The sequence below is a fragment of the Ornithorhynchus anatinus genome, chromosome 2 (genome assembly GCF_004115215.2).
Source record: "Ornithorhynchus anatinus isolate Pmale09 chromosome 2, mOrnAna1.pri.v4, whole genome shotgun sequence".
Taxonomy (NCBI): Eukaryota; Metazoa; Chordata; class Mammalia; order Monotremata; family Ornithorhynchidae; genus Ornithorhynchus; species Ornithorhynchus anatinus.
The window spans coordinates 77,403,412-77,475,500 of NC_041729.1; the positions used below are offsets into that span (position 1 = coordinate 77,403,412).

Here is a 72,089-nt window from a genome sequence, read left to right on the forward strand (position 1 = left end):
CAGCTGGATTTCTCTGTGATGGGTAAATGAAAGCCTGTTCGTAAAAACCTAAAGCCTCCCATTAGAGAACAAACTTCACCTGAATTTAGCTGTCATAGCTGCTGCCTGCAAACCATAATCTGGGCAGATTGCGCTTCAGGTAACGCATGCATCAGGAAACGAATTGGGAATTTATCAAATGCCCTGCCAGCCTGGTCCTAGATCCGGCTCACTTGACCATCCACACTTGCACCTAGAGCAGCTTTCTTTGTCCAAGGAGTGATTCCTGCCAGCAGATGGAGTTGCCGACATTGTTCTTTTTAGAGCTGCTTTGTCTTTCCAGAGTGAAGGGCAGGGCTATTATAAGGCTGGGTATGATCAGCAAAGAGCTTCAGTTTCCTAAAACAATGTGTTTTAACAAGATACAGACGCTGAAACTTTTTACTACTGATTTATTTGCTGGAGAAAAAAGAAATCGTATCTGAAAGGGACCATTTCCTTTCAAGTTTCTTTTTTCCACAGCAGTGGGCAAGACTACCCTGAGTGAAAACATCACTTGGTACTTAACTGAAAAACTGTCCTAGCTCTTTAGCAAGCAAGGCCACTAAATACCACAACCCCCACAGCTTCTGCCCAGAGCCTGGAACAGCCTTTTCCTCTCTTTCTCTAGGAAAGTCTAATTGCCTGAAGTCCTAGCAGTTTCTACTTCCTACCACATAGATGCAGAATGGCTTAGAGAATAGAGCTCGGGCCTGAGAGTCAGAAGGAACTGGGTTCTAATCGAGCTCTGACACATGTCTGCTATGTGACCTTGGGCAAATCGCTTCCCTTCTCTGTGCCTGATTTACCTCATCTGTGAAATGGGTGTGAGCCCTTTGTGGGACAGGGACTGTGTCTAACCCGATTAACTTGTATTTACCCCAGCACTTAGAACAGTGCTTGACACATAGTAAGCACTTAAGTACCATTATTACTATTAGCAGTTTCTGCTCACACTGGCTTCTAGTCTTTCTCTCATATGGCAGGAAACAAAGTGGCATATTTTGGGATACAGAGGAAAGACTATTGAGAGCCCTCAGCACTCTCACCTGCATTAACTCACTGCTCCACAAGAAGTGGCAGCAAAGGGATACGGTTCAATGTTACTATGAATATGTAATAATAACAATAATAATAATATCTGTTAAGTGCTTACTGTGAGCCAAACACTGTTCTAAGATCTGGGTAGCTGCAAGTTAATCAGGTTTGATACAGTCCCAGTCCCAAATGGGATTTAATCTGTAGGATGGAGTAGGATTTAATCCTCATTTTATAGATGAGGTCAATGAGGCACAGAGAAGTAATCAGAGAGGAAAAATCTATCACAAATGGAAAAGACAATCAGCTATATGGAACCCCCCAAAGGTGCCATTTAGTTGTAGGATCACTGATGTATGTGGCCTCTTGCCTAAAAGCAATGGTCAGTAAAGAAGTAGAGAGAGGTTATGTGAAGAGCTCACATTCATTGTTCTTTGGCAGAAGTGATTGCCTCAACCAAAACGCAGACATTAAAACTTGCCACTGCTTTATGGGACTTTCACAGAAACATTAGAAGCCATATTGCCAGCCAGATAAAGGTCTGCGTTTCTGAAGAAAGGAGAGGAAATTGGAGCCAGAGCTTCTTAAACGGTACTAAAGTCTATCTGCTCACGTAGTCAGACTCAATCAGCAACTTGAATCAAAAAATTCAAAAGGTGTGACATTATTTGCAGTAGTTTATTGCCATTGAGGTGTCATCCAGGTGAAGGCAGACCAGGCTCTCTTGAAGGAGTAGCTGGAGTGCGAAGGAGGAAAGAAATTCAGCGGGGAGGGAAGGGTATGTGAAAAGTTGGGAAGAGCATCTTGGTGTAGCATCTTTCAGGCGTTGATCCACCCTACACAGTGACCATTATCTCAGACAGGGGTTTGCGGGTTAAATCGGGCACGGTGGCCTCTTTGCTGGGATAGCCCACGGGGAGGAGCAGGAGGAGCTTCTCATTGAGGGGGCGTCGCAGCAGTGCCCTCAGGCGAGGACCGCAGTTCAGTGGGGTGGTAGTGACGGTCACCAGGCCCGCATTCTGGAAGAAGAGAAGCTGTACTATAGATTGACCCACCAGACTGTGAACTTAAGACACCGGCACGGCATAACGGACAGAGTGGAGGCCTGGGAGTCAGAAGGTAATGGGTTCTCATCCAAGCTCTGCCACGTGTCTGCTGTGTGACTTGGGGCAAGTCAATTCACTTCTCTGGGCCTCAATTATCTCAACTGTGAAATGGGGATTAAGACTGTGAGACCCAGGCTGTGTCCAACCTGTTTTTCTTGTATCAACCCCAATGCTTAGTACAGTGCCTGGCATGTAGTAAGTGCTTATCAAAAACCACAACTATTACAATTATTAAACTTACAGTGGGTGGGGAATGTGTCTGTTATATTGTTGTGCTCTCCCAAGAGTTTAGTGCAGTGCTCTGCACACAGTAAGAGCTCAATAAATACAATTGACTGATTGATTGAAAGCCAAGAAACTCTCCTTGTGGGCAGGGAATATGTCTGTTACACGGTTGTATTGTACTCTTCCTAGTGCTTAGTACAGTGTTCTACACTGTCGGCTGTGTGACTGTGGGCAAGTCACTTAACTTCTCTGTGCCTCAGTTCCCTCATCTGTAAAATGGGGATTAAGACTGTGAGCCCCACGTGGGACAACCTGATTCCCCTATGTCTACCCCAGCGCTTAGAACAGTGCTCGGCACATAGTAAGCGCTTAACAAATACCAACATTAATTACACACAGTAAGTGCTCAATAAATATGACTGGTTAATAGAATGGCTAAGTAACTTTTCTGGAATTCTTCTAGAGTTGCTTATTCATATCAAAGATTCTCCCTGCAAACAGTGATGTAGAATCAATTATGTTCTGCTTCCTCCTTCTCATTCTCTTGGAAGTCTAGAGCCAAGAAGTTGCCAGAACACACTCTGGCCCTCTATCCTTTTAGCTGCTTCCAACACTAAAGGATAGGAATAGGCAAATATTGTTCTCTCCCAAGTGCTTAGTTGAGTGGTCTGCATAGAATAAGCACTCAATAAATGCTATTAATTAATTGATCTAATCCATACTTCTGCCTAACAAGTAAAAATGGTCCTTCACCAAAATTAGAGAAATGTGGGAATTCTAACAAGGAAGGCGATATGAAAGGTGAAACACAAATGTGATTATTTAATAATTGCTATGACTAAAATGATTGTACCTTTTTAAAAGATGTCCATATCATCCAACCTCAAGATGGGACAGCTAAGTAGCCAGACAATTAGAGAAGGAAAGAGATGGGGAGGGCACGGGAAGGAAGGAGGTAGATTTGCATGCGAACACACCGCACAGGAAGAGAACTATCCTGTTTCATCTGCCCTCCTCTGAGGAATTCTCCAATCCCTGATTATCTTATCTGAATGGAAATTCAATTCAGGCTTTTTTCTCCATGAACTATTGTGCCAGGATGTGGCTTTAGGGAAGGGAATCAATCAAGCAATGATATTTTTTGAGTTTTACTGTGAGGCAAGCATTGTACTAGATGATGTTTGAGAAAAGAAGGGCCTTTTGGTTATCCTTTTGGGAAGCTGAAGGGCAGCAAACTCAACAGGAAAAATCAATAATTTCTAAAAATAAATCCAGGCATGTAACATCTGGATTCTCGTATATCTTTTGTACAAGAGGAGCAACTTTAGGGGTGAGATGTTTTGATTATGAGGCTGGTTTTTGCACTGGTTTTTGCACTTTCTACACTGACTTTCACAAGTGGCCAAAGGTGGCAAATAAAACTGTATTCCATCAGTTATGGTTATCCAACTTGCTCTAATTTGGGGACCCTCTGTGACAATAGATTATCCAGAAAACTTTCAATGTTCTATAATCAATCAGTCCGTTGTATGTTTCGAGCACTTAGTTTGCAGAATTTTCAAGAGATTGTGTATTTGTGGGACACTGGGGGACAGTTAGTAGCATGCCCTAGTGGATAAAGCATAGACCTTGAAGTTAGAGGGAACTGCGTTCTAATCCTAGCTCTGCTCATTTTTATGGCATTTAAATGCTTACTATGTGCCAGGGATTGTACTAAGCCCTGGGGTAGATACAAGCTAATCAGGTTGGACACAATCCATGTCCCACAGGGGGTTCACAGTCCTTAATCCCCATTTTCCAGATGAGGTAACTGAGGCACAGAGAAATTAAATGATTTGCCCAAGGTCAAACAGCAGACAAGTGGTGGAGCCTGGATTAGAACCCGGATTATAACTCTTGTATGCTGCGTGACCCCTGTGCCTCGATTACCTTATCTGTAAAATGGAGATTGAGACCGTGAAGCCCCATGTGGAACATGAACTGTGTCCAATTTGAATTTGCATCTTTCCCAGGGGTTAGTATATTTATATATTAATATTACTATTTATTTTAACATCCATCTCCCACTCCAGAATGTAAACTCTCCGTGGGCAGGGAATGTGCCTGTTTATATTGTACTCACCCAAGCACTTAGTAGAGTAACCCAGGCATTTTCCCAGCTACTGTTGCATTCAGTGTAAACAAAGTCCTATATAAAGTAACATTGGTTCCTGGAACATCACTGTAGCTGGCTAATCTTTTAGTCTGCTTAAATAGCTGCAGTAAAAACCTCTGGCCATTCAAATTCTCAAGTTCATCGGGTGCACCATTCAGAAAGCAGCAGGGTTTCCAGTTAGTTCAATGAAACTCTGAGGCCTATTTGAGGATCAATAAAACAGCCTGGAAATCTCGAGGGGAAGAACAATTTTTGGCAAGAATTCTTGTGTTTTGCTTGGTCAAGAAAAATCACAAAAATCATTTTCCTGCAAATAAATTTGCCTATGCTTCATTTTGATAAGATGAAGAATGAAAAATTTAAAATAGGTGAATAAACTCCCAACTCTCCCTGAGAGATTGAAGTGCAGATGAATTTCTGAGGAAAAAGCTAGAGGTGCCTGTAACATATCAAATCTCCCTTTCTTTGTTGGGTTGTGGCTTGTAACATACCTGAAGGGCAGCAAGGAGAATGCCACAGGCAATGGAAACACTGATCTCATTGTAGTAATGAGTCTTTTTTTTGCCTTTTGAAGTAAAGCCATGCACCTGCTTGAAAATGAGGATCAGAAAAGGGGCTATGTCCAGGTATTCTTTGATCCAGTTGGTTCTGCAAAAGAGAGATTTTTAGTGTTATTTCTCCTATACCTTTTCTCATTTGGGCAACTATTGCCTTGAACAACAGCATTAAGTCATAAAAATCCCACATGTGCAAAATAGAGGAAAAAAATCCTCAAAATTGCTAACATATTTTATAAGCACTTCTCTCCTTGAGTTGTAAGTTTCTACTATTTTTGAAAAGAAATATGGTGGATTCTTAATTACAGTTCTTATTCTCCTAATTATTTAAGGTTAAGCACTTTACTATGTGCCAGGCACTGTGCTAAGTGCTGGGGTAAATAAAAGCTCATCGGGTTGGACACTTCCATGTCCTACATGGGACTCGCATTCTTAATCCCCATTTTACAGATGGGGTAAATGAGGTGCGGAGAAGTTAAGTGACTTGCCGATCAAACACTGTCTCCCCCGTTAAGACAGTGAGCCCGTTGTTGGGCAGGGCCTGTCTCTATCTGTTGCCGAATTGTACATTCCAAGCAATTAGTTCAGTGCTCTGCAAACAGGAAGCGCTCAATAAATACGATTGAATGAATGAAAGTGCTGGAGCAGAATTAGAACCCAAGTCCTCTGACTCCTAAGCCTGCATTTTATCCACTAGGTCATGCTGTTTCCCACTAATTGAATGGTAGTCATAGTATTGTGGGGGGACACATACTTTTCTTAACTAATCTTCATCTAAAGTTATTGCTTATTATTTTCACATACATAAAATTAGTATGTGAAGAAACTCCAAAAAGGAAATTAAAGGAAGTCAGTGCTTATTGCTGCATAATTCATACTGATGCTTCCTGCTGCTTGTCTTGTTTTCAGATCACTAAAATAATTCTTGTGTTGGCTGTTAAGTGCTTTCTAGGTGTCACATACTGTGTTAAGCGTTAGGGTAGTTACAAAATATCATTCCTGTTGCACATGGAATTAATAGCCTAAGAATGAAGGAGAATAGACTACAGTGGTGGTATGGCTTGGTGAATAGAGCATGGGCCTGGGAGTCAGAAGGATAAAGTCCTAATCTTGGTTCTGCTTCTTGTCTGCTGTGTGACCTTAGGCAAGTCACTTAACTTTTCTGTGCCTCAGTTCTTTCACCTGTAAAATGGGGATTAAAACCATGCCCGACCTGATTATCTTGTATCGATCCCAGTGCTTAGTACAGTGCATGGAATATAGTAAGAGATTACAAATTCCATAAAAAACTACAATACCCTATTCTTTGATAAAAGGCTTTAGGTTCTTACAAAACCTTTCAGCAAGGAAAATTTGCTTTGCACTATTCACCCACTCTGACACCAAATAATAATGTTGGTATTTGTTAAGTGCTTACTATGTGCAGAGCACTGTTCTAAGTGCTGGGGTAGATAAAGGGTAATCAGGTTGTCTACATGAGGCTCACAGTCTTAATCCCCATTTTATAGATGAGGTAACTGAGGCACAGAGAAGTTAAGTGACTTGCCCATAGTCACGCAGCTGACAAGTGGCAGAGCTGGGGTTCGAACCCATGACCTCTGTCTCCCAAGCCCGTGCTCTTTCCACTGAGCCACATATATGCGTGCATATGCCAAGGCAGTTTCTTCCAATAACACAGTACATCCAGCCCAACAGGCCTGCATTATCAGGAGGAATATTCCCTATTCGCCAACAGTGCTTTAGCCAGAAAACAATGAAAATAATTATTATGGTAGAATCAATTATATTTGAGCGCTTATTGTATGCAGAGCATTGTACGAAGTGTCTGGAAGAGTATAATGTAACAGTTGTAGATATGTTCCCCACCCTGGGCAGGGAGTGTGTCTCTTTTCTTTTAATATTGTACTCACCAAGTGCTTAGTACAGTGCTCTGCACACAGTAAGTGCTCAATAAATACAACTGACCAGAGCGGGAGACAGACATTAATATAAACAAATTATGGATCTGTACCTAAGTGCTGTGGGGCTGCAGGTGGGGTGAATAAATCAGTCATATTTACTGAGTGTTTACTATGTGCAGAGAGCTGTACTAAGCCCTTGGGAGAGTAAAATACAACAGATTTAGCAGACATGTTCCCTGCAGAGTGATTCAGTGGAAAGAGCACAGGCTTAAGAGTCATAGGTCATGGGTTCTAATCCCAGCTCCACCACCTGTCAGCTGGGTGACTTTGGGCAAGTCACTTCACTTCTCGGTGCCTCAGGTACCTCATCTGTAAAATGGAGATTAAGACTGTGAGCCTCACATGGGACAACCTGATTATCCTATATCTAACCGAGTGCTTTGAACAGTGCTCGGCACATAGTAAGCGCTTAAAAAATACCAACATTATTATTATTATAATGAGTTTACAGTCTAGAGGGATAGAATAAAGGGTGCAAATCCAAGTGCAAGGGTGATGAAGAAGGGAGAGGGAGTAGGGAAAATGAGGGTTTAGTCAGGGAAAGCCTCTTGAAGGAGATGTTATTTTTAATAAGGGCTAGAAGTGGGAAAAGTAATGCTCTGTCAGATGTGAATAGGGAAAGGCTAGAGGTAGATCAGGAATGAGGGGTTGGGGGTGAGTTAGTTGAGTTCAAGGTACAAAGAGTAGGCTGGTGTTAGAGGAGCAGAGTGAGAGTACTGGGTTGCAGAAGGAAATCAGTAAGATTCGTTTGATCGTATTTATTGAGTGCTTACTATGTGCAGAGCACTGTTCTAAGTGTTTGGAATGTACAGTTCGGCAACAGAGACAATCCCTGCCCAAGATAGGCGAGGCAAAGTGATTGGGTGCTTTAAAGTCAATGGTAAAGAGTTTTTGTTTGATGCGGAGGTGGATGGGCAACCACTGAAGTTCTTGAGGAGTGGGGAAACACAGCCTGAACATTTTTGTAGAAAAATGATCTGGACAAAGGAGGGAAATATGGACTGGAGTAGGGAGAGGCAGGGAGGTTAGCAAGAAGGCTGATGCAGTAGTCAAAGCAGGTTAAGTGCTTGGATCAACATGGTAGCAGTTTGAATAGATAGGAAAGGGTAGGATTTAGTGATGCTGCGAAGGTCCAACTGACAGGATTTGGTGATAGGTTGAATATACGGGTTGAACGAAAGAAGTGAGTTGAGGATAAAGCCAAAGTTATGGGCATGTGAGACAAGAAAGATGGTGGTGCTGGTTACAGTGATGGGAAAGTCTAGGGGAGAAGAGGGTTTCAGTGGGAAGATGAGTTCTGTAGAACCAAATGTACTGCTGAATGAAAGGCATTAATATATGTACATATATTATATAATATAAATATATATACTCACCATGCATACTACAAACCCTTAGTGTACAACAACGCTTCTTTGGGGCTAAAAACACACAACTTGAGCTTTTAACTTCACATTGGATTGCAACGTTCTTTACAATAACCTGATTTGATTCTTGCAACTCAGTATACTCTAATACAATTTATCACCATATGTATATGCTACTAGAGAACATCTAGTACAGACGCTTGACTAATATTATTGATAGCATTGTAAATGATCTGTGAAACCAGCAGTTCTTTTCTGGGGCCAGAAGAAAAAATCAGAATCCACACAACTCCCCCAGTCAATCAATCTAATTTGAGTGCTTTCTGTGTACAGAGTACTGTACTAAACACTTGGGAAAGTACGGTATAATAGAGTTAATAGACATGTCCCCTACCCACAACAAGATTATAGTCTAGAAGGGGATACAGACTTTAATATAAATTAATTATGGATATGTACGTAAGTGCTGTGGAACTGAGGAAGGGATGAATAAAGGGTACAAAACCAAGTTCGAGAAGTTAGAGTTAAAGAAGCAGTATGGTCTAGTGAACATAACATGGACCTGGGAGTCAGAAGGACCTAAATTCTAATCCTGATGACACTTGTATGCTGTGTGACCCTGGTAAATCACTTCACTTCTCTATGCTTCTGTTACCTCACCTATAAAATGGGGATAACACTTGTGAACCCCATGAGGGCAGTGAACTGTGTCCAACCTGATTAGCTTGTGTCTATCCCAGCACTTAATACAGTGTACTGGCACATAGTAAGGACTTAATAAATGCCATAAAAAAAATACAAGAGGATTTCCTCAACTAAGCTCCCATTTCCTCTTCTCCTAGAAAGGAATGGGAGAAGAGGAAATGAGGGCTTAGTCGGGGAAGGCCTCTTGGAGGCTTCAATAAGGTTTTCCTTTCCTTGTCTTCCTTTCCCCAGCTTCACTAAGGGAACAAGCTATTTGATCCCCAACACGACATCTCCCCTCACCCAAGCAATCCATGAGAATTCCCTAAGGAATGCAGCGCGTTTCCCTCTCTGATCCATCCTAATCTTCCTTTGTAGCTTTCAGCTGTTAGGGGCAGAGAACTTCTGGTCTCCATGTTGGAGACAGTATTAGCCCTTTTGTAAACATTAACAAAACTTCACTAATCATTACACATTGTCTTGGAACGGTGCCGCTGTCTGAAAATCTCATCACATAAAAAACAGTAATTAAACCTCAAAGCACTGGAAAGCGTGTTTTCCAGATGAAAAGAAAGGCATATAAATTTCTCAGTTACACAATGGACTAGAGACAGGACTCAGGAGTTTCCTTGACCAATTACCCCGACATTCTGCCTTCAACTAAATCAGATGAAATTCTTAGGGGGAAGTTGACTTCAAATTATTGTTTATAAAATGAAACCAAGGAAATTTAGGTTTTAGGGGACAATGTGACCAGGCATCCTGACAGGAACTGAATGGTCACCATTTTCAGAATTACAAATTTCAGCCCTCCATTCCAAAATCCCAGGGCTCTTGAAGACCCAGTAGCATTTTTCCCATTCCTATCTACACTCCCCTTTCTCTACACCCCAGCTCAAAAACTTCATTCCTCTAACACCAGTCAACTTTACTATATTTTCATCTTGTCTCACAGTTCACATCTTGCTCATATCCTCCCTACTACCTAGAACTCTTCCCACTTAATATTTGCCAGATCAGAACTCTACCTATTTTCAAAGCCCTACTAAATTCATATCTCCTCCAGGAAGCCTTCTCTGATTAACCTCTCCATCCTATTCTCCCTCCCTTCTGTATCATTTTTGCACCTAAGTCTGCACTCCTTTAGCGCTTTGATACTCATTCCACCCCCACAGCACTTATATGCATATCGTTACATGCTTTGCTTCCCCAGTAACTGTAATGCCTGGCTCTCCCATTAGATTGTAAGATCCTTCAAGGCAGGGATCATATCTGCCTCCTCTACTGTACTCTCCCAATTACTTAGTAAAGTACTCTGTACATGATAAGCACTCAGTAAATACCACTGATTAGTCAGCTTATTATAGGAATCTAATGTTAGTCATTTCAAGGTGTCTTTTGACTGATTTTCATACTTTAATTTCTTCAGATCAGCAACCCATCTATCTCCCATTCTTTTCCTGTAGTTCACTTCTTCTTCCTCTTCAATAATCTCTCGAATCTGGTGCTTTACATCAGGATCCTGCACAGCCACAAATGTCCAAGGCTCCGTGTGTGCTCCACTTGGGGCAGTTCCTTTAAATCAATCATTTAAAATGTTAGAGAAGGCTCTAGCTTCCCTAGCTTAGCTTACAAAGACAGATCTGAACCTTTTGCCCCAGTGAGTTCCTAGCCCACCAGAACTCTTAGGGTGGGGGAAGATTTGATGTACTCATATACATTTTTCTAACATATAATAATAATTATAACGATTATGTAATAGTCATTATAATAATAGTGGTATTTGTTAAGATCTGTCCCCCATGGGGCTCACAGTTTAAGGAGAGGGAACAGTTATCAAACCCCCATCTTAAAGATGAAGAAATTGAGGCACGGCAAAGTTGTGACTTTCCCAAAGTCACATAGGCTAGTCCTCTGATTTCCAGGCCTATGCTCTTTCCATTAATGATAATAATAATAATAATAATGGTATTTGTTAAGCACTTACTATGTGATAGGCACTGTTCTAAGCACTGGGTTAGATAAAGGTAATCAGGTTGTCCCACGTGGGGTTTACAGACTTAATCCCTACTTTACAGATGAGGTAACTGAGGCACAGAGAAGTAAAGTGACTTGCCCAAAGTCACACAGCAGACAAGTGGTAGAGGCAGGATTGGAACCCATGACCTCTGACTCCCAAGCCCGTGGTCTTTCCACTAAACCATGCTGCTTCTCATTAGGCCATACTGGTATTCTAGGAAAAGTCTGCAAACTCTAATCCTCTAAATAGGGCAAAAGTCCATTTTAGCCAAGAGTGGCCCCTCTTATTGTTTGATTGTTAACTAGGTTTTCATAGCAGGATTTTTTTTATCTCGAGCTCTTTATGCAGTGAATTTTTCTGTTTTTCTCCATTCCCTCTTTCATTCTCCCCTAATCCCACTCCTCAATTTAGTCTTTGTTTTTCCATTCCAAAGCACTGAGTTAACACCTTTAAGACCAGATCTGGGGTCTTCAATATGATCAAATTGTAGCCTATATTTTTGCCAGGGCTTACCCCTGACACCTCTGAAATGGCATTTCATAAGAGTTAGTTATGAAAGCAAAAATAAAATCCCCATTTTAGATTTGTAAACATTTCTGCCTCTTCACTACTACATCAGTACGCTGCTTTTGAAATAAACTTGTAGTGACATATCATGATACATATTTAAATGTTCCTACTAATATAAAATGACATTACTCATTACTCAGTTGCAGAACCTTGGTTACAATCATGTAAGCACTAAACGTAATAGACAACAGGGAAACTACAGTGCTCTAAAAAGTGAGAGACTCTAATAGCATAGCCTAGTGAGAAGAGCACAGGCCTGGGAATCAGAGGACCTGGGTTCTAATCCTCTCTCTGTAGCTTGCCTGCTATATGACCCAGGGCAAGTCACTTTTCTGTGCCTCAGTTTCATCATTTGTAAAATGAGGATTCAATGCCAGTTCTCCCTCCTAAGTAGACTTGAGCCTCATATGGGGCAGAGACTGTTTTTGCCCTGATTACCTTGTATCTACTCCAGCACTTAGTACAGTGTTTGGCAAACACTAAGCGCTTCTAAGAGGCAATGGCAAATCACTTCCATATTTTCACCAAGAAAACTCTATGGTTACACAAACAGAATGATTACAGGGGGAGGTTGAGCCTTCTGGGAGAGATGTGTCCATGGCATCGCTATGGGCCGGATGCATAAGACTCGACTGCATAAGACAAGACAAGCACTTAAATACCACCATTATTAGATTTACTGAAGAAAAGTGAATGGATAGAGGGTTTGTTATTTTCCATTTTGAAGCACGACTTCAGAAGAGACTATAAGCTCTTGATGGGCAGGGAACATGTCATCTAATTTTGTTGATTGTTACAAAAGCTCTTAAAGTGCTCTGCAAATAGTAAGTACTAAATAAATACCATTGATTGCTTGATGATCATAAATCCTGGATGAACGTGGTTTCTGAGTAACATAGAACTATGGCTGATGGGATAGAGAGGATAGCAAGCCATCCCAACTTCCCATTTTTCTGCCATCAGGACAGAGGCTGAATAGACTGGGATTCCCCAGCACATTTAACAAAGGCTAAATCAACTTGTATCCATTTAATGAAAGCTCATGCCCTAATGTATTTTCAACTTACCAAAAGTTGGTTAGTTCAGCTGCATCTGTTTCTATAATGTTTGAAAACATTACATTTTCTAGCCACCACTGACATACTGGAAATGGAAAGTGCTGGATTTATTTATTTATTTAGTGGTAGTTGTTTAAGCTATGTGCCAGGCACTGTACTAAGCCCCGGGGTAGATACAAGCTAATCAGGTTGGATACAATCCCTCTCCCACATGGAGACTCACAGTCTTAATCCCCACTTTACAGATGGGGTAGCTGAAGCACAGAGAAATTAAGTCACAAAGGTCACAAAGACAAGAGGCAGATCTGGGATTAGAACCCAGGTCCTCTGAATCCCAGGTCATGCTTTATAATAATGTTGGTATTTGTTAAGCACTTACTATGTGCAGAGCACTGTTCTAAGCGTTGGGTAGATACAGGGTAATCAAGTTGTCCCACGTGAGGCTCACAGTCTTAATCCCCATTTTTACAGATGAGGTAACTGAGGCACAGAGAAGTTAAGTGACTTGCCCACAGTCACACAGCTGCCAAGTGGTAGAGCCAGGATCCACCAAGCCACTCTACTTCTTTCCTTTGAATAGTCAGGGAATCCCAAACGTTTACCACGAACAGCCCAGCATATGGTATAACGTCCTGTACAGTACTAACTGGGTCTACCCACCGTCCCCTCCAGAATATCACAGCAATCATTTGGCTGACACGCTCTAGAAATCCAGGGGCATAATGCCATACCTGCAGTTTTGATGACGTTGTTAATAACCTCTCTGGGAACTGGCTCATTACTTATAAACCTGACCGACCGCCTCTTCTGAAGAAGTTCATAAAATTCTTTTGACCTCTGAATCATTTCACTCTCAGGATAGCGTTTCCAGGACAATGGGACATATTCAAAGTTGTCATCTGATTCTTGCCAGTCATCAGCCTCTGCCAAGAAACCACAGCAATGAGCACCATATCTGGCCTGTAACTGGCTCTCTACTCTTCCACCTCTGTCTCTTTGGCTAAATACTGGCACTCCCTCCCCGCAAAAATCCATCAGCTCTCCCCATGTTCAAAGTCCCCCAAAATCTCATCTCCACTGAGAAACCTCTGCTGATCGAATTCACACAGCATCCTACAAAGCCAAGCTTAGCACCTAAATATTATTTTTCCCCTCAGCACATACATTAATATGTAGATTTATTGGTAGATTCAGCTATTTACTCACCTCTTTCATTTTGATATAGTTGTACTACTAAAGGTAGAACTTCCTCATTCATTCAATTGTATTTATTGAACACTTACTACGCGCAGAGCACTGTATTAAGTTTAGGAGAGTACAACAATAAAAAGACACATTCCTTGCCTATGACTGTCTAGAGGCAGGGAGACAGACAATATAAATCAATAAATTACAGATATGTACATAAGTACTGTGGGGCTGGGATGGGGGGGATGAAAAATTGAAGCAAGTCAGCATGACACAGAAGGGAGTGGGAGAAGAGAAATGGAGGAGCTCAGTCAGGGAAGGCCTCTTGGAGGAAATGTACCCGGGTTCGAACCCCAGCTCGGTCACTTGTCAGCTGTGTGACTTTGGGCAAGTCACTTAACTTCTCGGTGCCTCAGTTACCTCATCTGTAAAATGGGGATGCAGACTGTGAGCCCCACGTGGGACAACCTGATTCCCCTGTGTCTACCCCAGCGCTTAGAACAGTGCTCGGCACATAGTAAGCGCTTAACAAATACCAACATTATTAAATGTACCTTCAATAAGGCTATGAAGGAGGGGGGAAAGTAATCATCTGTAGGATTTGAAGTGGGAGGGCGTTCCAGGCCAGAGGCAGGATGTGAGTAAGAGAGAGGCGAGATCTAGGCACAGTAAGAAAGGTTAGCATTAGAGGAGTGAAATGCACAGGCTGGGTTGTAATAGGAGAGTAGCAAGGTGAGGTAGGACAGGGCAAGGTGGTGGAGTACTTTAAAGCCAATGATGATGAGTTTTTGTTTGATGCAGAGGTGGATGGGCGATCACTATTAGAAATAATTTCTGTCTGTCCTGTCCCTTTAGACTGTGGGTTCCTTGACAGCGGGAAATTTGTCTTGCTGCTTCTGTATTCTACCAACCACTTAGCATGGTAGGGTACATGGTACTCTTTATGATAGCAGGAGAAGCAGCGTGACCTAGGAGATAGACCACGGGTCTGGGAGTCAAAAGGACCAGGGTTCTAATCTCAGATCCACCACTTGTCTGCTGAGTGACTTTGGGCAAGTCCCTTGAGTTCTCTGGGCCTCAATCTCTGATCTGTAAAGTGGGGATTAAGACTGTGAGTCGTATGTGGGACAGGGACTGTGTAAACCCAATTATCTTATATCTACCCCAGTGCTCAGTACAGTGCTGAGCACATTGTAAGCACTTAACAAATACCACAGTTATTATTATTGTTAACGTGGTGCTTTGCACCAAGTCGGCTGTGACATACCATTGAACCATACGGGGAGTGTTTCTTTCCCTGTGGCAGGAAACAGTCAAACAGATTCACTTCAAAAGCACTTGTACTTTTAAAAATCTAAATGAAAGGTGAGGACAGATGAACAAGTGTCAGAGCTTGTTTTGTCAGCCCCTACCTAGGTATCAATAACATATTTAGGGGTCATGACACCACAGGGGAGACTCCGGGTTGAGGGGAGGGGCACATGTTGGGTTCCCAGGGAGAGCTATAACCACAACCTATTTGACATTTCTGGATTGGAGACCTCAGTTCTGGGCGAGAGCAAATTCTGTGAACAGTTCAGGCTCCCCCCACAACATCCCTGCCATCAAAGTGGAAATAGGGGCAAACAGGAAAGTACAACAAGGAAGCCCTGGGTATAGTCCACAGTGAGGGGTACAGACCTGGACTTGAGTCAGTGATGCCAGGGACTGCTGCCTCTTGGCTTCAGAGGTGTAGCTGAGATCAGAGGGCACTGGCATAGATATACCCCAGAATACATTTTGGCTAAGGTCAGGTGCAGTTTAATCAGTTTAAATCAGTTTAATATCTTATATATCCTCTACTTGAAGACAATATATTAAATGGATTTTGGGAACAGGACGGTGGAATAAGAGCTTACTCCATCCACTTTACACATTAACCCACTTCACACATTAACCTGGTATTGCAGTACTTCCAGGAATGGAAGCACTTGAGAAGCAGCCTGGCCTTGTAGGAAGGGCATGGGCCTGGGAGTCAGAGGACCTGGGTTCTATTCCCAGCTCTGCCACATGTCTTTTGGGTGACCTTGGGCAAATCACTTAACTTTTCGGTGCCTCAGTTACCTCATCCATAAAATGGGAAGGAAGACTGTGTCCAACCTGATTAACTTGTATCTATCCCAGTGCTAAGTACAGTGCCTGGCACGTAGAAGGTGTTCAACAAATATCATTAAAAACAAAAGAGGGACACAAAATGAACCCTGGCTATGAAGAATAGGAATTTGCCACAGGTACAAGGATACAAATTTGTCTACCTTCTGGTTCTGGCCCTCAGAACACAGATTAGTTCTGTATTTTGAACATGATCTAACAGGCTAGTTATTTAACCTGTATAAAACATCTAACCCTATGGTGGAAGAAGGTGCAAAGGAAAGCAAGCAACGTTTCAACAAGCTCCTTAGAGGGAAGTTCTGAGCTAAAAAATATCTGTCAATCAATCATATCTACTGAGAGAAAAGCACTTTTGTAAGCACTTGGGAGAATAAAAGAGGTGTAGTAGACATGATTCTTGCCTTCAAGAATTTACGATCTGCCAGGGGAGGCAAACACTAAAATAAATTACAGGTAGGAGGCAGCAGTGGAATATACATATGCGTAGATAATATGAATGACTGGATTGCAGAGGGAGGAACAGTGTATGAGAGTGAGGAAAGCTCTCGTAATATCCCGGCTGGATTACTGTGTCAGCCTTCTCTCTGATCTCCCTTCCTCCTGTCTCTCCCTACTTCAGTCTAGTCTTCATTCCGCTGCCCGGATCATATTTCTGCAGAAACACTCTGAGCATGTCACACCCTTCCTTAAAAACCTCCAGTGCTTGCCTATCAACCTTTGCACGAAACAAAAACTCCTCACTCTGGGCTTCAACACTCTCCATCCCCTTGCCCCCTCCTACTCACCTCTCTTCTCTCTTTCTGCTGCCCACCCCACATGCTCCGCTCATCTGCTGTTCACCTCCTCACCATCCCCCATTCACGCCTATCCCGCTGTAGACCTCTGGCCCACGTATGATTGCTGTCCTGAAATGACCTGCCTCCTCACCTCCACCAAATTAACTCTCTTCCCCTCTTCAAATCTCTACTGAGAGCTCACCTCCTCCAAGAGGCCTTCCTAGACTGAGCTACCCCTTTTCCCTCTGCTCTCTCTGCTCCCTCTCTGCTCCCCCTCCGCCCTCTGCTTCTCCTCCTTCCCCCCTTCACCTCCCCTCAGCTAAGCCCCCTTTCCCTCTGCTCCTCCCCCCTCTCTTCCCCTCCCCTCAGTATTGTATATATTTTATTCACCCTACTGATTTTGTTAATAAGGTGTACATCCCCCTGATTCTATTTATCGTGATTATGTTGCCTTGTTTTTGTCCGTCTGTCTCCCCCAATTAGACTGTGAGCCTGTCACTGGGCAGGGATTGTCTCCATTTGTTGCCGAATTGTACATTCCAAGCACTTAGTGCAGCGCTCTGCACATAGTAAGCGCTCAATAAATACTATTGAATGAATGAATGATCCTCTTGTCGAGTCTAGGGGTGGGGGTGTGTTAGAGCAAAGTTACTCACTGAGGAGTCTACACTCTTTCCCTTTCTTCCTTATATATCTGAATGACCCGCAGCCTCCTGACACTGTCAGCATATATGTATACCAAATCTCAGACTAAAGAGATTGAGAAGCAGCGTGGCTCAGTGGCAAGAGCCTGGGCTTGGGAGTCAGAAGGCATGGGTTCGAATCCCAGCTCTGCCACTTGTCAGCTGGGTGACTGTGGGCAAGTCACTTAACTTCTCTGTGCCTCATCCATAGTGGGACTTATGAATGATTAGGTCCATCAGCAATATTATTGTTCTCTGTGGCACATGTCTCGCAGAGACCCACATCTGATCAAATTATTCAGTGCTTAGCATGTAAAAATGATAGTATTAAGTGTTTACTCTCTAGTAGTTTGGCATGAAAAGTCCACTTTGATCACTGAGGAGAAATACGGTCAATTCCAGAGTTCCAGAATTCTAAGTTATTAAAAGTAGAGAAAAAAATCAATTTTTGTCCTGGGCTTCCACCTTCCCTCTACACTGCTTCGATCTCTCTGGTCCAGAAGTTGGATTCGAAGGAACCACTACCACCAATGTGCTGAGGTTTGAATGGTTTGATTTCCAGCTTGTGTTTTATCTGCTGTTTTACAGTGAAGTAAGAATGGAATCAGGGATGGCTAGAGAGAGAGAGTGAAGGTGGCTCTAGAGCTCTGAAAAGTCACCACTAAACAAAATGCTCTCATCCCGACTTGTTCTACTAAGATGGAATTTTACTACATTCCTATCACCTCAGAAAGTAGCTGTTCTGGCACAGAATCTTTAAGTTGGGAAATCAAATTTTTTGTTAAGGTGAAACAAACATGTTGAGGGAGTGGTTGTGAGAGCCTATCACCTCCAAGTTGCTAATTTCTAACATCTATGTAGCAATTTGGAAACCTATGTGATTTATCTACTGGGTAAATAGACACAGTATTCCCAGCAGGCAAATTGCAAACCCAGCAATCCTATGCCGTCAGGGCTGTATTTTTGCAAAAACTTCACATTAAGAAAAATTTGTGTATTAAACATGCACACAGCACATAACTTTATTAAAAGCACATCTCCAAGAGGTCTTTCACTACTAAGACCTCATTTCCTTTCTTCCACCTCCTTCTGCATCTCCCTTGCCCCCTTTATTTAGCGCTCTCAGCCCCACAGCACTTTCATACATATTTGTAGTTTATTTATGTATATATCTGTCTCTCCCTGTAGACTGTACGCTAGTTGTGGGCTGAGATTGTATCTACCAACTCTTATATTGTACTCTCCCAAATTGTTAGTATCATGCTCTGCACACAATAAGTGTTCAGTAAATATGATTGATTCCATTACCAGAGCATGTCAAGCTCAAATAGGTTCCTGTCTCCAGAAAACATCCCGATTGCCAAATCACAGAGAAGCACCATGACCTAGTGGCAAGAGCATTGGCTTGGGAGTCAGAGGATGTGGGTTCTAATTCTGGCTCTGCCCCTTGTCTTCTGTGTGACTTTGGGCAAGTCACTTCACTTCTCTGTGCCTCAGTTATCTCAACTGGAAAATGGGGATTAAGACTGTGAGCACCACGTGGAATAACTTGATTACCTTGTATCTACTCCAGTGCTTAGAACAGTGCTTGGCACATAGTAAGTGCTTAACAAATACCAACATTATTATTATTTATTCTATCTAAAACGCATATTGAAAATCAACGTGATCAATCAGTGGCATTTATTGAGCAGTTACTACACGCAGAGCACTGTACTGAAGGCTTGGAGAATACAATACACCAGAATCAGCCGTCACATTCTCTGCCCACAACAAGCATCCGTGTTATGACGGAGCTAAGTATGCCTGTGATCCTGATTTCCCTTGATCAGGATCGACTTGCAGATGTTGGGAAGGCAGGCTTGGCTCTGGCAGGGCCTGACAGGAAGGAGTGGTGAGAGGGGGAAGCCCCTCACCCCAGGACCCTGAGAAAGGGAGATTGGAAGGGTGGAATCAGTCTCCTGGAAAACCTAAAGCAATTGAAGTTCTTATTTACAGTGAGCATGGTGGAAGGTGTGCAAGGCCTTAAACTGACAGTATAAATAATGACTTAGTCCAGGCTAAGACCAAGCCATGTCCAAGGTATCTACTCACCACAGCACGACCCTCCATTTTCCCACCTTCCACTAATTCACTTTCTTCAACTCCTCCTTCTACTCACCACTTCTACTATTACTTGTACTCACTCACCCTAGTTAAGGGAAACTATGATAATAATATGTCGGTATTTGTTAAGCGCTTACTATGTTCCAAGCACCGTTCTAAGCGCTGGGGTAGATACAGGCTAATCAGGTTGGACACAGTCCCTGTTCTACATGGGGCTCACGGTATTCATCCCCATTTTACAGATGAGGGAACTGAGGCACAGAGGAGGTGACTTGCCCACAGTCAACAGCAGACAAGCGTCAGAGCCGGGATTAATACCCAAGTCTTTCTGACTCCCAGTCTGTGCTCTATCCACTAGGCCACTCTGCTTGATAAGGAGGGGGAAGGAACTGAGGGACTGAAGGAGCCTACATGGGCCATGAAAAGTTTCTAGAGTTGGGGTTCTAGTGGATTGGGAACAGTTGGAGAGTGGCAGCCCTGATTCCAGGGGCTTCTGTGTTCTCACCTGCATCCCGAGAGCGAGCCTCACAAGAGTCCTGCCCCTGGCACCAGGATTATGGCTGTTGCTTCCAGTTCAACAGTCGAGTATGCCAGACCATAGTCAGCCAGGGTGGCCCGTGGTCTTAAGAGAAAAGTGGACTGATTTGTGTTTGGAGGTGATCCCTGAATTAGTGGAATTAAGAAGCATCATGGCATAGTGGAAAGAGCACGGGCTTGAGAGTCAGAGGTCTTGCGTTCTAATCCCGGCTCCGCCGCATGCAAGCTGTATGACTTGGGGCAAGTCACTTACTTTCTCTGAGCCTCAGTTACCTCAACTGTAAAATGGGGATTAAGACTTTGAGCCCCACGTGGGATAACCTGATTACTTTGTATCTATCTACCCCAGTGGCACATAGTAAGCGTTTAACAAATACCATTATTGTCATTATTATTATTATTAGTGGGCTCAATCAGCTCTCCTCCTCCTGCCTAACCTGGTTGATTTCCTATTACAACCCTGTCTGCACACTTCACTCCTCTAACACTAACCAACTCACTGTTCTTTGACTCCACATATCTCGTTGCCAACCACTTGCCTGAGTCCTCCCTCGAGCCTTCCCTCCACCTTAATAAATGTCAGACCACCACTCTCCCAACCTTCAAAGCCCTACTAAATTAACATCTCTTCCAAGAGGTCTTCCCTAAATAATCCCTTATTTATTCTACTCCCTTCTGCTTTGCCTATTTACTTAGACCTGCACTTGATATTCATCCCACCCTCAGCCCCACAGCATTTCTGTGCACATTCATAATTTATTTTAATGTTTGTCTCCTCTAGAGCATAAACGCCTTGTGGGCAGGGATTGCATCTCCAACTCTTCCAAGGACTTAGCTCAGTGCTCTGCATGCAGTAAGTGCTTGGTAAAAACCACTGATTGACACGACTGATCCAATCCTACTACTCATTTAAAATTTATGAATAGACATGGCGATGACTCCTAGCATCAGTGTCAACTTAGGTTTGGTGTTCAGGCCGAGCGGCAGAAAGACTGACCAAGTAGCAGGAGGATCTTGAAGGGCTGCATGTAGAATTTACTTACAATATGTGAGCCCGTTTAGACTGTGAGCCCCTTCTGGGGCAGGGATTGTCTCTATCTGTTGCCGAATTGTACATTCCAAGCGCTTAGTACAGTGTTCTGCACATAGTAAGCACTCAATAAATACTATTGAATGAATATGTGGATCGTGGGTTTGTTGGTCTACGCTTACCAACTCTGCTAGACAGTTTCTGAGGGCAAAAAACATTTCTACTCTTTGACATATGCCTGTAGTGCCTGATACAATACTGTATATGGTGGTGTTTAATCAGTGCTAGTTGTCTGGCCAGCAAAAGAAAGATTTGATAGCAGTAAAGAGATTGAGACTTCATGTCTAGGAGCAAAGAACTACACCATCATGGCAAAAGGGCTCAGACTCAGACATGGCTCAGATTGGCTACTATGGAAGACATCAATCAGTTAATCAGTGATATAGTTTGCTTTGCTTTCTGTTCAATCTTATTTGTCATTTGCTCCAGTGCTTGATTCTGTGCCTGGCACAGCGTAAGTGCTTAACAAATACCACAGTCGTTATCATTTTTATAATTATTACTACTAAGTGCTTGGCTAAATACAAGTGGTTCTGTCGCTTTGGACTATGTGACCTTGGGCAAGTCCCTTCACTTCTCTGTGCCTCAGTTACCTTTCTGTAAAATAGAGATCGAAACCATGAGCCCAGTTTGAGACAGAAACTGGCTCCGACCTGGAATCTACCCCAGTGCTTTGTACAGTTCCTGGCACATAGTAAGTGCTTAACAGATACCATTAAGCATACAACAGAAGCAGGTAATAAGTTCCCTGCCTTTGAGGAGCTTACAATCAAAAGAGGGAGGTGGAAAAGATATTTACAAGTACTCAGAGCAGGAGGAGGCACAAGGATCTAATAAGGACCAGTACAATTGTCAGAATGGACATAGCTGAATAAATAATTGAAAATACAAAAAAAGTACATCTGTATATAAATGCTGAGGGTGCATAAATCCAAAGGGTATTGATTGGGATGAGGCTTTGACAGTGCTCTGAATACCTGACCCGGAAACCAGCAAAACAAGAAGTGCAAAGGAGAAAAAATAGGGCAGGCAGAATAATTAAAAGGAAGAATGCTGTGACAGCAATGTGATTTGCATGATAATTATGCTGTTGGCTTATGAAGTTGAAGTTGTCTAGGCTTCCTATCACTTGTACCAATCCTGAGGGGAAGGGGTTGAATTTTGGTCTCACATGGCAATGTCTCCGATTCTCCCAGTCATATGACAAAATAGAGATGCATCCCTAGTGTCCACCCCCACAGTCAAAAACAATCCAGACGTGTCCCATTTTCAATTATTTGGGAATTAATTGGTAGGAAGCTCCCTGCTTTTGACTCTGTCTTGCACCAGTTTGTGCTGAATACTGTCCCAGGGGCTGGAGACTTTCAGCTCAAAGTCAGATCTCTCCTTCCCCAGCACTGTCCCCTGCTTGAAAAGTCTGGCAATTTTGTAATTTAAAGTTTGGAGTGATCCTGTCAGGCGATTCTATAAAGTGACCCTTAATGGGATCATCTCAAAGGATTAAGCTTCCTTAACATTTTGGAGAGCAAATTTGCCAAACCACTGTGTAACCAAACAGAGCACTTCTCCTCACACCAAGGACTTTTGGAGACAAAAAGAATGTGCTCTTTACTTCAAGGAAGGGCACCAGAAAGACTCAGTGTGATCTCCAACTGATCCAGTAAACTCCCTAGAATGTTCATTCAAGTGGGAAAAATAGCCCGGCCAAATGTAATTTCAGAAGCGTAAGTCATATCTTTTGCCGAATAGTACATTCCAAGTGCTTAGTACAGTATTCTGCACACAGTAAGCACTCAATAAATATGATTGAATGAATGAAGTCAAGGATCATGCCAACTGAGTTTATGGTGATGACAATGACAATATTTGTTAAGCACTTGGTATATGTCAAGCATGGTTCTGAGCACTGGGGTAGATACAAGTAAATCACACTGGACACAATCCCTGTCCCACATGGGGCTTACAGTCTAAATAGGAGGGAGGAGAAACTGAGGTACAGGGAAGTGAAGTGATTTGCCCAAGGTCACACAGCAGACAATTATTTTGCTAGTAATATAAGTAACAGTTGCTATTTTCTGCAGTGTGGCCTACTGGAAAGAACATGGGCCTGGGAGTCAGAGGGCCTGGGAGTCAGAGGGCCTGGGAGTCAGAGGACCTGGGCTCTAATCCCAGTTCTGCCAGGTACTTGTGTTTCCTTGGGCAAGTCACTTAACTTTTCTCTCTGCCTCAGTTCCCTCATCTGCAAAGTGGGGATTCAGTACCTGTTCTCCCTCAAATTTAGACTGTGAGGGATCTGATTATTTTATACCTAACCCAGTGTTTGTACAGTGCTTAGCACATAGTAAGTGTTTCACAAACCACAATTATTATTACTATCGTTACGGTTATTATTCATTCACTCTCAGGGATTATAATTTTTTTTATAAAAGGTGGGGCTGACTAAGCAAGGTCTTTAGCAATCTATAAACAACTATAGCCCAGAGGAATTTGTCTGGCTTTCTGCTTCATTACTATTCAGAGCTATTCTGGAGCATTTGCAAATGGATTAATGTAGCTCAGGAAAGAGATGTTCAACTCCTTGATGTTATGCATATAAATGTGTGTTTGAAATGTGGATATTAGAGTAACTCTATGGCTAAAGAGTCAGGGGACCCACCCCTCTTTTCCTTCAGCCGTATGTTCTGTTGTCTCTTGCCATTGAAATATGGCTCAATCCGTAAACCTTGAGGTGTGAATTCTGTTTATCAGTCTCCAGGAATCACCTGCAGAGAGCTATATCAATAGCATGGCTCTCTGAACCCAAGATATCTTAAATATTTGGCCAAGGAACCATCAAGGGCTGCCCCTGCCATGTAGAAGATGGGTTTCAATTGAAGGCTCCATTAAGGTCAAGTCAAATATTTCAATATTTTGAAATCAACATGCTGCTCCTATGTAAAACTTTAAATATTTTTCTGCTATTTGTAAAAGAATCTTGAACAAGCATATAGATCTTAGGCTTTTCTGTTTCCTGGGGGAGCAAAGAAGTGGAGTATGCTTCCCATTAGTACAAATGAAATGAAAATGAATGAATTTTTGAAATGAAGCAATTAATCAGTGACTGAGATGTAGAGGAAGACCAGTGGTAGAAAAGGAGAGGGAAGGAGGAGGTAGCAGGAAAAACTTACATTGAAAGAAAGCCCTTAATTTCAGAAGAAGCTAAATTTACGTCTTTAATCCATCAACCAATCAATAGCATTATTGACCATCTGTGTGAAGGGCACTGCACTAAATGCTTGGGTGTGACAAAAGAATTAGTATGTGTGATCCTGGCCCCTTAAGGGTGGTTTACAACCTATGAGGAGAGAGGCAATCACCTAGATAAAATCACACATAGGAGGGAATAATAGAATATAAATAAGCCCTATGGGGGTTGTGGGTATATAAATGTTTAGATGGGGTGGAGGGGCCGAAGTGGCAGTTAGGGGTTATAAACTGGGGAGTCGAGAAGAAAAAAACTTCTGAAGGAGATACAATCCAGTGGCACTTTGAAGATAAGGAGACTGGGGTCTATTAGAAAAGGGAGAAGAATCAGGAAGCAGTGAAGGGTAGAGAAGAGAACAAAGCATATCGAATAGACTGACTGGAGAGCTGGGATGAAGAAGAAAATGGATAAGTGGGAAAAAGGTGGAAGATTTAAATCCAACAGTCAGAAGCTTCTGCTTGATGCAGGGGAGGAATGGACAACCATTAGAGGCTTTTGAAGAGTGGGGAGATGAGTGCAGAACAAAGTTTACCCTAAAGGATCTGGGCAGCAGAGTGGAATATTCTCTGGAGATGGGGGAGACTAGAGGTAGGGAAGCCACTGAGGAAGCTGATGCAGTAGCCAAGTGAGGATCACGTTCCTGGATCAGCATGGTGGTCACTGGGATGGAGAAGAGTGGATTTCTGAGATGTTGTGGAGGAAGAACCAACAGAATTTGGTAAAGATTGAATATAGGTGTTTAAAGAGAGAGGAGTTAAGGATGGTGGAATTATTGACTGCCACAGGAAAGATAAATAGAGGAGTAAATTTGGGAGAGAAGATGAGGAATTCAGTTTTGGATATATTAAGCTTGATGTGGTGGTGGAACATCCAAGTGAAGATATTGTGGAAGAAGAAGGAGATTTTAATATTGCAGAGGAGAGAAGTCAGAGTGAGCTTGATAGATTTGGGAGTTATCCACATAATTAATACAGGGTGGTATATATTAACTATGACATTAAGCCAGTAGTTCATGTGGAGCAGAGTGCTAAGAGCTGGGGTAATTAAGGAATCAGATCAAAGTCGTCCTTTCCACATTGGACTCATGCCAGTAGGCTGGGGGTGGTTATCCTCGTTTTATTAATGAGGAAATTAAAGCACAGAGTGGTTAAGCGACTTGCCCAAGTTCACAGAGCAGGCGATTGGCAAAGCTGGGATTTAGAGTCAGATATCGTGATTCCCAGTCCTTGCTTTTCCCACTGAGCCATGCTTCTTTTTGCTATAGCCACCCAGATTGTGGTTAGTTTAAAACAAACAAACAAAAAAAAAACACCTCAAGAAACCATTACACTCCAGACAGATCGGTATAACCGCACCTAACAGCAAGTGATTCAGTTGGATTAATCTAGTAACAATTTGGACACCATAGCAAAGACTGGAAAATAATTTACCAGATGAGAAATGTTTCATCAGTCCCCTTCTCCCCAACTAGGAGTGGTCAAAGAATTTTTAAAAATACATGAAATCAGAATTCATTACATCCATTTCTTGCCAGGAAATGTCCATCCTTTCTGCCTCTTTCTTTCTTTCCATGCTTCCCTCCCCCTCCCCATCTCCCCGCTCTCTGAAGGCTCCATTTGGGGTAATATCTTTCCTGTAGAGTCAATGAGGGACAGTCATTGAGGGACTCAAGGAGGCAGAGTAGTGCAGCAGAGTCTCTGTCCCTTTTGTCCATATTATACTCAGGACAGGAAAGTGGACAATGGCCAGACTTGCCCCCAGCAACTACTTTTAAATGATCAGTACTATGACCTTGATTAAAATAGTAATGCAATTATAAAGAAGCATAAACAACAAATAATTGTTATTTGTTAACAAATTGATAAACAATGGAAAAGAAATGGTCAAGAAATGATTCTTCAACCAACTCCATGTCAATCCTTGGTCCCTACTGAAAATTCCTTATCGAACCAGATGGCAGGAGCCTAGAGCCACATTGCAAAGAACAGTTTGCAATGACAAATTGGCCAGAAATTGGACATATACACATTACCGATATGACTGTGGTCTACCCCAGCGCTTAGAACAGTGCTCGGCACATAGTAAACGCTTAACAAATACCAACATTATTATCATTATTATTATTATTACATAATCACATTACTGATTCTATATGCCCTTCAGTTGTTGAAGGTCATTAGGAACTTTGAGATTAACATTAGAAACATTTCACAAACTAAAACTGTTCAAATAACCTCTATCTCCTAACTTCCTTCTACAACTGCATTTATTGGACAGCACTTGTTAATTGACAACCTATTTCTTGCAACAGCATCGGTTCCTGGACCTAGGCACTCTGGTAATTTGCTTCCAGGTTTATGTGCCTAGAAAGAACTATTGTTTGTTTCCTATTGACTGAAAACAGATCACTGAGGAATTCCACTGGCGCATGTGGGAAAGAAGTAGAAAATGGCCTCCAGAGTAAGCAGAGAGCACATATCTTTTTATTGATTCAATCATTAGTATTTATTGAGCACTTACTATGTGCAGAGCACTGTACTAAGCGCTTGAAGCAGCATGGCTCAGTGGAAAGAGCACAGGCTTTGGAGTCAGAGGTCATGAGTTCGAATCCCAGCTCTGCCACTTGTCAGCTGTGTGACTGTGGGCAAGTCACTTAACTTCTCTGTGCCTCAGTTACCTCATCTGTAAAATGGGGATTAGGACTGTGAGCCCCACGTGGGACAACCCGATTCCCCTGTGTCTACCCCAGCACTTAGAACAGTGCTCTGCACATAGTAAGCGCTTAACAAATACCAACATTATTATTACAAATCGGTAACGGACAGAGACAGTCCCTGCCCTTTGATGGGCTTACAGTCTAATGGGGGTGGGGAGGGTAAATTCTATAAATAAACCCAGCAACTAAAAAGAATAGAAATTAATTGTTAAATAAATAAAGAGGGGTTCCCAGCAATCAATAAACTACATGAACAGGGAGTTAGCAATTCAAAACTGAAGGACAATGTAAACGTATGAATGGAGTCAAGAATCACGGGTTCTGCTTGCATGATTTTCTGGTTCCAAAAGTGCCCTTACTATCCACTGCTCTTTCCTTGCTCTTAGCATTCAAATTTTATGAACACGTAAGAGAATAAACCAAGTAAAAGGCTGCACATACAATTCAGGTTTTCTTCACTGATTTACCGCGATCTCCAGGATGTCACCTCATTTCTTTGTAACTTGATTTCTCTGCCGTCTCTCAGCAGCGCAGCGGGGTCTATTTCATGTAAATATCTTTATAGTTCCTTCTCTGTGACCTTGGACAAGTCACTTAACTTCTCGGGGCCTGTTTCCTCATCTGTAAAATGGAGATTCACTACCAGTTCCCCCGCCTACTTAATAATGGTATTTCTTACGCACTTATTATGTGCTAAGTACTGTTCTAAGCACTGGGGTAGATACAGGGTAATCAGGTTGTCTCACGTGAGGCTCACAGTCTTAATCCCCATTTCACAGATGAGGTAACTGAGGCCCAGAGAAGTTAAGTGACTTGTCCAAAGTCACACAGCTGACAAATGGTGGAGCCAGGGATTAGAACGCACGACCTCTGACTCCCAAATCCGAGTTCTTTCCACTAAGCCATGCTGCTCCTCGTAAGCCTAGTATAGTGCTCTGCACACAGTATACCTGTGCACGCTTGGGGGGATGGAAGGGTGGGGGTGAGAATACCTGCAAGTATTCTTGCAGGTATATCTGTCCTTCTTACTCCTAGATGACGATATTGAAATTCACCTATAAATGCATGTGTGCTTCAAAAAACTGACAGTTCTCTAGACTATAAGCTCATCGTGGGAAGGGAATGGATGAGAAGCAGTGTGGCCTAGTGGAAAGAGCCCAGGCTGAGGAGTCAGAGATCGTGGGTTCTAATCCCTGGGTCCACCACTTGTCAGCTGTGACTTTGGGCAAGTCACAACTTCTCTGGGCCTCAGTTACCTCATCTGTAAAATGGGGATTAAGACTGTGAGCCCCCCATGGGACAATCTGATTACCTTGTATCTACCCCAGTGCTTAGAACAGTGCTTGGCACATAGGAAGCGTTTAACAAATACCATTATTTTCTAGACTGTAAGCCCGTTGTGGGCAGTGATTGTCTCTATTGCTGAATTGTACTTTCCAAGCATTTAGTACAGTGCTCTGCGCAGAGTAAGCACTCAATAAATACGACTGAATGAATGAATCTGTCATGTTGTTATACCGTAGTCTCCTAATCACATAATACAATGCTCTGAACACAGTAACCAGTAAATATGATCGAACACTTCCAGTCACATTGTGAGCACCCAAAGGCTTCCCCTGGTCGCACTGACATATTCACTGCTTACGGGTTTTCTCACCTTTCCCTCCTTGTCTAACCATCAATCTGTTAATAATAATAATAATAATAATGGTATTTATTAAGTGCTTACTATGTGTCGAGCACTGTTCTAAGCACTGGGGTAGATACAGGGTAATCATGTTGTTCCCAAGTGAGGCTCACAGTCTTAATCCCCATTTTACGGATGAGGGAACTGAGGCCCAGAGAAGTGAAGTGACTTGCCCCAAGACACACAGCGGACAAATGGCAGAGCCAGGATTAGAACTCACAACCTCTGAGTCCTAATCCTGTGCTCTTTCCACTGAGCCACCCTGCTTCTCTACAAAGCTTCTCTTCAAAGCCTCTGCTCGAACAGGGCTGCTCATTCTGGATGATCGTGCTCCACGGTAGTCTAGGTGAAGTAGGCACTCAAAACATACCACTGATTGACTGATGCGTTTGAAATTACAAAGCATATATTTCTTTATACATTCTTTTCATACTTGGATAATTCAAGAATAGGGCCATTTACTGGTCATGAGAAGAACCTTTCCACTTTGTGCCTCGGACCTGTCTACAAAGCTCGGGACCCAAGGACTGGCTGCAAAAGAAACAGCACTAGAGAGCTGCATTCCAAGACTGTGCCTGGAAATTGCCAACGCTGAAGTAGTCACTTTGGTTTTTATACGGAGTTGCTGAGTTGTGTCCACGACAGTCTTTACTATCTTTACAGTGGGAATGCCCCTATACTAATCTAGATCAGACACAACCTGATTTAGGAGAGCAGCGTGGCCTAATGGGTAGAGCATGGACCTGGGAGTCAGTAGGACCTAGGTTCTAATCGTGGCTCCATCACTTGTCATTCATTCAATCATTTAATCATATTTATTGAGCACTTACTGTGTGCAGATCACTGTATTTAGTACTTGGACAGTACAATTCAGCAACAGAGACAATCCCTACCCAGCATCGGGCTCACAGTCTAGAAGGGGGATACAGGCAACAGAACAAGACAAGTTGACAGGCATCAACAGCATCATAATAGATAAATAGAATTATAGATAAATGCACATCAGTAATAAAATAAATTCAGCAATAAATATGTACAAATATATACAAGTGCTGTGGGGAGGGGGAGGGGATAGAGCAGAGGGAGGGAGTAGGGGCAACGGGTAGGGGAGTCCTCTCTGGGAGCTTGAGCAAGTCGCTTCATGTCTCTGTGCCTCAGCTACCTCATCTGTAAAATGGAGATTAAAACTGTGAGCCCTACGTGGACATGGATTGAGTCCAACCTAATTAGTTTGTATTGAGTCCATCCTAATTAGTTTGTATCTATCTTTGTGCTTAATACAGTGCCCCGCACATAGTAAGCACTTACAAAATACCATTAAAAATTCCCTAGCTCTCTCAACTACAGTTTTAAGGGACTGACTGTCTTGTAGTACACCTAGGTAGGCTGCCATTTCACAGCTCATCAGAATTGAGAATATCAGTCAGTCAGTGGCATTTGAGTACTTACTGTGTGCAGGGCACTAAACACTTGGGAGAGTACAACACAACAGAGTTAGAAGACATATTCCCTGCCCACCACAAGCTTACAGTTTAGAGGGGGAGAAAGACAATAATATAAGTAAATTGCAGATATGTACATAAATATTGTGGAGCTGAGGGTGAGGTGACTATCAGGTGTCCAAGGGGAACAGATCCAAGTGCATAAACAGTGCAGAAAGAAGAGGGAGCCAGGAAAAAGAGACCTTGACCCAAAGTTGGAAAAATTAAGAGTTCTGAGGAAAAGTTTGGAGGGTATATTCATTCACTGATTCAATCATATTTGAGTGCTTACTGTGTGCAGAGCACTGTAGTAAGCCCTTGGAAAGGACAATTCAGCAGCAAAGACAATCCCATATAAATTGAGGATGGTTTGTTAATTTCTGTTCCCCATTACTAGAAATAGTAGTATGATTAGTAATGGTATTTGAGTGTCTCCTCAGTGCAATGTGCTGGACTAAGGATTTGGGAGTAGTGTAGATTTTATTGTTTTTCTCCCCCACCTATACTGTAAATGCCTTATGGTAATGGATTTCATGTCTTACTATATTGTACTCTCTTAAGTACTTACTACCGAGCTCTGTACCCAGTAAGCACTGAATAAACACCACTGACTGATTGTGGATTCATTCATTCAGTTGTATTTATTTAGCGCTCACTGTGTGCAGAGCACAGTACTAAACACTTGGGAGAGTACAATACAACAACAGACACATTCCCTGCTCACAACTAGCTTACAGAGCCCCCACAGGGACAGGACTACATCTAATTCTCACCTGTGTTTTCTCTTCCAGCTCTTAGTACAGGGCTCTGCATACAGTAAGTGCTTAAGAAATACTACTACAATCAAGAGTTGACTGTCGCCACTTAGAAGCAGTATTCTGTAAACCTTTGAAAATGGGGTTGGGGTGGCCATAATAGGAGTTTCATATAAAATGTCATACAGCTCTGGCAAGTAATGGAACCAAAATAGCTGAGAGTTGAACAGAAGGAAGCAGGGTGCTCTATTGGAAAGAGCACCAGCCTAGAGGTCAGAGGTTCTGGGTTTTAATCCCTATTTTGCAACTTGTCTGCTATGTGACCTTGGGCAAGTCACTTAATTTCTCTGTGCCTTAGTTACCTTATCTGTATGACGGAGATTAAAACTGTAAGCCGTATGTGGGACAGGGACTGTGTCCAATCTGATTATCTTGTATTTACCCCATCTTTGTGCAGTGCCTGGCACAGATTAAGTGCTTAATAAATAAATGACAACATTTCAGGGGAATCTGAATATAGTTGTTCTTCACATTTGAAGAGATTCTACAGTAATATTCTCACACTGTTTTCATGCAAAATTACATCCATCTCTCACTCCCTTCTCCTGGAAAGTTTATGCCACCTCTGCTTCGCTGACACGTTCCTCTTCTGGTTCTCCTCCTATCTCTCTGGCCACCCTTCAATCTCTTCTGCAGATTCCTCTTCTGCCTTCCACCCTCTAACTGTGGGAGTTCCTCAAGGTTCAGTTTTGGGGCCCCTTCTATTCTCCATCTACACCTGCTTCTGTGGAGAACTCATTTGCTCACATGGTTTCAACGACCATCTCTGTTCAGATCATTTCCAAATCTACATCTCCAACCCTGATTTCTTGCCTTCAAGACTGCCTTTGAGACATCTCTACTCAGATGTTCCATCAACACCTCTCACACCTTCAAAGCCTTATTGAAGGCACATCATCTTGAGAAATCTTACCTGACTAAGCCCTCCTTTCCTCTTCTTTCACGCTTTTCTGTGTCACCCTGACTTGCTCCCTTTATTCATCCCCCCTCCCAGCCCCATAGCACTTATGTACATAACTGTAATTTATTTATGTATATCCATGTCTGTCTCCCCCTCTGGACTGTAAGCTCATTGTGGGCAGGAAATGTGTCTGTTTATTGTTGTACTACCCCAAGAGCTTAGTACAGTGCTATGCACAGTGAGCACTCAATAAATACAATTGACTGATTGACCACAAATTTAACATGTCCGAAACAGAACTCCTTACCTTACCAACCAAACCCTGTCCCTGACTGATTTTCCCATCACTGTTGACAGCACCACATCCTTCCTGTCTCAAGCCCATAACCTTGGCTTTATTCTTGACTTATCTCTTTCATTTAACCCACATATTCAATGTGTCACTAAATCCTGTTGGTTCAACCTTCATATCATCACTAAAATCCACCCTTTCCTCTCCATCCAAACTGCTACCATGTTAATCCAAGCACTTATCCTATCCCACCTTGAATGCTGTATCAGTTTCCATGCTCACCTCTCTGCCTCTCCCCACTCCAGTCTATACTTCACTCTGCTGCCCAGATCATTTTTCTACAAAAATGTTCGGTCCATCTTTCCCCACTCTTCAAGAACCTCCAGCAGCTGCCCATCCACCTCCATGAAAAATAGAAACTCTTTACCCTTGGCTTTAAAGCACTCAATCACTTTGCCCCCTCCTACCTCACCTCACTGCTCTCCTACTACAACTCAACCCACACACTTCGCTCCTCTGGTGCCAACCTATTTTCTGTATCTTGATCTCATTTATCTCACCACTGACATCTCATCCACATCCTGCTTCTGGCCTGGGATGCCCTCCCTCTTCATATCTAACAGACAATTACTCTCCCCTCCTACAAGTCTTACTGAAGGCACTTCTCCCCCAAAAGGCCTTCCCTAAGCCCTCATTTCCTTTTTTCCTACTCCCTTCTCCATAGTCCTGATTTGCTTCCTCTATTCATCCCCCCAAACCCCATAGCACTTATGTATACATCCGTAATTTTTTTTTATATTACTGCCTGTCTCTCCCTCTAGACTGAAGCTCATTGTGGGCAGGGAACATGTCTACCAACTCTGTTATATTGTACTCTCTCAAGGGCTTAGTACAATGTTCTGCACATAGAAAGCTTGGAATAAATACAATTGATTGATAGAATCCTGTTTTCACTCCCTTCACTCCTCTCAAGGTCACCAGTGATCTCCTTTTCACCAAAACTAAGGCAAAGGGATTCTTTTCCATCCTAATCTTCAACTTTTTAGTTGCCTTTTACACAGAGGACCACTCCCTTCTCTTGGAAACACTACCTACCCTTGTTTTTTCTGTCACAGCCCTCTCACATTTCTCCTACCTTTCTGGGTGATCCTGCTCAAGTCTTTTTCACTGTTCTTTTTTTCTCTTTCTTCCATCCCCTAATTGTGGGTGGTCCTGAAGGCTCAGTTCTGGGTCTCCTTCTCTTGTCAATCTACATTCACTCTCTTAGGGAGTGAGCGCTCCTGGCTTCAGCTATTTATGAAACTTGACTAAAATACTTTTCTTACTGAAATATCCCAAGGAGCCAGAAATCATAAAAAAATATGCTAAAGCTAAATAGAATATATCAGCAGACTTTACCTTCTTCCTCTTGGTGAAGATCAGTGCTATCTTTTAAGTCTTCATCCACCCATGGACGAGATTCTGACTTGACTTTAGGCTCTTGGTTGGTTTTCTTGCTGCTTTTCAACATCCACCCAATAAAAGCACATATAACTGCTATCAGGACTGAAGTCAGAGAAAAACCCATAATAAAGGAGTCAGATTTTAAAATAAACGAACTCTCCTGTGAGCACTGACCCAGCCTGGTGCTCTTTGTCTACTGAGGACAAAGATCACATCCCAATTTACCAAGAGAGAAAGAGGCGGGAGAGGAGGGAATATTTAAATTCTTGTGCTGCAATTTAACAAGCGGTTAGCAGCAAGGCACTGCCAAGATCCAGACAGACTTGAATGCACTAAAATCTGACAGCACTGAGAGAAGCATTTAATCTTGCTGATTTTATACATTTTTCCTTTAGGGCTTTTTTTCCCTCTCTAGATTAAGGCCCACCTCTACCACACACACATAGACAGCACCAAATACTTAGATATTTTGCATTTGAGAACAACAAAAAAATGGATTTTCAAAGAAAACAAGTGGGGCAAAGGAAGGAGCTAAAATTAGCTAGTTTTTTTTTTTTTACAAGTATCTGTGTAATCAAGGTAGGTCTGACTTCAAACATTTGTCCACCTCAAGACAAGTTAAAATGGACTGGCCCCTCTTATTCTGAATGATACATATGCAGCACTGGGTGGAATCCATTTCAAGAAACTTTCACCACCCCTTTCTCTGATGGGGTGCCCTGAAGTGGTTTCCTCCCTTGCTTACCATCTAAGCCCAGCCCTGATGAAGGGACAGTTCACCCCATTCATTCTAAAAATATTTTAGACTTTGCTGGTGCTAATTTGACCTTCCATAGGAACAAGCCAATTGGTGTTATTCCCTAAGTGTGTAAAAGGCAATTTAAATTCCTCCGTGCTGGGGCAAATCCTCACAGAATATATACATTGTCACTATTTCCACTAGACAACTCTTTTTTCCCCACACAATCGAACCCATAATTAATAGTTTTTGAGAATTTATTCTGGGTGGAGTACTGCACAGAGCATTTGGATAGTACAGTAGATTTAGTAGATATAATTGCTGACCTCAAGGAGTGCACGATCCACTGGGGAATATGGACACTAAAGTAAATTATAGGTAAGGAAAAACAACAGAGTCCAAAGATATAATAATAATAATTATTGTATTTGTTAAGTGCTTACTATGTGCAGAGCACTGTTCTAAGTGCTGGGGTAGATCCAGGGGAATCAGATTGTCCCACGTGGGGCTCACATTTTTTTTAATTCCTATTGTTACAGATGAGGTAACTGAGGCACAGAGAAGTTAAGTAACTTGCCCAAGGTCACACAGCGGACAAGTGGGGGAGCCATGATTTGAACCCACGACCCCTGACTCCCAAGTCCGTGCTCTTTCCACTAAGCCAAGCTGCTTCTCTGATATGATATGTAATTAAGTGCTACCCCAGGAGTTGGGGATAAAGGGAAAGAGACTCAAGTGCTTAGAGGGGGAGGACTCAATTGCATAGGTGAAATATAAGTGCTGAAGTGGAACAAGTAGAGAAAAAGGATAGTGGATGGGAGATGAATGCTGCTCAAGATGTATCATTTTTCTCTGTAAGACTGCAAAACTAGGGCTATAATAGAACAGTGCTGGCCTGGAGGGACAAGTCTCAGATTACGATTACTTCAAGGTCTTTCGCTTTTAACTTGTGTACCTCACTTTGGATGGTTTGTTGGCCAATGTGAGAAAGTAATTTCAGTAAGTGCTTAACTCATTTGTTTGCATCAACATATACATCCTTGGGCATCATTCCACTCATCCCAGCATGCAGTGTGCTTCCCTAATCCTTTGCCTGTGAGAATTAAGGCTGTTGCAGACTTCACTACCAGATTTTTAAGCAGTTTCACCAGCATCAGTGTTATCAGTAACATTCAATATGAGCAGGGTCTGTACAGAACAAACATTGATCTGATTCAGTTGCTCAAGTGGCCAGCCCCAGATAAAACAGGCCCCTAAAAAATCCACTCCATTGACCAGAATATTTGTTCAAGTCTACACTTCACTAAATGGTGAGAATTAAATCCCTGCAGGGGCAGAGCCCTATTCTGGGAGTTGTAGGGAATATCAGAGGACAGATTATATCCAGTGGGAAGCAATGTGGCCTAATGGAAAAACTACAGGCCTGGGAGTCACAGAACCTGGGTTCTAGTCACAGTTCTGCCAGTTACCTGTTGTGTGACCTTGGGCAAGTCATTTAACTGCTCTATGCCTCACTTTCCTCAACTGTAAAATGTGGATTAAAAATATGTTCTCCTTCCCACTTAGACTGTGAGCCCCATGTGGTATAGGGACTGTGTCCGAACTGATTTACTTGCACCTATGCCAGTGCTTAGAACAGTTCTGACACTCAGTAAACACTCTTTCATCACATCTGTTAAGTGCTTACCATTAATCTAGCACTGTTCTAAGTGCTGGAGTAGATACAAGATAATCTGGTTGGACTCAATCCCCATCCCATATGGGTCTCTAAGAGGGAAGCACTTCACAAATACCATTAAAAAAAGTTCCTGATCTTTGTGGGGAAGATGGAATTACAAGAAATCTAAAAACACAATAGTAGAGCTCAGCGCAATGGTACCCCCAATTTATTGAATGTCTCAGCAGTCTTGGTTACTAGCAGGGATGTCAGCAGTCTGACTTCCTATTATCCTAAATTCAGCAGCAAATGATTGGAAGAACTCTGATCAGTGAATGCAGCCTATGATAACATAAATGTCTCAGCCAAGCCTCTGTTTGCTTCTACTTCTATTAGCGACTGGAACTCAGAATTTTTCATTCCTTTAAGGGTTTCTACAAAATTTCCAGAACATTGAGCAATAAATGGGGCATAGCTGCCAATTCTAATTATTTTCCCTATGTAAATTCCAGTTTCACTCCCTCTATTTCTCCAATCTATTACAAAGATTGCTTGACTTTGGGACTTAATTGTATTCCCCTTTTCACAGATTAGTTCAACTGCTGAATATACAAATTTATCTGGCCTTCTTTGGAACTACTGTTCAATGGCTATTTTCACCAGCTGGACCTCTAACCATCTGAATTTCTGAACTTTCTGGATTTTTTTCACCACCCTCCCCAAATCAAATACCTGAACTGACTCATTCCTAACCATCCCAGACGATATCAAAACCAACATTCACCCCTTGCACTAATATGAGTGATTCATGCTCTTGGTTAATTTACTTTGAAACTCAATTATTTGTATTTCCATAGTTCGATTATTATCCATTTCTTCCATTTATGCTTACTCTGTATAAAAATTTGTGATGGCCTGCATGTGTCATTTGATTCTCCCATACTCTTCCATGTGCTTAGTACAGTGTTTTGTACCCATTAGGTGCTCAATAAATATCACTGGTGATGAAGATGCTCTAAGATGACACAGAAGACCAAATATTTTTTCCCTTAATCTTTAATCAGTCGGTTACTTAGTTATGTAGTAAAAGTTCTCGTTGCAGGAAGATATGAAGCCTTAAAGAGTGTGAGTTATGCTGATTTTATCCTAATCATAAAATATTCAGAGATCTTAACTTCCCAGTTTCTTTACACAACGGGAATTCTTTGCTTGCTAGCGATTTTTAAGTCCTTGAGATCCATTCACTGGTGTGGCACTCTTCACTCAAGTGGTTCTCAAGCAAGACTCTTAGGAATATGACTAGTGAGGTTTTCCATTATTATTATTATTATGTGCTGTGGAATCATTTCCGATTCTTAGTGACTCCATGGATATACTTTCTGCAGAACATCCTGTCCTCTGCCATAATCCGCAACCTTTCTAATGGTTCTTCTGTTGTCGTTGTTATAGTCTCTATCCATTCATTCATTCATTCATTCATTCATTCATTCAATGGTCTAGCTGCTGGTCTGCCTCTTCCACGTTTTCCCTGGACTTTTCCTAGCTTTAGTGTCTTCTCCAGAGAATTGGTCCTCCTGATTATGTGACTAAAGAGGTTTTCCCGAGGGGGGTGGGGGTTAATTAAGCAAGGTTTAATTTGTACCTAAGGAAATGCTTGAACTCAACTGTTGACTTTTCCAGGTACTTCTTGCCCCCTAACCTAGAACTGCTGAACAATGCTGCAAATTTGACTCTTTGGAGGTAGGTGAAAACAAAAATTGGCAGATAGCAATTTCCCAATGAAAGTGGCTTTTGAAGATAACAGGTCTATGGCCACAATAGGTAAGACACAGACCAAATCTATCAAAAGTGAAATAATGGGCAGAGTTTTCAAATTTAAACATAAAGGTCATTCTCCTTAAGCCTGAAAAGGCCAAAGTCACATTTGTGGATTTATAGAAAAGTAACTCAGCTATGATAAAAGGACAATATGGGTCTTATATCATATCATGCCTGTTCTCTGGAAATGCAGAACTTTTCTGTAAATTTAAAAATTATTATTACTAGAATTATTCCTTTTTTAAAATGGTATTTGTTAAGCACTTACTATGTGCCAGGCACTTTACTAACTGCTAGGGTAGATATGAACTAATCAGGTTGGACCTAGTCCCTGTTCTACATGGGGCTCACAGTCTTAATCCCCATTTTACAGATGGGGTATTGAGGCACAGAGAAGTGAAGTGACTTGCCCAAGGTCACCCAGCAGACAAGTGGTAGAGCCAAGCAGGGTGGCTTAGTTGCATGAGCCCAGGCTTGGGAGTCAGAGGTCATGGGTTCTAATCCAGGCTCCACCACCTGTCTGCTGTGTGACCTTGGGCAAGCCACTTAACTTCTCTGGGCCTCAATTACCTCATCTGTACAATGAGGATTAAGACTGTGAGCCACACGTGGGACAACCCGATTACCTTGAATCAACCACAGCACTTTAAACAGTGCTTTGCCCATAGTAAGCGCTTAACAAATACTATTATTATTATCGTGATCTCAAAAGATTATTGTTTTCCTTTGAGAAGTACTAATAATGAGGTAGAATTACATGGAAGAGATTCCTTAACGTTTACAAGTACAACAAGTCCTTGAGGTTGAAGAAGAAAGCATGATAAAGTGGAAGCCTTGAAATATGATTCTACCTTCAGAGCCACTGATTATCAAACAGTAGTATCCTGAACGAGCTACTTAGAGAAGCAGCATGGTCTAGTGATCTGGAAGTCAGAAGGATGTGGGTTCTAGTCCCATCTCAACCACTTGTCTGCTGTGTGACTTTGGGGAGTCACTTAACCTCTCTGGGCCTCCGTTCCCTCATTCGTAAAATAGGGATTAAGACTGTGAGCTCCACGTAAGATATGGACTGTGTCCAATCTAATTATCTTGTATCTACCCCAGCGCTTAGTACAGTGCCTGGCACATAGTAAGTGCTTAAAAAATGCCATTTAAAAAAACCAATAAAACATCCTCTCCAGAGAGTCTGGAGTGCTGTCTATATGAAATGAGAATGTTTTGGAGATAAAATTTTCTCCATAAAAATATTATTTTGCACAAGTTTTTCCTTGGGACCAGCCAAACCAAATAATGTCAGCCATGCCAGAGCTATGTAGACTAAGCAAATATTTGTCATAATAAGGATATTTATTGAGTGCCCATTGAATGTAATGTATTAAATGGAATACACATTAGCCTCATTTAGATATCATCCCATCAGCCTGAGAGTTAACCTGCCATATCCCTTTTCTTGCACATATTAAGTAACCAATAAATACTATTTACTGATTGAAGGGCCACCACGCTAGAGAAGATTTCGGGGCAGTCCCCAGTGGTCAAGTTAGGTTGGTAACTTGTAGGACTGCCAGCCTCCTCTGCAGTCAGACTGTCAATGTTATTTATTGAGCACTTACTATGTGCAGAGGAATGTACTAAGCACTTGGGTGATTATAATATAAAAATAAACAGACACAGTCCCTGCCCACAATGAGCTTCCAGTCTAGAGGCAATCACTATCCCAAGGACTCCATATTCTATTGCTTCCAACCAGTCATATTTAATTTGCTTTAGTGTCTGTCTCCCCCACTAGACTGTAAACTCTTTGAGTGCAGGGATCCTATCTAGTAACTATACTGTACTGTCCCAAGCCCCTAGTATGGTTTTCTGCAAATAAGGAATGCTCAATCAGTACTACGATTGCTTGAGTGAATGCAAATCAACCCCATGGGTCTGAAAGCTTGCTCAACTTAATACTTTCCTGGTGTATCATCAATTAATCAATGTACCATGCTGTGTGACTAAAATAAAATTCTAGTGACCTAGCCAAACTTTATTAGTTTTATACTCCTTAAGAAACAGACAGCATCTGTTCATCTGCTTTGCTCCTTGAGAGGGTACTCTCAGTTTGTTTTGTAAAATGAGGGAAATTCAGCATTGCATCTTCCTGCCTGGAAGGCAAAGGTTTTCGGAAGGTCAATATGTAAGAGTCGTATAGATTATCTCTTAGATGATGAATTCCTCAGAATGTACACTCTGAGGAAGCAGAAACCATGACTAATGAACTTGTACAGCTCAAAGTGTAGAACCCCAAGGATGCAGTGCTTTTCATCACTATGAAGCCAGTGATCCTGCTTCAAGATAGTATTTTGGAACCATATTCCTTCCAACCACACCTGTTAGAAGAAAGGTTTCATCAATCCCTCACATCAAATGCAAGTATGGTGTAGAACTAGAAACCAGATGGATCAAACAGCTTTAGAAAAGACAGATCCAATATTCTTGAGAATAGTCTATGAAACAGACTTCCCATAGCTTCTGTTTCAGTGCCTAAAGTAGTTATTTCAGTAACTGTTTCTTTATTTGAAAATTTTCTTTTTGAGGTCTAAGTGCTTAAATAAATTCTGCAAAGAATGCTGTTTGGGCTTTGTTTTGTTTTGTTTTTCCTCCAAGCAATTCTTTTGTCTCAGGAGCAAACAGGACATTATAAAAAGACTAATGTGGTTTAAACGGCAAGAGAGGGACCACACCTAAACATCACACACACTGGGCACTTAGATTGTGATTGAAAAAATGACAATTTGTTTTCCCTGCACTACTTTGACAATTTACAACCACTTAGCTATTTTCTTAAGTCTTGAAGCTCTTGAGCACCATATTTAGGCAGAGAACATAAATCCATCAGTTTTTAAAGAGCTCTTTTTAAAGGTTCCTTTATGTAGGCCTTTTGCCTTTTCTAAAGCTGTTTAACACCTGGGCTCTAGGTCACACTTTCATTTGATTTGAGGCACTGATGAAACTTCTTCCAACAGGTTAGCAGTGTGGCCTAGTGGATAAAGCACAGGCTTGGGAGTCAGCGGACCTGGGTTCTAATCGTGACTCTGTCACCTGATTGCTGTGTGACCTTGGGCAATTCACCTAATTTCTCTGTGCCTCAGTTCCCTCATCTGTAAAATGGGGATTAAGACTGTGAGCCTCGTGAGACAGGGACTGCATCCAACCTGATTATCTTATATCCACCCCGGAGCCTAGTACAAGGTCTGACACATAGTGCTTAACAAATGCACTAAATATTTTTAAAAAGCACGTAAGGTCCTTCCATATTACAGTCTCAAAGCAGGACAACTGCTTCATCATAATTAAGTAAAAAGGATAGAGGTTTTTATAGTCTTTATGGAATTTTAGCTTTTATAACACAATTATATAATACACATGAAAAGCCTGAATTATACCTCCATAGCCAGAATCCTAACTGTCACCCTTCCCTTCCTCTATGAACTCTCAGGAAATATGAGTCCATTCATTTTAATCTCAGCCAATAATAAAAGAGAAATGTTCTGGCCTATTTTAATCTCTCCTAAACTGCATTGTTTTAAGTCTTGAAGAAATTTACTGGCATTAATTGAAAGCCAAATCCATTTTATGTAAGAGTATGACATCAGCTAGGTAAAGGCCTGCATTAGCATGCCAGTTTAGCTATGACATAAGACAGCTTTATGAAGCAGCAGGTCTAGATATTTGCAATCTGAATAAAGCTCCACTGTTGTTAATACCTACAGCAGTGATAAAAATATGACCCCTGAGATGAACTGTTATTCTCTTGGTTAAATATGGGTTATTTTGTGGGTAATACTTATTGTGTGAGTAATGTTTATGTATCTGCTTATTGTTGTATTGAACTCTCCTAAACTCTTAGTACAGTGCTCTGCACACATTAAGCACTCAATAAATGCGACTGAATAAACATGCCACCGAAAATACAAATTCCTCGAATTCCGGAGATTATGTGGAAACTTTGAGAAATTTGCAAGACGTGTTAGATAAATACTATTATCAACTATTAATTTCTGTCAAATATCAAGGTGCTATTTCATCTCCAACTGCAAAATACATATCAGATGTTGCTCGAATCCTCCAGGAGTTTGAGGGCTCATTGTGGGCAGGGAATGTGTCTGTTATATTGTTGTGCTGTTCTCTCCCAAGCACTAAATTTGGAGCCTTGCACGTAGTAAGCGCCCAATAAATACAATTGATTGGTTAATCACTATTGAAAGATTCCTGTCGTACTATTTATAAACTGCCATCAAATCAGAGAATTGCCCTACATAATGCTCATTAGACCAAAGCTGGCAATAAGAGCATCAACTGTTGCTAGTGAGGCGAGTAGGCAGTACAGTATGATAGGCAAACATCAAAAGGCTTAATTTTCCAGTTACTAAAAATACTTTTAATCATAATGTGCTACTCTAATTATGCACTATTATACCATACCTGCTGCTAAGCAGCGATCTGTATTTTATTCAAACTTTCCTTGGCAAAAAGATACTAAATTTCTAATGGCATGAAAATGCTTACTGCTCTGCTACTATGACCACTTCAAACATTTTGTTGAATAATAGATGCTAAGGATGATCGTGTTTCTATGTGGTAGTGGTGCTCCACATAGTTAATGTGCAAAATGAGTTTTGATATTGTTCTTATGAATAACTGAGCTATTTTTGCAAAATTAATATAAAGCTGACTACTTTATATTCATTGGGAAAAACTGATGGACAAAAAGGGCATAAATAGAAGGAAGAGCCAGGGCTAAAATGAATTCTTCTGACGATGGAATCTTTCAGATGCCAATGAGAAAATGGTTCACTAGTTCATTTAATCACATTTATTGAGTGCTTACTGTGTGCAGAGCACTGTACTAAGCCCTTGGAAAGTACAGTTCGCAACAAATAGAGACAATCCCTACCCAACAACAGGCTCACATCTCACAGGGGGGAGATGGACAACAAAACTGAGGAAAACAAGTAAACAGGCATCAATATAAATAGAATTTTAGGTATGAACACATAATTAATAAAAGAGAATAATAAATATGTACATATACACAAGTGCTGTGGGGCTGGGAGGGAGTTGGGGCGATGGGGAGGGAAGGAGGAGCAGAGGAAAAGGGGTCTTAGTCTGGGAAGGCCTATAATAATGATGGTATTTGTTAAGTGCTTACTCTGTGCCAAGCACTGTTCTAAGCGCTGGGGTAATAATAATAATAATGTTGGTATTTGTTAAGCGCTTACTATGTGCCAAGCACTGTTCTAAGCGCTGGGGTAGACACAGGGGAATCAGGTTGTCCCACGTGGGGCTCACAGTCTTAATCCCCATTTTACAGATGAGGTAACTGAGGCACAGAGAAGTTAAGTGACTTGCCCAAAGTCACACAGCTGACAAGTGGCAGAGCTGGGATTCGAACCCATGACCTCTGACTCCAAAGCCCATGCTCTTTCCTCTGAGCCACGCTGCTTTTCAGGTTGTCCCACATGGTGCTCACAGTCTTAATTTCCATTTTACAGAAGAAGTAACTGAGGCACAGAGAAGTTAAGTGACTTGCCCAAAGTCACAAAGCTGAGAAGTGGCAGAGCTGGGATTAGAACCCACATCTTCCGACTCCCAAGCCCGTGCTCTTTCCACTAGTATGCCCGAAGGTTATTTTCTGGATGAATACAGTGGCTGACACAGAGACATTGAATCCATTCAGAATTTATTTAAAGAAATGTTTTAAACAAACCATTCAGTCCTTATCTCCTGTCTGTCCCCACTTCAGTCCTTACTTTACTCTGCTGTCTGGATCATTTTTCTACAGAACCATTCAGTCCATGATTCCCCACTCCTCAAGAACCTCCAGTGGATGCCCATGCAACTCCACATCAAACAGAAACTCCTTATCATCGGCTTTAAAGCACTCAGTCACCTTGTCCCTTCTGCCCCCTTATCTTCCTGATTTCCTACTGCAAGCCAGCTCACAGTTTGCTCCTCTAATGTCAACCTTCTGTATGTACTTCGATCTCATCTATCTCGCCATCAACCTCTCGCCCACATTCTACTTCTGTCCTGGAATGCTCTCCCTCTCTTCATTTCTGACAGATGTTCACTCTCCCCACCTTCAACGCCTTATTAAAAGCACTACTCGGAGGCCTTCCTCAACTAAGCCTTCATTTCCTCTTCTCCCACTATCTTCTGCAGGGGCCTTGCATTTGGATTTATACTCTTTATTCAGCCCTCTCAGCCCCACAGAACTTATGTACGAAGCTGTAATTTAATGTATTTATAATAAAGTCTGTTTTACCCTCTAGACTGGTTGCTTGTTGTGGGCAGGGACTGTGTCTACCAACTTTGTTACACTGCACTCTCCCAAGCATTTAGTACTGTGCTCTGTACTAAACTCCTAGAATGCTTGATTAGACTGTAAGCCCATAATTGGGCAGGGATTGTCTCTATCTGTTGCCAAATTGTATATTCCAAGCGCTTAGTACAGTGCTCTGGACATAGTAAGCGCTCAATAAATACTATTGAATGAATGTATGTTCTGCTCACGGCAATCGCTCAATAAATACAATTGATTCCCTGACTGTTCATATTTCCTGTGCTCCCTCTCCCTTCTCTGTCACTTATGTACTTGGACCTGTACCCTTTAAGCATTTGCTATTTACCTCAACCTCAGCCCTAGAGCCCTTATGCACGTATCTATACGTAGCTGTCATCTACCACCCCCCTGGTCCCACCTCCAACTTCTTTAACCACTTTGACCCCTTTCTCACCTTCCTTCTCTCCTTCTCTCTGCCCACTCTGATCCTCGGAGACTTCATTCATTCATTCAATAGTATTTATTGAGCGCTTACTATGTGCAGAGCACTGTACTAGGCGCTTGGAATGAACAAGTCGGCAACAGATAGAGACAACCCCTGCCCAATGATTGGCTCACAGTCTAATTGGGGGAGACAGACAGCAAAGCAAAACAGAACAAAACAAAAACAAGACAGCATTATCACGATAAATAGAATCACATGGATGTACCCGGTGACTCCTCTGCCGCCCGCCTGCTATCACTCCTTGATTCCGCCAACCTCCTGCTCCCCCACACCTCGCCCACTCACCAACTTGGTCATCGTTCTCATCATCTCTCACCGCTGCACTATCGCCACCCTCACCAACTCTGAAATCCCTCTCTTGGACCACAAGCTTCTCACCTGCCTCCTCTCTCACACTCCCTCCCCACTGCAAATCTGTATTACTCCCCCACAGAGACCTCTACTCTCTTGACCCCATCCATCTCTCCCAAAGCATCTCGCCCCACCTCGCCTCCCTATCCTCTCTTCCCACTCTCGATGATCGGGGACCGCTCTCAACTCCACCCTCTCTACTCAACTCAATTCTCTCACCCACCTTTCCCTCTACCGCTCTTGCTCCACTAACCCGCAGCTCTGGATCTCTGTCTCCATCCACCTCATTTGCTCTTATGCTCGAGCTGCTGAACTCTGTTGGCGAAGGTCCAAGCACCAAGCCAACCTTATTCATTTCAAATTTATCATTTCCTGTCTCAACTCTGCCCTCTCCCCTGCCAGGCAAAACTACTTTTCTTCCCTCATTGACGCCCATGCCCATCACCCCCGCCAATTGTTCTGGACTCTCTCCTCAGGCCCCCTGTTCCTCCGCCTCCTCCATCCCTCACCCCCAACGTTTTGGCCACCTACTTCATCACAAAAATTAACACAATCAGGTCTGAGCTCCCCAAAGTCACCCCTTCCCCTTCTCCTTCCCCCCGCTACCAACCCTCTCCCCTACTTTCCCATCCTTCCCTGCAGTATCCTCAGAGGAGATCTCCTCCCTCCTCACAAGTGCCACCCCCACCACCTGTGCTTCGGACCCCATTCCCGCTCACCTTATAAAAACTATCACCCCTTCCCTCCTCCCCTCCTTAACGTCTATCTTTAACCACTCACTCTCCAATGGCTTCTTCCCCTCTGCCTTCAAACATGCCCATGTCTCCCCCATCCTACAAAACCCCTCTCTCGACCCCACTTCCCCTTCCAGTTATCGACCTATCTCCCTCCTATCCTTCCTTTCCAAACTCCTAGAATGAGTCGTCTAACCTCACTGTCTTGAATTCTTCAACTCCAACTCTCTCGTGGACCCCCTCCGATCTGGCTCTGTCCCCTCCACTCTACCAAGACTGCTCTCTAAAAGTTCACCCATGACCTCCTTCTAGCCAAATCCAATGCTCCTACTCTACTGTAATCCTCCTTGACCTCTCAGTTGCCTTTGACACTGTCGACCATCCCCTTCTCCTCCACACCTTATCTCACCTTGGCTTCACAGACTCTGTCCTCTCCTGGCTCTCCTCTTATCTCTCTGGCGGTTCATTCTCGGTCTCCTTCGTGGGCTCCTCCTCCTCCCCCTCCCATCCACTAATTGTAGGGGTTCCTCAAGGGTCAGTTCTTGGCCCTCTTTTGTTCTCCATCTACACTCACTCCCTTGGTGAACTCATTCGCTCCCACAGCTTCAACTATCATCTCTACGCAGATAAAACCCAAATCTACATCTCCTCCCCTGTTCTCTCCTCCTCCCTCCAGGCTCGTATCTCCTCCTGCCTCCGGGAAGTCTCCACCTGGATGTCTGCCCACCACCTAAAACTCAACATGTCCTAAACTGAGCTCCTTATCTTCCCTCCCAAACCCTATCCTCTCCCTGACTTCCCCGTCACTGTGGACGACACGACCATCCTTCCCGTCTTACAGGCCTGCAAACTTGGTGTCATCCTTGACTCTGCTCTCTCATTCACCCCAAACATCCAGTCCGTCACCAACACCTGCCGGTCTCACGCACAATATTGCCCAGCTCCACCCATCCCTCTCCATCCAAATGGTGATCGTGCTGGTACAAGCTCTCGTAATATCCCGACTGGATTATTGTCTCAGCCTTCTCTCTGATCTCCCTTCCTCCTGTCTCTCCCCACTCTAGTCTATTGTTCATTCCGCTGCCCGGATCATCTTCCTACAGAAACGCTCTGGGCATGTCACTCCCCTCCTCAAAAACCTCCAGTGGTTGCCTATCAGCCTCCGCATGAAACAAACACTTCTCACTCTTGGCTTCAAAGCTCTCCATCACCTTGCCCCCTCCTACCTCACCTCCCTTCTCTCTTTCTACTGCCCACCCCGTACACTCCGCTCCTCTGCCACCCACCTCCTCACCGTCCCCCATTTACGCCTATCCCGCCATTGACCCCTAGCCCACATCCTACCACTGTCCTGGAATGCCCTCCCTCCTCATGTCCACCAAACTAACTCTCTTCAAAGCCCTACTGAGAGCTCACCTCCTCCAAGAGGCCTTCCCAGACTGAGCTCCCCCCCTTCTCCCTCTGCTCCCCCTCCACCCTCTGTTCATCCTTCCCCCTTCACCTCCCCTCAGCTGAGCCCCCTTCCCCTCTGCTTCCTCTCCCCTCCCCACCCCCTCTCTGCTCCTCCCCCTTCCCCCTCCCCTCAGCACTGTCCTCATTTGTATATATTATTTATTACCCTATTTATTCTGTTAATTAGATGTACAGCCCCTTGATTCTATTTATCGTGATAATGCTGTCTTGTTTTTGTTTTGTTCTGTTTTGCTTTGCTGTCTGTCTCCCCCAATTAGACTGTGAGCCAATCATTGGGCAGGGGTTGTCTCTATCTGTTGCCGAATTGTACATTCCAAGCGCTTAGTACAGTACTCTGCACGTAGTAAGCGCTCAATAAATACTATTGAATGAATGATTTATTTTAATGTCTATCTCCCCCCTCTAGACTGTAAGTTCCTTGTTATAATAATAATTGTACTATTTGTTAATAATAATAATAATGTTGGTATTTGTTAAGCGCTTACTATGTGCCGAGCACTGTTCTAAGCGCTGGGGTAGACACAGGGGAATCAGCTTGTCCCACGTGGGGCTCACAGTCTTAATCCCCATTTTACAGATGAGGTAACTGAGTCACTGAGAAGTTAAGTGACTTGCCCAAAGTCACACAGCTGACAGGTGGTAGAGCCGGGGTTCAAACCCATGACCTCTGACTCCAAAGCCCGTGCTCTTTCCAGTGAGCCAGTATGTGCCAGGCACTGTACTAAGCACTGGGGTAGATACAAGGTAATTGGGTTGGACACAGTCTTTATTCCACAAGGGCTCAGAGTCTTAATCCCCATTTTCCCGATGAGGGAACTGAGGCACAGAGAAGTTAAGTGACTTGCCCAAAGTCACATAGCAAATGACAGAGTTGGGATTTGAACCCAGGTCCTTCTGACTCCCAGGCCCATGATCTGTCATTCATTCAATCATATTTATTGAGTGTTTACTGTGTGCAGAGCACTGCACTAAGCGGTCGGAATGTACAATTTGACAGCAGATAGAGACACTGTACTAAGCATTTGGGAAAGTACGAAACAACAATAAACAGTGACCTTCCCTGCCTATCCATTAAGCCCGACAGGGAACATGTCTACCAACTCTGTTGTACTATCCCAAGCACTTAGTACAGTGGTCTGCACACACTGAGTGCTCAGTAAATACCACTGATATTCACTTCCCACAGTTATTCTCCCTGCATCCAGCTTCATTTTCAGGTCAGATTTGGGGATCCTCATCCTCCCCTTCAGGAGTTAATCCTTAACTAAACAAGGGTTAGAAGCCATGCCAAGCACCTCAGTGAGCATTCAGCTGTTTTCCCAGTGACTCCCGGGGGTGGTCAGTCCTTGGACTGTTGGAGGGAGGGCAGGACGGGGAGTGGCAGCCACCTGGCCTCCAAAGCCACGGGGTCAGGCTAGGAGACGTGGCACATGGAGTGTAGCTGGAGGGACGGAGCTGAATTAGGATCTTCACAGGAGGATTGGAGGGAAGGACCAACAGACCTCCACTCCCAGGAGGTGAATGCAGTTTTCTCCCTCCTTTGTCTCCATTAGGGAGTGTCCATGTGCCAAACGGAGGGTACCTGCATTTAAGGCAGAGCAAAACACACCCCCTTCTTTCCCCCAAAAGGCCGGGTTGCCACTCACCAGAAGTACCTGCCCTCTCTCTTGCTGCTGCCCCCTCGAGTGTAATTCTATTGAAATGAATTCAAATTCAAATGAAATTCAATTTAAATGAAATTGCCTGCCCTGTTTCCAAAAATCCAGAGACGTCTATGCCTGCTCTTAGTGCAATCATCTGCCTGCTTCTCTCAGAAACTCAAAAGCTCTGCTCAAAAGCTTTTCACTTTTAAGAGGAACTATGCAGTCTCTGCTAACAGTAGAGAAACAGTGGTATTTTATTCATTTATTCAATTATATTTTTTGAGTACTTAGTAATTGTGTAGAAAGCATTGTTCTAAGCACTTGGGAGAGAACAGTACAACAACAGACACATTCCCTGCCCACAATGAGCCCTTGGGGGAGACGAATCTGCCACATTTTCTATTCAGATTGATCCTATTCAAGATGGATGCTTAAGCAATCCCTGGACCATAATACTGGGACATGTCACTGATTCTCTGAGGGAACATTTGATGAGCATTAGCAGCTCACAGTCAAGTCCTTGGAAAAAATATGATCCAAACTTCGGCATAGGGGTTTGCGTCTCGATTTTAGTCACCGAATCAAAGTTCAAGTTCAGGAGAACTATATCCCCAGCTTGACTCTGGTAAGTTATAACAATGTCAAAGCCGTCTTTTGCTCTTTTCAAATAGCCTAGTGGGAATGTGACCGTAGGCATCATGAACTTCTGCCGGTCATGCTTCAGTACTTATCCAGTCTGTATGCTTCCCTCTAGTCCGTAAACTCATTGTAGGCAGAGAATGTCTTCCAACTCAGTTATACTGTGCTCTCCCTACTGCTTAGTACAGTGCTCTGCACACCGTAAGTGCTCGCTCAATAAATACGATTGATTGATCCCAGTCTTCAAAGCCTGGAAAAAGGGGCCTCTCTCCAGCGGTAGGGCCACAACAACTCTGGATTCCAGGGTTTTTCCTCCTCAGGCAGGCAAGGTCAGTGGGAATCCACTCCCTCCTCCACAATCAGCCTGGCAGGAAATGGAGGAGGGAGAGAGGGAGGAAATCCCTAAATTATCATTCTTTCTACTTTGCAGATTTCAGGAAATTGTGTTCTGAAGACCAGGGACTAGAATATAATTATTTTCTCTATATCTTCCTGAACATGATCAGTTATTTAGTTCAGATTTCCATCTAATTAGTTCCATCCAATAATAATGATGATAATTGTGGTGTTTGTTAAGCACCTACCATGTGCCAACGCTGTTGCAGGCACTGGGGTAGATATCAGGTCATCGGGTTAAACAGAATCATTTACTTCTTTCAGTGGTATTTGTTAAGCTATGATGGGTCAAACACTGTTCTAAGTACTGGAGTAGATATAAGGTAACCATGTCAGACAGAGTCCTTGTCCCACATTGGACTCGCAGTATAAAGGGGATGGAGAACAGGTATTTGATCCCCATTTTACAGAGGAGGAAACTGAAGCACAGAATAATTAAGTCACTTGCCCAAGGTCACCTTCATTTTAACCTTTAATTAACCTGTAGTTTAATGTCTGTTACTCCCGTAGACTGCAAGCTTCTTGTGGGCAGATAGCGCATCTACCAGCTCTATTATATTGTACTTTCCTAAGTGCTTAGTATAGTGCTCTGCACACAGTAATAAATAAATAGTAAATGCCAAATAATAAGTACTCAATAAATACCACTGTTGGATTGACATGACAGATTTGGGAAAATAATAATAATAATGATAATGGTATTGTGTCCAGCACTGTATTAAGCATATATTAGATATGAGGTAATCAGATTGGGTACAATCCCTGTCCCGACACTGGGGTCCCAGAATCTGGGTCCCTTGACTCCCAGCCCCTTTACCTGATTGTGACTTTGAGAATAATATTGCTTCCCTCGGGATTGTAAACCCACTGTGGGCAGGGAACGCGTCTGCTACCTCGGCTTGTAGGCTCCCAAGAACTCAGGACAGGCTTCTGCACATAATAAACCCTCAATAAATACCATTGGCTGATTCTAGAGAAGCAGCGGGGCTCAGTGGAAAGAGCCCGGGCTTGGGAGTCGGAGGTCTTGGGGTCGAATCCTGGCTCTGTCACTTGTCAGTTGTGTGACTGTGGGCAAGTCACTTCACTTCTCTGTGCCTCAATCACCTCACCTATAAATGGGGATTAACTGTGAGCCTCACGTGGGACAACCTGATGACCCTGTATCTCCCCCAGCGCTTAGAACAGTGCTCGGCACATAGTAAGCACTTAACAAATTCCAACATTATTATTATTATTATTCTCTGTGGTGACTTTTTAAACCCACAGTCAATGGGGATGTCAACAAACGTTAATCAGCGTGGCTCAGTGGAAAGAGCACAGGCTTGGGAGTCAGAGATCATGGGTTCGAATCCCAGCTCTGCCACTTGTCAGCTGTGTGACTGTGGACAAGTCACTTCATTTCTCTGGGCCTCAGTGACCTCATCTGGAAAATGGAGATTAAGACTGTGAGCCTCACGTGGGACAACCTGATTACCCTGTATCTACCCCAGCGCTTAGAACAGTGCTCTGCACATAGTAAGCGCTTAACAAATACCAACATGATTAATCACCGTTGATGGAAATGGTTTTCACTCTGTGCCAAACTGCTTTCCTGAAACCCTCCATCACCCTAGGGTGCAGAGCGACATCTGCTGGCAGAGATCTGTCAAAGCACGGAATTGAATTTAGAGCTGGGTCTACCTGATCTCTCAGAGTAATAATAATAATAATAATAATAATGTTGGCATTTGTTAAGCGCTTACTCTGTGCCAAGCACTGTTCTAAGCCCTGGGGTGGATACAGGGTAATCAGGTTGTCCCACGTGGGGCTCACAGTCTTCATCCCCATTTTACAGAGGAGGTAACAGGCTTAGAGAAGTGATTTGCCCAGGTCACACGGCAGAAAGGTGGCGGTCGCATTAGAACCCACGACCTCTGACTCCCAAGCCCGTGCTCTTTCCACTAAGCCACGGTGAGAGTAGAGTCAGCACCAATGCACTAATCCTTTAGATCACGTCCGTTTCTGATCACTTCGTTCCTCACCTTCTCTTTGATGAACTACTCGCAGACCCTAGAATCTCCTTCAGAGAAACTCTTATGAGCAAAATTTTCAAATGAAAATCTTTCTTTCCTTTTCTCACCAAATACTAAAGCTCTGTGGAATTTGATTAGGTGCTTGTAAACATAGATCGGTATACCATTTTCCAAGCCTAATCAGATTTTCTCTTCTCCCTCCTCCCTCACATCCTACCCACCTCCTTACTTTTTTTTTAGTAATATGGTTTTTCTTTTATTCCAACCCATCACCCTGCCCCTCAAACAGTTAGAATTTTAATGGTCTGCGGTGGAGAGATTAAGAATGCCAATTTGACCTTAAAATAGGAGAGAAGGACATGCCGTTGCATCAAGAAATTTCTTTGGGGAAAGGGATAGGAAAGAGAAGGAAGGGAATTCAGAGAACAGGAGCAGTGTGGTCCAGTGGAAAGAGCATGGGCCTAGGAGTCAGAGGACTTTGGTTCTAATCCCACCTCCAAACCTTGTCTGCTGCGCGACCTTGTGCAAGTCATTTAACTTCTCTGTGCCTCAGTGACCTCATCTATAAAATGGGGATTGAGACTGTGAGCACCAGATGGGACAGGGACTGCACACAACCTAATTAACTTGAATCTACCCCAGCTCTTAACAGAGTTCCTGGTACATAATAAGCACTAAGAAATACCAAAACTAAAAACCAGAAAAGTTTGAGAACATTAAGTCAAAGTCCTATTTTAAGGTCGAATTGGCATTATTAAACTCTCCACCACAGACCATTAAAATTCTGTTTGAGGGGCAGGGTGATGGGTTGGAATAAAGGAAAAACAATACTAGTAAAAAAAAAAGTAAGGAGATGGGTAGGATCTCAGGGAGGAGGGAGAAGAGAAAATCTGATTTGGCTTGGAAAATTCCTTCAATTTAAACCTTCCTGACTAGTAAATTTCTGCTGCATGATTTCTGCCTCTTTCAACCCCACTCTTGTTTTTTGCAAACGTTCATTCTGACCTTCATCTTGAAGTCACCCCTGTTGTTCATCCATTCCCAAGAGTTCAAATAGTCCTGACCAAAGCATGATTCTGAGAAATAGAATGGATTACGCAGTCTAAGAGACTCAAGCTGAGTTTTACTTGAGAACAGCCTGGTTCTATGTGCAGACCACTGTACTAAGCACTTGGGAGAGCACTATCTGGGGAGGGGCCCCACGAGGATGGAGGCAGCAGCAATAGGGCCACACCTACGGGCTCCCAAATTCCTGGGATTACAGACATCCTGCTTTTCAAATTCTAGAGAAGATTCCACAACCTCTAGGTTGTAAGATCACTGTGAGGAAGGAATGTATCTATTTACTGTTATAATGTATTCTCCCAAGAGCCTAGTAGTGTTTTGCACACAGTAAGTGCTCAGTAAATACGACTGAATGAACCTCACTTACCCATTTCAATGTTTAAAAACCCAGTCTCTTTATCAACATTACATCTTCCTTACATTTACCCCAATAGCTAGTTTAATTTTGTTTCCTGTGTGCTCTGTACATAGTAAACGCTCAGTAAATACTGTTGATTGACTTCTCCTTGTTCTGCCTTTTCTTTTTCTGCCACCTCCCTGTTGGCAGTACAGAGTTCAAGAAGCTGCCCATCTGGAACCTCCTGGAAGAAACAGAAGACACCCAGTCAGTATAACTCCTTGCAGTGTTCCATTTCCTCAGTCATTCCTTTGAACAGCATAAAAATACATAAGACCCAGAAAGTGTAGCAAATATTCTTTACATAGCCGAACTAAAAATGTTGCAAGCATGTACTTACAGTATTATTCCTGACAGTACACCACCATAAGTATTTTTCGGTTGTTTATTTTTGTTTAAATGGTATTTGCTTAGGTCCTTTCTTTGTGTCAGGCACTGTACTAAGTACTGGGGCAGATACAAGATAATCAGGTGGAAACAGTCCATGTGTCACATGGGGCTCACAGTCTTAGTCTCCATTTCACAGATGAGGTAACTGAGGTACAGAGATGTGAAGAGACTTCCCCAAGGTCACACAGCAGACAAGCAATGGAGCGGGATTAGAAACCAAGTCCTCTGGCTTCCAGACCTGTGCTCTATCCACTAAAGGGCAAGGGCTGTGCCTGTTAGAGTTGTTCATTCATTCAATAGTATTTATTGAGCGCTTACTATGTGCAGAGCACTGGACTAAGCGCTAGGAATGTACAAATCGGTAACAGATAGAGACAGTCCCTGCCCACTGATGGGCTTACAGTCTAATCGGGGGAGACAGACAGACAGGAAGAATGGCAATAAACAGAATCAAGGGGAAGAACATCTCATTAAAACAACCTTGTGCCTACTGTGCCTACAGTGTCCTGAACACAAAAAGTGCTCAATCAATATGATTATGATGAAGTGAATAAATCCTCTAGACTATAAGCTCATTGTGGGCAGGAAATGTGTCTACCAACTCTTGTATTGTACTTTTTCCCCAAGCACTTAGAATCTTACTCTGCACCTAGTAAGTGCTCATTAAGTACCATCAATTAATTGACAAATTGCTTAATAGCTTCTGAAGAAAATTTCATGGAGAAATTTTATATAAAGGGGTCTCCCTTGGTGATTTTTGTCCTTTGGGTGGTAGAGAAGCAGCGTGGCTCAGTGGAAAGAGCACAGGCTTGGGAGTCAGAGGAATGGGTTTGAATTCCGGCTCTGCCACTTGTCAGCTGTGTGACTGTGGGCAAGTCACTTAACTTCTCTGTGCCTCAGTTACCTCATCTGGAAAATGGGGATTAAGACTGTGAGCCTCACTTGGGACAACCTGATGACCCTGTATCTCCCCCAGCGCTTAGAACAGTGCTCTGCACATAGTAAGCACTTAATAAATACCAACATTATTATTATTATTATTAAAAATCTCAAGTGAGACTTTGATGGGAAGTTAGGGTGCTAAGAAGATATTTTTGATGGTGATAGTTATTAGCAGGAGGTAGAGGAGACTAACAGGGACTGTCAATATTGTAAGCATAAAAGATCTTTAATCCTGTTTAGTTGAGTATTGACCTTATCCTTGAGTTCAGATCCAGCTGTTCTGGTTAATTAAAGGTTATTTTTAAAAGGATATTTTTTTAAAAAAAAACCTTTAAACTTGTATAAACTTAATAAGTCTTTCGCAATGCTGTCACTCAATTGTGCTCTGCAGAAGCAGGGTGGCCTAGTGATAGAGCTTGGGTCTGGGAGTCAGAAGGAGCTCAGTTCTAGACTTGGCTCCACCACTTGTCTGCTGTGTGACTTGCCCAACTTCTCTGTGCCTCAGTGACTTCATCTGTAAAATGGGATTATGACCGTGAGCCCTATGTGGGACATGGATTGTGTCCAACCTGATTACCTTGTATCTACCCCAGCACTTAGAACAGTGCCTGGCACATAGTAAGTGCTTAATAAATACCATAAGAAAACCCCAAACCTGCCCATAGAAAATCGAGTTACCTGGATTTCACAGGTCAACTGCAAATTGGCCTAAACCATCATTATGAGATTTTTCTATTGTCTTTCATGATGCAGTCGATACAATAATTTAGTCATCATCCCTGGCAATACACAGCATCTGTGCAAGGAGTTAGGGTAATGCAACCAAATACTGTACATCAATCAGGATGATCAGAAATTTGGGAATTTTGTCCATATGAAAAGCAGTATCCAAATGTGTCCACAGCATTTTTGTTTCTTTCATAATATTTGTTAAGTGCTTACTATGTGTCGAGAATTGTTCTAAATGCTGGGGTAGGTGCACGTTTATCAGGTTGGACATGGTCCCTATCCCAAATGGGGCTCACAGTCTAAATAGGAGGAAGTAGGATTGAATCCCCATGTTACAGTTGAGGAAACTGAGGCACAGAGAAGTTAAGTGATTTGCCCAAGGTGATACAAGTGGCAGAGCTGGGATTAGAACTCAAGTCCTCTGACTCTAGGCCCATGCTCTTCCCACTTGGCCATGCTGCTTCTCTGCTGATTTGGTAATCAAAAGGAGTGAGAGAAGGAAGTCATAAGGTGAACTGAGGGAAATGTCATTATGTGGGCTCAGTTCAGCCTCTTGACCTTTGCTCCTTTTTCTGAATTTGCTCATCACATTTGCATCCAACCTGGAAAAATGTCTCTATTATTCCTCTGGCCATAGCTATGCCCCACTGAAAATCCTGAGCAACTTCCCTTTCTCCAAACCCAAGCCACCGGATTGTTCCCATTCTGAACCTGAGTGGGAGCCTTTAGCTGTAGGCCACCCTGAATAACATCCTTCGATATGACTCCAGCACTGGGGAGTGAGCTTTGCAAACAGGCATGTACTTCTTTAATAGTATTTGTTAAGCACTTACTGTGTACCAGGCAGCGTGGCTCAGTGGAAAGAGCCCGGGCTTGGGAGTCGGAGGTCATGGGTTCGACTCCCGGCTCTGCCACTTGGCAGCTGTGTGACTGTGGGCAAGTCACTTAACTTATCTGTGCCTCAGTTACCTCATCTGTAAAATGGGGATTAACTGTGAGCCTCACGTGGGACAACCTGATTACCCTGTATCTACCCCAGCGCTTAGAACAGTGCTCTGCACATAGTAAGCACTTCAGAAGTACCAACATTATCACTATTAGTATACAAGCTACTCAGGTTGGACTCGGTCCATGTGTCCATGAGGGTGGTCTGGAGCTCACAGCCTTAAATCCTCATTTAATTGAGGCACAGAGAAATGAAGTGACTTGCCAAAGGTCACACCGCAGACAAGCTATGGAATCAGGAGTAGAACTCAGGTCCTTTGACTCCCAAGCTTGTGCTCTTTCCACTAGGCCAACCTGCTGCTACACTGAAGTCCAACAACCTCCCAGTTTCCTGGCTACTGCGTGGCTACAGATTGGACCTCTCTGCTCAGATGGTCCAGTATTCCTCTTCTTACTTCAGCTCTCCCTTTGTGCTCCCAAAGCAGGATCAGTTGGTAGATCAGCAAGCCAAGGGCTCCATTGGGAGGGCAGAAATCCCAGACAGACATTTATGGGTGTAAGAATCTAAGAAATTTCATTATACTTGTCTAAACCCAACAGTTCAAGCGCCCCAATATTAGGTTTCCAAGAGCGGTGACCAGATGCTCGGAGGAAGAAAGTGATGGTTCCCTCTTTGATATCCATTCTAATGGTTAGGGATGTGACACCTGTCATACTTGGCTTCCCTCAATAACTCGCTGTGGACAGATCATCCATGGGTTTATCCAAACCCCTACTGAACTTGCTGATCTTTTTTTGCTAACATTCTATATGTTTACTCTCTGCTGTTAGAATAATCTCTTCCTGTTTATTTTGAACCTACCCTTTAATAAAAAGAATAAAAATAATTGTGGTATTTGTTAAGTGCTTACTATGTGCCACACACTGTATTAAACACTGGCATAAATGCTAGAAAAGCAGATTGGACACAGTCCCTTTCCCACATAGAGCTTGAAGACTAAGGAGGAGGGACAACAAGAATTTAATCCTCATTTGACAGATGAGGAAACTGAGGAAAGAGACAGGACTTGTCCGAGGTCCCAAAGGGGACAAGTCGCAGAGCAGAATTAGAACCCGGATTCCAGGACTCCAGGCTGTGCAGGTCCTTGAGCTTCAAGATCTGCATCTCCATCATTTCCTCAACATCTCCCACCGTGTCTCTGAACAACATTGCCTAGTGGATAGGGCATGGACCTAGGAGTTAGAGGGAACTGGGTTCTAATCCTGGCTCTTCCGTTTATCTGCTGTGTGACCGTGGGCAAGTCACTTCACTTCTCTGTACCTCAGTTACCTCATCTGTACAATGGGGATTAAGACTGTGATCCCCGTGTAAGACATGAACCGTGTCCAACCAGATTAGCTTGTATCCACCCCGGTGCTTAGCACAGTGCCTGGTACATAGTAAGAGCTTAACAAACACCATGAAAAAACTGGATGCCTGAAGTAGAGGCACTGAGAGATTTTACTTACCTTCATACCTTGTTTCAGTTGACCTGTTGGTAATAGCCTTTTCAGACCCCCAAGAGCAAATGTGAAATAAATGACTCATTTGTAAGCACTTTTTATCCCAGGACCACAGACTGTGGCTAACTGTGATTAAGAAAAACATAACAGCATTTATTGCACACTCATTACGTGCAGGGCACTGTATGAGGCCCTGTTCTAAGCAAAGGATGGCGAGCGTGATATTTTATCATTACTGTAGCTCTTCCTCTCATTTTATTAATATTTCATCTTTAAAAGAAGAAGATTAACAAATGCAGTATGTTGAATAAGTATTATTTTGTTTATACCACACACGCTTCCATGTAATTATCATCTAAGTTCCTTAATAATAATTACCATGCAATTGCACACAAATTGCATGCTCGGCTTAACGTTCTTTGAAGGGTTCAATTTAGTTGAGCTTGCTATAGTAAGTGATTGTCAGCAAAGCCAAAAAGAGAAACCATAATTTTCCTTCTTCCCCTACAGATTCCCCCGCACAATACTGACTCCAATTAGTGACAACTGCACTCCTCTCGAAGCCACTTTAATAGCTTCTAGCCATGCCCCTGTGGCTCAAGCTGTGCTTTGCTAGACAGCATCATTTACAAACCTTTACCTAGAAAGGTGAAAAAGTGCATTTCCCCATCAAAAATTGGGAACTTTCAGAAATCTAAGACCTTTTACTAGCAAATAACCAGCATTCTTTCCTTGTCACACACCTTGTCCCTGGCTCAGTTATGACCATCCAGCACATCATGGCCTAGTGGATAGAGCACCAGACTGGGAGTCAGAAGGACCTGGGTTCTAATCCCAGTTCTGCCAGTTGACTACTGTGTGACCTTGAGCAAATCATTTTACTTCTCTGTGCCTCAGTTATCTCATCTGTAAAATGGGGATTAAGACCGTGAGTCCCATGTAACGTTGGCATTTTGTTAAGCGCTTACTATGTGCAGAGCGCTGTTCTAAGTGCTGGGGTAGATACAGGGTAATCAGGTTGTCCCACGTGAGGCTCACGGTTAATCCCCATTTTACAGATGAGGTAACTGAGGCACAGAGAAGTGAAGTGACTTGCCCATGTAAGGACAGGAACTGTATTCAACCTGATTACCTTGTCTCTACCCCAGCGCTTAGACCAGAGCTTGACACATAATAAATGCTTTACGAACTCCCATCATCATCATCATTATTATCATTGTTAATAATAGAGAAGCCACTTCTTAAGCTGAGACAACAACAGACTAAAAGAATCAGTCCAGTCTGCCCTTCTTGGGGGTGAGAAGGCCTGGCCGAGGGGAGAGCTGAGGTTTCCGGCGGCTGTGGCCACCTACAGCAGAAGGAGATCCGCATTAAGCAGAGACAGATCTGACTGAGTTGGGTGGGTGATGGCGAAGTCCAAGCTTCTTTAAGGGAGGAAACAAGGGAGGCAGTGTGGCCTAGCAGAAAGATCTTGGGCCTGGGAGTCAGAGGACCTGGGTTCTTAATCCCAGCCCCACCACTTGCCTGCTGTGTGATCTTGGGCAAGTCACCTAATTTCTCTGTGTCTCGGTTTTCTCATCTATAAAATGGTGATTAAATCTAACTCCTTATTACTTAGACTGTGTCCAAATGGATTACCTTGTATCTACCTCCAGCCCTTCATACAGAGCCCGGCATGTAGTAAGCAGCATAATGTAGTGGATGGAGCCTGGGCATGTGAGTCAGAAGGACCGGGGTTCTAATCTCAGCTCTGCCACTTGTCTGCTGTGTGACCTTGGGCAAGTCACTTACCTGGGCGGCCTCTGTTTCCTCATCTGTAAAATGGAGATTGAAACTGGGGCAGAGCCAAAGACACAGTCTGGTTTGGTGTGTCAGAAGTATTTGTGCTGCCAAAATCTTCCGCATGTCAATCTCTCTTCATTTTTCTCTGGAGCCCCAAGAGTTGAAACACTTGCTTTTTCAAAGAAAATAACCCAATCAAATCTACTGCTTATAACGGAAGAGGGTAGTTCAGGCAGAGAAACTCCTTAGGGAGGCCTATAGATTTCTCTTACTGCAAATCTCAAAAATCAGCATCTGCCAATCATCATCAGGAACATAAATACAATCACCCAGTAAAAGGAAACATAAAATTAATCAAGTCCTGTGGCAATTATTCTCTCTTCCTTACACCATTCCCCTACTGCTTTCTAGAATCTGTTAAATTAAGATAGCTTTTTAATCCTGAGTGTCCATTCTTACCTGTAGCTCTAAATGCTTTTTAACCCTCACTGTAGTGTATTGATGTTGGAAAAATCTTAAACATCTTGGGAACAAGAAATCTAAATTGCTTGCAATTTCCTCCTAAAAAATATTCACTCGAAGAGCTCAAACTAAACTCAATGAGCAACACTTTTTGTAGTCACACACTAACTTGTTTAAAAATAAAAATGCTTCCGCACAGTCTCAGCATTTAAACAAGTCCATTCATCCAAATGCATTGACCTTTCTCAGGTCAGTGGCCATCTGCCACCAGATTCTTCAAATCCCTAACTAGTCCAGCCAGAGCCAGCAAATTCTGATGGTTCTAGAAACTTCCCTACTTAGTCACAAAGGGGAAAGTAGCTGGGATTCCAAAGACTTGGGTTCCATTCTGGAGACTGTTACTTGCTTCAGGACTGTTACTTGCTTCATTGGGTGTTTCTGGACAAGATGCACTGTGGAGCCACATCTATGTGGTGCAAAGTCAATGGGTTGGACGAAAGTCTCGGATTTTGCCTGTTTCCTAACAGTCCCCGAACTATCTGAATTGTTAGCCAGACATAGATGGACACAAGGGTGGGTTCCTCTATTTCCCATGAGATGGCAATCAATCAGTAGTATCTATTGAGTGCTTACTGTGTGTTGGGAATGTATCTGTTATAATGCTGTACTCTCCCAGGTGCTTATTGAAGTGCTCTGCACACATTAAGCACTCAGTAAATATGATTGATGGATTGATTGCCGAGCACTGTACTCAGTGCTTGGGAAAGTACAATATAATAGAGTTGAGGACGTTGATCCTTGGCCACAAGGAGCTTATAGTCTAGAAGGGGAGACAGACATAAAACAAACTGCAGAGAGGGTACATAGTAGCACATAAGATAAGTAAAAAGTGCTGTGGGGCTGGGGTGAGTATCAAACTGCTTATGGGGTACACAGCCAGGTGTATAGGCGACGCAGAGGCAAGGGCAATTTGGGGAAATGAGGGCTTATTCAGGGAAGTCTGCTTAGAGGACTTACGATTTTAGGAGGGTTTTGAAGGTGGGGAGAATGATGAGCTACTGAATAGAAAGAGGCAGGGAGTTCCAGGCCACAGAGGACGTGGGCAAGGAGTCAGTGGTGATATAGATGAGATAGAGGTACTGAAAATAGGTTAGCTTTAGGGGAGCAAAGTGTGTGGATTGGGCTGTAGAAGGAGATCAGCCAGTGAAGGTAGGAGGAAGAGAGCTGAAAGAGGGCTTTAAAGCCAATGGTAAAGTGTTTGCTGGACGTGGAGGTGGATGAGCAACCAGTGGAAGTTTTTGAGGAGTGCAGCTATGGAATGAATGATTTTCCAGAAAAGTAATCCAGACTTCAGAGTGAAGAAAGGACTAGAAAAGGGAGACACGGGAATTCATCAAGGAGTCTGATGCAATAGTCAAAGCAGGAGATCATAAGTGTGGTGGGAGTTTGGTTGGAGAGGAAAGGGAAGATTCTACAAATGCTGTGATGGTATAACTGATAGGATTTGGTGACAGATTGAACGTGCTGGTGAAAAGGGAGAGATAAGTCAAGGATCACGCCAAGTTTATGGGCCCATGAGACAGGAAGGATGATGGTGTAGGCTACGGTAGAAAAGTCAAGGGAAGGAAAGAATTTGGGTGGGAAGATGAGGAGTTCTGTAATGGACATGTTAAGCTTGAGGTGTCAGTGGGACAATTCGGTAGAGATGCCCCGAAAGCAGGAGGAAATGGAAGACTGCAGAGAGGGAGAGAGGTCAGGGTTGGAGAGGTAGATCAAATCAATCAATAAATACCATACCACTGAACACTTACCATGTGCAGAGTACTATATTAAGCATTTGGGAGAGTACAGCACAGCAGAGTTGGTAAACATGTTCCCTGCCCACAACAAGCTTGCAGTCCAGAGGGGGAGACAGACAATAACTATAGTATGTAATTTATGGATATATACATAAATGCTTTGGAGCTGAGGATCAAATGGCCAAATTTCAAAATTTGGGAATCATATAGAGATGGTAGTTGAAGCCAAGGGAGTGAGACCGTGGGTGTGGATGGAGAATAGAAGGGGAACCCAGACTGAACCTGAACTGACATTTTCATACATACCTCCGAACTGGTCTGGGAGTCTGTTCTGATGGACACCTGTGGTTTAAAGATGCCATAATATTATATTTCCACGTTTCATCCCACAATCAGCATTGCTGTTGCCTTGGACAATCCTGAGCCTACTGAGAATGGCAGGGAATAAGGGGGAAGGAGGAGGAGGAATGATAGGGTTGAGGGGGTGGAAAAAGCCTGAATGCCAACCCTTGTCAATCAAGGACATTGTTAACTGCAGGATTTCTGGTGCCGGTTCAAAAATCACTGGTCCCGTCTGACCAGAGCAAGTGCCATTAATATCTCTTCTGTCTGGCTGGTCAGGTGTGTCAGGCTGGCTCTGAGCACACTGGGGACAGAAGCCAATTCTTCTACCCACCCCAAAAATTCTTCAAATAATTCATTCATTCATTCAATAGTATTTATTGAGCGCTTACTATGTGCAGAGCACTGTACTAAGCGCTTGGGATGAACAAGTCGGCAACAGATAGAGACAGTCCCTTCCGTTTGACGGGCTTACAGTCTAATCGGGGGAGACGGACAGACGAGAACGATGGCAATAAATAGAGTCGAGGGGAAGAACATCTCGTAAAAACAATGGCAACTAAATAGAATCAAGGCGATGTACAATTCATTAACATAATAAATAGGGTAATGGAAATATATACAGTTGAGTGGACGAGTACAGTGCTGTGGGGATGGGAAGGGAGAGGTGGAGGAGCAGAGGGAAAAGGGGAAAAAGGGGGTTTAGCTGTGGAGAGGTAAAGGGGGAGTGGCAGAGGGAGTAGAGGGAGAAGAGGAGCTCAGTCTGGGAAAGCCTCTTGGAGGAGGTGAGTTTTAAGTAGGGTTTTGAAGAGGGGAAGAGAATCAGTTTGGCGAAGGTGAGGAGGGAGGGCGATCCGGGACCGCGGGAGGATGTGGCCCAGGGGTCGACGGCGGGATAGGCGAGACCGAGGGACGGTGAGGAGGTGGGCGGCGGAGGAGCGGAGCGTGCGGGGTGGGTGGTAGAAAGAGAGAAGGGAGGAGAGGTAGGAAGGGGCAAGGTGATGGAGAGCCTTGAAGCCTAGAGTGAGGAATGATATGCTTGCTCAATGCAGAAACAACCAGTCCTTCCATTTTCTTCTACCAGTAAAAAAGCAATAATAATACTGGATGTCGGGAATGTTGTCAAGATAATTGCAGCCATTTAGCTTTTCAGTGGAGCTGTATTTTTCACAAAGATGTATTATTATTTAGTCTTTTTTGATGGATGAGAGAATCCAATTACATGCAAGAACCAGTCATGCATGTTAAAAATTTCTTTCAACTCCTGTAAAGCTTTCTTAAAAAGGCTTCTGAATGATTCCTCCTAGATTCAGTGCTATTTTTAGTGATCACACTTTGCCTCATTTTCACATTTTGCTATATGTATTGTACATAATTGTTCCTATTGAACAATTATAATGATAATGTTGGTATTTGTTAAGTGCTTACTATGTGCAGAGCACTGTTCTAAGCGCTGGGGTAGATACAGGGTAATCAGGTTGTCCCACGTGAGGCTCACAGTCTTCATACCCATTTTACGGATGAGGTCACTGAGGCCCAGAGAAGTTAAGTGACTTGCTCACAGTCACACAGCTGACAAGGGGCGGAGCCGGGATTCGAACCCATGACCTCTGACTCCCACGCCGGGCTCTTTCCACTTAGCCACACTGTTCTGACAAGAGTGATAGCAAGCAGCATGGCCTAGTGGAAAGAACATGAGCCTGGAAATCAGAGGACCTGGCTTCTAATTACAGATCTGCCACTTGTCTGCTGTGTGACCTTAGACAAGTCACTTCACTTGTCTGTGCCTCACTTCCCTCATTTTTAAAATGGGGATTCAATACCTGTTTTCCCTAATATAATGATAAATATGTGCAAATATACACAAGTGCTGTGGGGAAAGAAAGGGGATAGAGCAGAGGGAGGGAGTAGGGGAAATGAGGAGGAGCAGAGGAATAGGGGGGCTCAGACTGGGAAGGCCTCCTGCAGGAAGTGGGCTCTCAGTAGGGCTTTGAAGGGGGAAAGAGCTAATTTGGCGGATGTGAGGAGGGAGGGCATTCCAGGCCAGAGGTAGGACGTACAGCGGGGTCGACAGTGGGACAGATAAGAACGAAGCACATTGAGGAGGTGAGCGGCAGAGGAGTAGAATGTGCAGGCAGGGCCGTAGAAGGAGAGAAGGGAGGTGAGGTAGGAGGGGGCAAGGTGTTGGAGAGCTTTGAAGCCAAGACTGAGGACTTTTAGCTTCATGTGAAGGTCGATAGGCAACCACTGGAGGTTTTTGAGGTGGGGGGTGACATGCCCAGAGCGTTTCTGTAGAAAGATAATCCGGGCAGTGGAGTGAAGTATAGACTGAAGAGGGGAGAGACAGGAGGATGGGAGATCAGAAAGGGGGCTGATGCAGGATATGATGAAAGATTGTACCAGCAGGGTAGCAGTTTGGATGGAGAGGAAAGGTTGGATCTTGGAGAATTGTGAAGGTGAGACTGGCATGTTTTGGTGACGGACTGGATATGTGGGGTGAATGAGAGAGCCGAGTCAAGGATGACATCATGGTTGTGGGCTTGTGAGACGGGGAGGATGGTAGTGCCGTCCACGGTGATGGGAAAGTCAGGGAGAGGGCAGGGTTTGGGAGGGAAGATAAGGAGCTCAGTCTTGGACATGTTGAGTTTTAGGTGGCGGGCAGACATCCAGGTGGAGACGTCCCGGAGGCAGGAGGAGATACGAGCCTGGAGGGAGGAGGAGAGAACAGGGGAGGAGATGCAGATTTGGGTGTCATCCGTGTAGAGATGATAGTTGAAGCCGTGGGAGCGAATGAGTTCACCGAGGGAGTGAGTATAGATGGAGAACAGAAGGGAACCAAGAACTGACCCTTGAGGAAACCCTACAGTTAGGGGATGGGAGGGGAGGGGGAGCCCGCGGAGGAGACTGAGAATGTACAGCCAGAGAGATGAGGAGAATCAGGAGAGGACGGAGTCTGTGAAGCCAAGGTTGGATAACGTGTTGAGGAGAAGAGGATGGTCGACAGTGTCAAAGGCAGCTGAGAGGTCGAGGAGGATTAGGATAGAATAGGAAAACACCATTATTAGCACTCGAGGGAAATGCTATGAAGAAGACTCTCCAGTGACAAAGAGGCTTCATTCTAAATTGCCCCTAGAGCAAAGTGGGAAGGAAGCTCATTCATGACTGAGCCTCCTTCCAAGATTTCCCAGGGTGAGAGGACCTTTACTAGCCAGATCATTGAAAGTGTTATGGTCATTGATTCATTTTGCAGCTGGCATGCTGATCTCCTCAGACCTTTGGTTGGACTTTTGTTTTATAGATACTCTGCAAGAAATGGAGAGGTATCAGGCCATGAACAATGATCTTGGCAGTATCTTAGCCAAAACTAGATATTTCATTCTTTTATTCTTTGCCTTCTATAATTTTACACATTGCATGTTAGATTTTTTTGAAACGATACTGTCACATCAAGTAGTTGAAATGCTAATAAGCCATATCCTCCATCTCAACAAATAAAATCTAATAACAAGGGGAGAACAGTCACTTGGGAGTTGCCAGAATCTTAAGAATCCATTTGAAGCCCCCAGAGACCTCCTAGCCCTAAACATCAGTAGACTGGTTAATAGAAATTTATATATTTTCAGAACCATTTGGAGTACTCCTGAATATCTTTGTTCAGGACTTTAAGTATGCCCATTAAGCACGTCACTACGCTTTAAGCCCAAGACTAGTTGTTTCAGGAATACTTGGAAATTTAAGCCTCTCCCTTGCCTCCTTTTAAACAATGGTATTCATTGTGGGCTTACTATGCTCAGAACACTGTAGCAAGCACTTGGGGAGAGCACAGTATAGTTTGTGGGCCCGATCCCTGCCCACGAGGAGCTTACTATAAGCTCCTTTGTCACATTTTTGGTGCTCTGTCCGTGACATCACAGCAACGTGTCGGTGCCATTCTTGAACGTTGCCTTGGGGCTCGTGTCTGGATTGGTCCATCATTGAACTCTGACATTAAAATTAATGAACAGTTCTCACCCGCCTTAAAATTTAATATTAGGAACATATATTGTTCATGAAGACTGACTTTACAGATATACTGCACAACACATTATCATTAATATGAAATACTAGGAACTGGTGTCAAAATAACAAATTCAGCTAATCTTGCAAGGTAATGATGATGGTATTTGTTAAGCGCTTACCATGTGCCGAGCACTGTTCTAAGCGCTGGGTTAGATACAGGGTAATCGGGTTGTCAAACGTGAGGCTCACAGTTAATCCCCATTTTACAGATGAGGTAACTGAGGCACAGAGAAGTTAAGTGACTTGCCCACAGTCACACAGCTGAAGTGGCAGAGCTGGGATTCGAACCATGAATTCTTGTCCTTAATTTCAGGTACCAGTTTATAAAGGTGCTTCCTCCCCTTCCTCCAATTTTCTGTGAGATATTGATGCATTTCTCACCTTCCTTCTGTTTTTCGCTATCCTTATACTGACCCTTGAGGATTTCAAAATCCACACTTCCTTTCATATCTCAACTCTGATGATCTCCTACTTCCCCCCACCTCACCTACTTACCAACTTGGACATATGCTCCATCTCAGCATCTGTAGTCACTCAACAATCCCCAATGAGAAGTAGCATGGCCTAGTGGGGAGAGCACGGGGCTGGGAATCAGAAGGACTTGTGTTCTAATCCCAGCTCTGCCAATTGCTGTGTGGCCCTGGGCAAGTCGCTTAACTTCTCTATACCTCAGTTTCCCCAACTCTAAAATGGGATACCTGTTCTCCCTCCTATGTAGATGGTGAGCCCCATGCAGGACAGGAACCATGTCCACCCAATGTACTTGTACCTATCCCAGCGCTTAGAACAGTGTTTGACATATAGAAAGCGCTTAACAAATACCATAGGAAAAAAACCCTCAACAGCTCTGAAATCCCACTCCCTAGCCATAACTCCTTACTTGCTTTTTCTCCCACACACCTCCAAACAGGTCTCTGACCTCACCCTTTCACTTTTTTTCAAAAAAGATTTGCTTCAACTCTTCCCTCCTTGACCACCATTTCCAACCACTCGCTGTCCGATGGCTCCTTCGCTTCTGCCTTCAAACATGCATATGAATCTCCAATCTTTTAAAAACCCATCTCTCAATCCCACTGCATCATCCAGCTATTAACCCATCTCCCATCCGTTCTTGTCCAAATTCCCAAATAAATTGTTTAGAACGTATTGTTGTTGTTTAGAACACCTCCACTTCCTTCCCTCAAACTCCCTCTATAAACTAGTTTCCATCGCCTCCACTCTACTGAAACTGCTTTCTCCAAGGCTACCAACAACTTCCTTCTCACTAAATCTCATTGTCTCTAATCTGTCCTAATCCCCCTTGACAACTTGGGAACCTTTGATACTGTGAACCATCCCCACATCCCAGAAATGCTAGCTAACCGTCATTTTTCTGACACTGACTCTAGCCTCTCCTTCTCAGTCTCTTCCACTGATTGAACTTCGTAACTTGTAACGATGTGAGTTCCTGAAGATTCAGTACTGGGTCCTCTTCTGTTCTCAATCTATACCCATTCCCCTGGGGAACTCATCTGCTTCCACAGCTTCGACCACCATCTCTATGAGAATGAGTTTCATATATATATATATATGTATATCTCCTTGAGATACATTGTGTCTGTTTCCAGGATACCTCTACATGGAATACCCATCAAGCAGTTCAATCATAACATTTCCAAAACTAAACAACTCATCGTCCCTTTCAAACCCTCCCCTCTGTGTGGATTTCACATCATATGAGTCCATGTCAGACAGGATTGTGTTCAGCATCATTACCTTGTATCTATCCCGTTGCTTTGTATAGTATTTGGCATTATCATCATCAAAACCTTCTCTCAAGCCCTCAACTTTGGCATTATCCTCCGACTCCTCTCTTTCAATCCACATATTCAGTCACCAAATCCTGTCGGTTCTTTTTTCACAACTCCAGATGCAACCACTCTGATCTCAGCACTTGTCATATCCCAATGAGATACTGCATCATCCTCCACACAGTCCTCCCTGCCTCCAGTCTCTACCCTCTCCAGTCCATGCTTCACTCTGCTGCCTGGATCATTTTCTGAGTCATTATTTTTCAAACATCTCCCTTCTCCTCAAAATCCTCTAATGGTTACCCATTCCTCTGCACTTCAATCAGAGACTCCTGACCATTGGCTGGAAGGCTCAATCAGATATCTCCCACCTATTCATTTGTGCTCCTCTCCCACTTCATCCCAGATTGCATACTTCACTTTATTCTTGTCACTTCCACTGTCGATTCTTTGCTCACACCCTCCCTTCCACAAGGAACTACTCCCTCCCACCTCACATCTGGCAGAGCACAACTTCTTCAAAGTCCTTCTGAAATTATGTTTCCTCCAGAAGGCCTTCCCCTGTTAATATTTCATCTCCCCACTGCCTTTCAACACTCCTTGGGTGAATGGATTCTCTGGCTAGAAGTGGGCATGTCAGTGTAAAAATCAGACTGTAATGAAGGAAGAAGTGGGAGAGAAAGTGTACTATAGTTTCCTGCTCCTTTGGACATTTCAGGTGGAAAATAAGACGATTAACTCTAAGGGCAGCTTTAAAACAGATCCTAGGTGAATCAGATTACTCCATTTCTTTGTAGCCTTCAAAGAAAAGTGAGTAAACAAACTGGCAGCCACCAGCATCCCCATGGGAACTGCAGTGCCCAAAAGTCACCTTGCTTCTGCTGAGCAGCAGCATTCCATTAAAATGCAGAGCAGAAAGGTCTCAGATTAGAACACCAAATTGGGTGGAAGCCCCTCTGTCATCAGATCACAATCCTATCTGCAGCATTTTTTGCCACTAGAGAAATGTTCCTTAGCAGGAGATGACTGATCACCAGAGAGAATGCTGGAGATTTCCACCGACCCTCTCTCTTTGACACTCACTCCCAAGCAGTCGCTGAGCCTCTCTCAGTGATGGTGCCCCCTCAACCCTTTTCTGGTTTTCATACAGGTTACTGCATTACATGAAAATCAATCAGCTCAGCTCAGTTTGAGCAAAATGCTGAGAACAACAATCTCCAATAGTTTTGCAGGGACCTTTCTCTTGACGGTCATAGAGAGGATTATTGCTTTTATCAAATTATTAATTGTATTTACTGAACAACTTCTCTTTTTTCTTTAATGGTATTTGGTCAGCGCTTATTATATGTCAAGCAGTCTTCTAAAGGCTGGGGTAGATACAAGGTAATCAGGTTGGACACAGTCCCTGTCCCATGTGGGCCTCACCATCTTAATCCCCATTTGACAGATGAGGTCACTGAGGCACAGAGAAGTTAAGTGACCTGTCCAAGGTCACAAAGCAAACAAGTGATGGATCCAGGATTAGAACCCATGTCCTCTGACTCCCAAGCCAGTGCTGTTACCACTAGGCTAGAGGCAAAAGCCAAAACCTTGCCCTCTAAGTGCTTACACTGCATAATGAAGTCAAACAGAAAATTCTTTACTGATAGGAAAAAAGGAGAATGGAAGGGTGGAAAGGTGAATAAATAAGTGCTTAAATGGTAGAGTACATAAATAGGTACATATGTGCTGTGGACAGCTGTGCATGCATAATTGCTGAGGTGGTATTTAGGAGGACATGACCTGGGGAGGAGAAAATTGTTTTGGATATGCTGGCTTCAGCAGGATGTTTAATATAGAGGCTGCGTGGTCTAGTGGAAAGAGCATGGGTCAGGGAATCAGAAATCTTAATCTAATCTAATCTGGGCTCTGCCACTTTTCTGCTGTGTGACCTTGGGCAAGTCACTTAATTTCTCTGTGCCTCGGTTATTTCATCTGTAAATGAAATGGGGGACAGGGACTGTGTTCAACCTGATTATTTTGTACTTTCCCCAGTGCTTAGTATAGTGCCTGGCACATAGGAAGCACTTGACCAAAAGCATTTTAAAAACGTTTTGCTTACCTCCAACTTGGAGTCTGGGTTAAGGGATAATCAATCAATCCATTAGTGGTATTTATTAAGCACTTAAAGTGTCCCCTCAGTTGTTTTTTATACTGTGGCCCACCCACTTCTCCTGAACACATCTAGCTTTAGCTTCAGTGACAATGTCCTTTCCTGTTTCTCCTCATTCATTCATTCAATAGTATTTATTTAGCGCTTACTATGTGCAGAGCACTGTACTAAGCGCTTGGAATGTACAAATCGGTAACAGATAGAGACAGTCCCTACCCTTTGACGGGCTTACAGTCTAATCGGGGGGATCTCCTCCTATCTCTCTGGCCACTCCTCAGTGTTGTTGTTTTTTTGCTGGCTCTTTTTAACAGGTAAACAGTTACTATGTGACAGGCACTGTTCTAAGCCCTGGGGTAGAGACAAAATAAGCAGGTTGGATACAGTCCCTGTCCCAAATGGGGCTCACAGTCTTAGTCCCCATTTTACACATGAGGGAACTGAGTTACAGAGAAGTTAAGTGACCGGCCCAAGGCCACACAGTAGACAAGTGGTGGAACCAGGTTTAGATCCCAGGTCCTTCTGATTTCCAGGTCCGTGCTCCTCTTCCTTTGCCTCCCACCTCCTAACTGTGGGAGTCCTTTAAGGCTCAGTTCTAGATCCCTTTCTAGTCTTCATCTTCATCCACTCCTTTCCACTCATTCAGCTTCAATTACCATCTCTACATGGATGATTCCTAAATCTCTCTCTCCACTCTCACATTTCAAAAGCTCCTTGTTGACAGGAGTTATGTCTACCAATTCTGGTGTACTGTACTTTCCCAAGTGCTCAATGCAGTGCTTTGTATACAAGAACTCAATAAATACCACTGATTGACATCTCTACTTGGATGGCCCATCACCACCTCAAACTTAACGTGTCTAAAACAGAACTCATCTTTTTTTTAATGGTATTTGCTAAGCGCTCACTCTATGCCCAGTGCTGTTCTCAACTCTGGTGTAGATACAGGGCTATCAGGTTGGACACAGTCCTTGTCCAAATGGGGCCCGTAGTCCTACCCAAAGCCACCCTCACCCAGATTTTCCTATTTCCATAGACACCACCGTTCTGTCTCACAAACCTGTAATCTTGGCATTATCTTCGACTCATCTCTCTCATTCAAACATTATATTCAGTCTGGCACCTAACCCTGTAGGTTCTACCTTCATAACATCTCCAGAAATTGTCTCTTTCAATATTACTGCCTTGACTAGTGCACCAGCCTCCTTGCTAATTTCCCTACCTCCTGTTTCTCCCACACCAGTCCATAAAAAAGCCGCTCAGTCCATGTCTCCCCTTTCCTCAAAAACCTCAAATCGTTGCGCATCCACCTCCACATCATACCATTGAGTTTAAAACACTGAATCAGCTCTTCCTCTCCTACCATATCTCACTCATTTCTAACAACAACCCAACCTGCACACTTCATTCTTTTAATCCTATCCTATTCCCTGCACCTTGGTCTTTTTTTTAATAAAAAGATATTTGATAAGTTCTTACTAAATGCTAGGCACTGTACTAGGCACTGGGGCAGATACAAGCTAATCAAGTTGGACACAGTCCATGTCCCACATAGGACTTACTTTCTTAAT

General features: G+C 43.2%; 1 protein-coding gene and 1 pseudogene across 1 annotated transcript; one reads left to right on the forward strand and one right to left on the reverse strand.

Annotated features, from left to right (window-relative positions):
• Positions 1 to 1,715: 1,715 nt before the first annotated feature.
• IYD (iodotyrosine deiodinase) lies at positions 1,716 to 34,069 on the reverse strand. Its single transcript, XM_029050047.1, has 5 exons — positions 33,825 to 34,069; positions 13,491 to 13,682; positions 10,527 to 10,686; positions 5,034 to 5,190; positions 1,716 to 2,075 (listed from the first exon to the last, which is right to left on the reverse strand). Exons 1-5 carry the CDS (start codon positions 33,991 to 33,993, stop codon positions 1,893 to 1,895), a joined length of 861 nt encoding a protein of 286 aa, XP_028905880.1. The 5' UTR covers positions 33,994 to 34,069; the 3' UTR covers positions 1,716 to 1,892.
• LOC114809861 lies at positions 15,708 to 15,919 on the forward strand (annotated as a pseudogene).
• Positions 34,070 to 72,089: the final 38,020 nt, after the last annotated feature.

Bases quoted from the DNA above. Each gene is read 5' to 3' on its own strand.
- IYD (XM_029050047.1), bottom strand. From the start codon at position 33,993: ATGGGTTTTTCTCTGACTTCAGTCCTGATAGCAGTTATATGTGCTTTT. The intron at 10,687-13,490 runs GTATGGCATTAT...ATTGATTTAAAG, and splicing joins CAACGTCATCAAAACTGCAG to GAACTGCCCCAAGTGGAGCA. The intron at 5,191-10,526 runs GTATGAAAATCA...TCTCTTTTGCAG, and splicing joins GCTGATCTGAAGAAATTAAA to AACCAACTGGATCAAAGAAT.